The sequence below is a fragment of the Triticum aestivum genome, chromosome 6A (genome assembly GCF_018294505.1).
Source record: "Triticum aestivum cultivar Chinese Spring chromosome 6A, IWGSC CS RefSeq v2.1, whole genome shotgun sequence".
Classification (NCBI taxonomy): domain Eukaryota; kingdom Viridiplantae; phylum Streptophyta; class Magnoliopsida; order Poales; family Poaceae; genus Triticum; species Triticum aestivum.
In genome coordinates, this window is record NC_057809.1 from 24207159 (window position 1) to 24278771 (window position 71613).

The 71613-nt window shown below is 44.9% G+C and overlaps 4 protein-coding genes, 7 non-coding genes and 1 pseudogene across 11 annotated transcripts; 2 read left to right on the forward strand and 10 right to left on the reverse strand.

The window, feature by feature from the left end:
- The first annotated feature begins 17502 nt into the window (after window positions 1-17502).
- On the forward strand, window positions 17503-19447 carry LOC543157 (polyphenol oxidase I, chloroplastic). The gene has a single exon (XM_044551420.1). It carries the CDS (start codon window positions 17524-17526, stop codon window positions 19339-19341), a length of 1818 nt encoding a protein of 605 aa, XP_044407355.1. The 5' UTR covers window positions 17503-17523; the 3' UTR covers window positions 19342-19447.
- A 1401-nt stretch (window positions 19448-20848) lies between these two features.
- Window positions 20849-22355, forward strand: LOC123130084 (putative serpin-Z12). Its single transcript, XM_044550037.1, has one exon. The coding sequence runs from the start codon at window positions 20930-20932 to the stop codon at window positions 22256-22258; it is 1329 nt and encodes a 442-aa protein (XP_044405972.1). The 5' UTR covers window positions 20849-20929; the 3' UTR covers window positions 22259-22355.
- Window positions 22356-23508: 1153 nt separating this feature from the next.
- LOC123132882 (small nucleolar RNA U3) lies at window positions 23509-23727 on the reverse strand. The gene has a single exon (XR_006465106.1). It is a non-coding gene; the product is annotated as a small nucleolar RNA U3 (small nucleolar RNA).
- A 3493-nt stretch (window positions 23728-27220) lies between these two features.
- Window positions 27221-27441, reverse strand: LOC123132877 (small nucleolar RNA U3). Its single transcript, XR_006465102.1, has one exon. It is a non-coding gene; the product is annotated as a small nucleolar RNA U3 (small nucleolar RNA).
- A 7833-nt stretch (window positions 27442-35274) lies between these two features.
- TRNAG-GCC (transfer RNA glycine (anticodon GCC)) lies at window positions 35275-35345 on the reverse strand. Its single transcript has one exon. It is a non-coding gene; the product is annotated as a tRNA-Gly (tRNA).
- A 1341-nt stretch (window positions 35346-36686) lies between these two features.
- On the reverse strand, window positions 36687-36907 carry LOC123132883 (small nucleolar RNA U3). The gene has a single exon (XR_006465107.1). It is a non-coding gene; the product is annotated as a small nucleolar RNA U3 (small nucleolar RNA).
- A 1344-nt stretch (window positions 36908-38251) lies between these two features.
- On the reverse strand, window positions 38252-38322 carry TRNAG-GCC (transfer RNA glycine (anticodon GCC)). Its single transcript has one exon. It is a non-coding gene; the product is annotated as a tRNA-Gly (tRNA).
- An 820-nt stretch (window positions 38323-39142) lies between these two features.
- On the reverse strand, window positions 39143-39304 carry LOC123132886 (uncharacterized; annotated as a pseudogene).
- Window positions 39305-41556: 2252 nt separating this feature from the next.
- Window positions 41557-41778, reverse strand: LOC123132875 (small nucleolar RNA U3). Its single transcript, XR_006465101.1, has one exon. It is a non-coding gene; the product is annotated as a small nucleolar RNA U3 (small nucleolar RNA).
- Window positions 41779-42876: 1098 nt separating this feature from the next.
- On the reverse strand, window positions 42877-44561 carry LOC123130085 (putative serpin-Z12). Its single transcript, XM_044550038.1, has one exon. The coding sequence runs from the start codon at window positions 44401-44403 to the stop codon at window positions 43135-43137; it is 1269 nt and encodes a 422-aa protein (XP_044405973.1). The 5' UTR covers window positions 44404-44561; the 3' UTR covers window positions 42877-43134.
- Window positions 44562-48946: 4385 nt separating this feature from the next.
- On the reverse strand, window positions 48947-49166 carry LOC123132881 (small nucleolar RNA U3). The gene has a single exon (XR_006465105.1). It is a non-coding gene; the product is annotated as a small nucleolar RNA U3 (small nucleolar RNA).
- Window positions 49167-50180: 1014 nt separating this feature from the next.
- LOC123131747 (putative serpin-Z12) lies at window positions 50181-51860 on the reverse strand. Its single transcript, XM_044551421.1, has one exon. The coding sequence runs from the start codon at window positions 51723-51725 to the stop codon at window positions 50448-50450; it is 1278 nt and encodes a 425-aa protein (XP_044407356.1). The 5' UTR covers window positions 51726-51860; the 3' UTR covers window positions 50181-50447.
- Between the last annotated feature and the right edge of the window lie 19753 nt (window positions 51861-71613).

The following is a 71613-nucleotide window of genomic DNA, read 5'->3' on the forward strand; positions in this document are numbered from 1 at the left end:
ATAAAGTTTTGAAGAAGTTCAAAATGGATCAAGCAAAGAAAGGGTTCTTGCATGTGTTACAAGGTGTGAAGGTGAGTCAGACTCAATGCCCGACCACCGCAGAAGATAGAGAGAAAATGAAAGGTGTTCCCTATGTTTCAGCCATAGGCTCTATCATGTATGCAATGTTGTGTACAAGACCTGATGTGTGCCTTGCTATTAGTTTAGCAGGGAGGTAACAAAGTAATCCAGGAGTGGATCACTGGACAGTGGTCAAGAACATCCTGAAATACCTGAAAAGGACTAACGATATGTTTCTCGTTTATGGAGGTGACAAAGAGCTCATCGTAAATGGTTATGTCGATGCAAGCTTTGACACTGATCCGGATGACTCTAAGTCACAAACCGGATACGTGTTTTTATTGAACGGTGGAGCTGTCAGTTGGTGCAGTTCTAAGCAAAGCATCATGGCGGGATCTACGTGTGAAGCGGAGTACATAGCTGCTTCGGAAGCAGAAAATGAAGGAGTCTGGATGAAGGAGTTCATATCCGATCTAGGTGTCATACCTAGTGCATCGAGTCCAATGAAAATCTTTTGTGACAATACTGGTGCAATTGCCTTGGCAAAGGAATCCAGATTTCACAAAAGAACCAAGCACATCAAGAGACGCTTCAATTCCACCCGCGATCAAGTCAAGAAGGGAGACATAGAGATTTGCAAGATACATACGGATCTGAATGTTGCAGACCCGTTGACTAAGCCTCTCTCACGAGCAAAACATGATCAGCACCAAGACTCCATGGGTGTTAGAATCATTACTGTGTAATCTAGATTATTGACTCTAGTGCAAGTGGGAGACTGAAGGAAATATGCCCTAGAGGCAATAACAAAGTTGTTATTTATATTTCCTTATATCATGATAAATGTTTATTATTCATGCTAGAATTGTATTAACCAGAAACTTAGTACATGTGTGAATACATAGACAAACAGAGTGTCACTAGTTTGCCTCTACTTGACTAGCTCGTTGAATCAATGATGGTTATGTTTCCTAAACCATAGACATGAGTTGTCATTTGATTAACGGGATCACATCATTAGAGAATGATGTGATTGACTTGACCCATCCGTTAGCTTAGCACGATTATCGTTTAGTTTGTTGCTATTGCTTTCTTCATGACTTATACATGTTCCTATGACTATGAGATTATGCAACTTTCGAGTACCGGAGGAACACTTTGTGTGCTACCAAACATCACAACGTAACTTGGTGTTTATAAAGGTGCTCTACAGGTGTCTCTGATGGTACTTGTTGAGTTGGCATAGATCGAGATTAGGATTTGCCACTCCGATTGTCGGATAGGTATCTCTGGGCCCTCTCGGTAATGGACATCACAATAAGCCTTGCAAGCAATGTAGCTAATGAGTTAGTTACGGGATGTAGCATTATGGAACGAGTAAAGAGACTTGCCGGTAACGATATTGAACTAGGTATTGAGATACCAACGATCGAATCTCGGGCAAGTAACATACCGATGACAAAGGGAACAACGTATGTTGTTATGCGGTTTGGCCGATAAAGATCTTTGTAGAATATGTAGGAACCAATATGAGCATCCAGGTTCCGCTATTGGTTATTGACCGGAGACGAGTCTCGGTCATGTCTAAATAGTTCTCGAACCCGTAGGGTCCGCACGCTTAAAGTTCGGTGACGATCGGTAATATGAGTTTATGTGTTTTGATGTACCGAAGGTAGTTCGGAGTCTCGTATATGATCACAGACATGACGAGGAGTCTCTAAATGGTCGAGACATAAAGATTGATATATTGGAAGCCTATATTTGGACATCGGAATAGTTCCGGGTGAAATCGGGATTTTACGGGAGTGCCGGGGGGGGGGTTATCGGAACACCCCGGGGGTTAATGGGCCTTGTTGGGCCCTAGTGGAGAGAGAGGGGGGCCGGCCAGGGCAGGCCACGCGCCCCCTCCCCTTGAGTCCGGATAGGACAAGGAAGGGGGGCGGCGCCCCCCTTGCCTTTCCCCTCTCCCACTCCTTCCTTCCCCCTCCTAGTGGGACTAGGAAAGGGGAGTCCTACTCCCACTAGGAGGAGGGCTCCTCCTCTTGGCGTGCCCTGCTAGGGCCGGCCGGCCTCCCCCTTACTCCTTTATATACGGGGGCAGGGGGCACCCCAAGATACACAAGTTGATCAGTTGATCTTTTAGTCGTGTGTGGTGCCCCATTCCACCATAATCCACCTCGGTCATATCGTAGCAGTGCTTAGGCGAAGCCCTGCGTCGGTAGCATCATCATCACCGTCATCACACTGTCATGCTGACGGAACTCTCCCTCGAAGCTCTGCTGGATCGGAGTTCGTGGGACGTACCGAGCTGAACGTGTGCTAAACTCGGAGGTGTCGTACGTTCCATACTTGGATCGGTCGGATCGTGAAGACGTACGACTACATCAACCGCGTTCTCATAACGCTTCCTCTTACGGTCTACGAGGGTACGTGGACGACACTCTCCCTTCTCGTTGCTATGCATCACCATGATCTTGCGTGTGCGTAGGAATTTTTTTGAAATTACTACGTTCCCCAACAATACCTTCATTAACCATAAAGTGGCACTTCTCCCAGTTCAAGACAAGATTGGTTTCTTCACATCTCTGCAAAACTCGATCAAGGTTGCTTAAACAATCATCAAAACAAGTTCCATACACAGAAAAATCATCCATGAAATCCTCAACAATCTTTTCACAAACGTCAGAGAATATAGTAGGCATACATCTTTGAAAGGTAGCAGGTGCATTACATACGCCAAAACTACGTCTATAAGCAAAGGTACCGAAAGGGCAAGTAAAAGTGGTATTTTCCTGATCCTCTTTCTACACAGGTATTTGAGAGAAACCAGAATAACCATCTAGAAAGCAAAAATGTGTATGTTTGGATAATCTTTCTAGCATTTGATCAATAAAAGGTAAAGGGTAATTATCTTTTCTAGTAGCATATTTTAATTTGCGGAAATCAATTACCATTCTATAACTACAATAACAATTCTTTGTGGGATCAATTTATCTTTATCATTAGGTACAACAGTAATACCTCCCTTCTTAGGGACACAATGGACAGGACTTACCCACCGACTTTCAGCAAGATGATAAATTATACATGCCTCCAGAAGCTTTAGTATTTATTTTTTGACCACTTCTTTCATCTGGGGATTTAACCGTCATTGGTGATCAACAACCGGTTTAACGACTTTCTCCAATTTTATTTTGTGCTGGCATAGAGTGGGACTAATGCCCTTAAGATCATCAGGAGTATATCCAATAGCAGCACAGTGCTTCTTCAGAGTTTTCAATAATTTATCTTCTTCCTTCTCTGAAAGGTTAGCACTAATAATAACATGATATATCTTCTTTTCATCAAGATAAGCATATTTAAGAGTATCACGTAATGGTTTAAGCTCAAACACGGGATCACCCTTGGGTGGAGGAGGATCCCCTAGAATTTCAACAGGCAAGTCGTGTTTCAAAATAGGTCCTGTTTAAAGAATACTTCATCTATTTCCCTTCTTTCATTCATAAACATATAATTTTCATGGTCTAGCAAATATTGTTCTAAAGGATCATTAGGAGGCACGGCAATAGAAGCAAGACCAATAATTTCATCTTTACTAGGCAATTCTTTATCATGGGGTTGTCTACGAAATTTAGCAAAATTAAAATCATGAGACATATCCCCTAAACCAATAGTAACAACATCCTTTTTGCAATCTATCTTAGCATTAACAGTATTCAAGAAGGTTTTACCAAATATAATGGGACAAAAGTCATCTTGTGGGGAACCAAGAACAAGAAAATCACTAGGATATTTGAATTTCACACACAAGACTTCAACATCTCTAACAATCCCAACTGGTGAAATAGTATCTCTATTGGCAAGCTTAATTGTAACATCAATTTCTTCTATCTCAGCAAGTGCAATATCATGCATAATTTCATTATATAAAGAATGAGGTATTGCACTCGCACTAGCACTCATATCACATAAGCCATGATAACAGTGATCTCCTATTTTAACAGTAATAACAGGCATGCCTACAACAGGTCTATGTTTATTTTTAGTATCGGGTCTAGAAATTCTAGCAGCTTCATCACAGAAGTAAATAACATGCCCATCAATATTATCGACCAAGAGATCTTTAACCATAGCAATACTAGGTTCAACTTTAATTTGCTTAGGAGGTGTAGGTGTTCTAGTATTACTCTTACGAACCACAGTTGAAGCTTTAGCGTGATCCTTTATTCTAGCAGGGAAAGGTGGTTTCTCAATATAAGCGGTAGGAATAATAGGATCAACATAATAAGTGATAGTCTTTTCCTCAACTTTAATAGGTTCAACTACTTTTACTTCAATGGGAGGATAATATTTAAGCCACTTCTCCTTAGGGAGATCAACATGAGTAGCAAATGATTCACAGAAAGAAGCTACTATCTCAGAGTCAAGTCCATATTTAGTGCTAAATTCAAGAAAATCTTCGGTATCCATAAAAGATTTAACACAATCAAGCTTAGGTGTTATACCTGACTCCTTACCTGACTTAGTACATGTGTGAATACATAGACAAACAGAGTGTCCCTAGTATGCCTCTACTTGACTAGCTCGTTAACAAAGATGGTTAAGTTTCCTAGCCATAGACATGTGTTGTCATTTGATGAACGGGATCACATCATTAGAGAATGATGTGATGGACAAGACCCATCCGTTAGCTTAGCACTATGATCGTTTAGTTTATTGCTATTGCTTTCTTCATGACTTATACATGTTCCTATGACTATGAGATTATGCAACTCCCGAATACCGGAGGAACACTTAGTGTGCTATCAAACATCACAACGTAACTGGGTGATTATAAAGATGCTCTACAGGTGTCTCCGATGGTGTTTGTTGAGTTGGCATAGATCGAGATTAGGATTTGTCACTCCGATTGTCGGAGAGGTATCTCTGGACCCTCTCGATAATGCACATCACTATAAGCCTTGCAAGAAATGTGACTAATGAGTTAGTTGCGGGATGATGCACTATGGAACGAGTTAAGAGACTTGCCGGTAACGAGATTGAACTAGGTATGATGATACCCACGATCGAGTCTCGGGCAAGTAACATACCGATGACAAAGGGAACAATGTATGTTGTTGTGCGGTTTGACCGATAAAGATCTTTGTAGAATATGTAGGAACCAATATGAGCATCCATGTTCCGGTGTGGTTATTGACCGGAGAAGTGCCTCGGTCATGTCTACATAGTTCTCGAACCCGTAGGGTCCGCACGCTTAACGTCCGATGACGATTGGTATTATGAGTTTATGTGATTTGATGTCCCGAAGGTTGTTCGGAGTCCCGGATGAGATCACGGACATGACGAGGAGTCTCGAAATGGTCGCGACATAAAGATTGATATATTCGACCATATTGTTCGGACACCGGAAGTGTTCTGGAGAGTTTCGGATAAAACCGGAGTGTCGGAGGGTCACCGGAACCCCCCCCCCCCCCCGGAAGTTAATGGGCCACCATGGGCCTTAGAGGAAAGAGGGCCGGCCAGGAGGAGGCACGCGCCCTTCCAGTCCGAATTGGTCAAGGGGTGGGGGCGGCGCCCCCCTCCTTCCTTCTCTCCCCTTCCTCCTTCTTTCCCCTCCTTGTTGGACTAGGAAAGGGGGGAACCTACTCCTAGTAGGAGTAGGATCCCCCCCCCCCCTCCCCTTGGGCGCGCCCCTTGAGGCCGGCCGGCCCCCTCCTCCCCTCCTTTATATACGGGGGAGGGGGCACCCCATAGACACACAAGTTGATTTCTGAGCCGTGTGCGGTGCCTCTCTCCACAGTTTTCCATCTCGGTCATATTGTCGTAGTGCTTAGGCGAAGCCCTGCATCGGTAGGTTCATCATCACCGTCACCACGCGGTCGTGCTGACGAAACTCTCCCCTGGCCTCAGCTGGATCAAGAGTACGAGGGACGTCACCGAGCTGAACGTGTGCAGATCGCGGAGGTGTCGTGCGTTCGGTACTTAATCGGTTGGATCGCGAAGACATTAGACTACATCAACCACGTTACTTAACGTTTTCGCTTTCGGTCTGCGAGGATACGTGGACACACTCTCCCCGCTTATTGTTATGCATCATCTAGATGGATCTTGCGTATGCATAGAATTTTTTTTTAAAATTACTGCAATCCTTAATATGTGCCGACACTACCGGCCGGCGTACGTGTTCGGGAGATCTGTCCGACGTCGACGCTACCGGCGTAGGTGTTGTCGCATGCCCTTTGTTGGCTGGCATCTGTGTACTACACGTGACATTTCGATCTTGGTCTCCGTTTTTATGAGAAGTTTTAGCTATAGCTTTGCATACGGCTCCACGGCATGGCGAGCTCTAGCTTCATCGTCTTGCCCTTCGTGTCTACTACAAGAAAACAGTTTTAGTTAACCTTTTCATGCAGTAAAATATTAATATATAGTCAATATAAATTATCTCAAAAAAGAAAACGTAAATTCAGAAAAAAGTTCATCAAATTTTAAGAAAAGTTCAAAAATGAAAAAGGTTCATCGATTTAAAAAAAGATCATTGAATTCAAAAAAAGTTCACCGAATTCGAAGAAAAGTTCATTGGAATCGAAAAAAGTTCATCGAATTCAAAAAAATCATCAGATTCGAAAAAAGTTCATCGGTTTTGAAAAAAGTTCATTGAATTCAAAAAAAGTTCATCGGCTTTCAAAAAAGTTCATCAAATTTAAAAAAAGTTCAATCGATTTGGCCAAAAGAATAGAAAACCGAACAAAATAGTTCCAAATAAAAAGAAAATGGAAAAGGAGAAAAGAGGGAAGGACATAGAAGAAAAACGTGAAGAAGGGCAATTGCGCACATGATATGGCTGCTGTATGGTGGTTAGTGCAGTCTCCCCTCGAGCAGGAGGTCGCTGGTTTGATCCATCCTAGCGCACCTCCTTTATTCGTTTTAGAAAACAGATAAGAGGTAGCAAGATGGGCCGAGCCCAATTCGATGCGCCTGCAGGCGCCGGTTGGCGAACCGGCGCGTATGCGCCAAATAGGATTTGCCGGGCATGGAGGGAGCATGGAAAGGCTGGAAGGAGACGCGGCTCGTGGCCCATGCAGTAGTTGGGCAAGAGAATGATCAGAGGCCGGCCCACCTGAGGATTGTATGTCTTGGCGCTTTTATTTCGTTGTCATTATTCGCTGACAGCTAGTTTTTCCTTTTACAGGGACGGATGGTAGGTTTCCGGAATGGCCTAACCAAACACGGCGGCCACCACCGAGAGATAAAACATTGTGACGAATTAATAAAGCTTCGCGACGTTGTCTCAAAAAAAGCTAGTTTTTCCTTTTTACCTAAAAAATTTCTTTGGCTTTTACCAAATTAACAACTTAACTTATTTTTTACGTAGTAGATTATGCATGCAAATGCTTGGAAGCACAAATTTTTCTAGTAGGGAGTAATTCAGATTTTTTTTAAGAGTAGTGTAAATTGTTGGAATGTAATCTAGGATGCTTTCTAGTGGCAAGTTTGTTTGAAACTTGTTTTCGGATATAAATCTGTTGGTGAAATTGTTGAAACTTGCGCAGGTTCAGGTATAAAGTCTGGGTTCAGATCTTAGATTTGTTCAGTCCAAAGTTTGTGTCCATTTTTATTTAACCATCTCAGTCCTTGTTGAAAGTTGCTATCTGACAGCTGCAAGTTGATTTTCGTCGGAAAATAGTACTACAGTTGGTAAAATGGTGACATGGCGCTGCGCGAGGACATCATGAAAAAAAAACATGGGTACAGTGTGTGTGTGTGTGTGTGTGTGGGGTGTTTGAGATCGAATGGAATCTCTGTATTGGTGGCCGCGTCCGGTGGCACGGTGACCGCCCTGTCCAGCGGCGCGACGGCCGAAGCGGCGAATGGCCTGCATCCGGTGACGGAAGCGCCGGAGTCCACCCACTCCATGGTAGCGACGACCATCCTCGCGGATCAGACGAAGGAAGAAGGAGACAAGGCCTGTCATCTCACCGTCGGCAAGTTGCTTCTCCTTTCCCCTCGTTTCTCTATTGCTTTTGCTCTCTGGTAGTTCTAGCATGCTGATAACGTGTTTGAGATCCAATAGAATCTTCGTATTGATCGGGAGTTGCAGATTACAATTTACTAGTAGAACGCCCGTGCGTTGCTACGGGCAAAAGCCGAATACCCATGCATTGCCACAGAATAATAAAAATATGAACAAATTGATTAAATTACTCTTCTAATTTAAAAATACGGGTTAAGCATGGTTACATTCGGTTTTCATCATGCGACGAAGAATATAGATTCTCTTCCACTTTTCTCGGCAATCTACCTATCTCCTTAACCATCCTAATCGCTCGCCACCCAAGAACTCATAACTGCATATAGATTGCCTATTTTTTAATAGTATTAGTACTCCCTCTAAAGAAATATAAGTGATCTAAACACTTTTATATTTCTTAACAGAGGGAGTATCACTCAACTTCACGCATCCACATGTCACTATTACAAGGTACATAAAGATTCACAGGCACTATTACAAGGTACACAAAGATTACCAAATTCATAAGCCTCTTATTTCAGCAATAATAGCGCAATCGACGCAACCTTCAACAATAAGCTCATTGTGTATGGGAAAGGTTCCATTTATCTTGAATCAAAAGTTTTCAATAATAAGTTGGATATGTATCTAATGTTTCCGAAGCTCATTGTATATAGGAAAGGTTCCATTTATCTTGAATCAATATTTTTCAATAATAAGTTGGATATTTATCTAATGTTTCCGGAGTTGAGGGATATGTAAACAATTAGTTATTACCAACACAATGGTCATGATCATAATCGTGGTCGCGGCAGCAGACGTCGAGCTCTTCACGACGCCACCGCTCTCCTTCCACGTCCCCACCAAGTTCAAAGAAGGTGCGACGGCGGCGAACCTGTCACCAGCCTTTAGGCCTTTAGGTCTGTCACCTTTCACACCGGCGACGGTGGCAAACCTCGCCTGGGGCTTCGACTTCTTTAGCTACGCGATGGCGGATGCCTTGCTCTCCCTCGGAAACATCATGATGGCCACGGTCAATCCTGCCCTACCCACCGGCATGGTCGCCGTCGCACACATCACCTTCCCATCCAGCCTGCGCCCGCCGACCGTCTTTCGCACGACCCGCTCCACAACTACCCGGCTCCTTCTTGCATGAAAACGCCATATATTTCATATTGACCAAGAAGTAAAAGAAGTAAGATCACTAATTAAATCCTACCAAGTAAACTTGGCACCGGAGTACACTTGGCACCGGAGTAAACCCCACATTAAACAATGTGGTAGATACTGTTTACCTGAACGCTGACAGAGGTATACCAAGTAACAAAGCTAGTTAGAACCAAAGCTCAATGCCTCCAAGCCAAAGTTTAAGTCCTAATATGAAATGTATCCAAATCAAGCTAGCTACGGTCAAACTTTGGAACCTAAAAAAAATGGAGGGGATAGCAAAATCATGAAAGGCAAGAGAAAGAAAGTCATATAGGAAAAAATTATCTCACTGCTCCAAACATATACAGTACTACTAAGAAATCTCCTTATTAGTTGTTCTATAGAATTAACCCACTGATGAGATAAGATACTAAATATAGTTATTTATTACAATAATCTCTGGAAGATTAGTATTACAACAAATTTTGCCGAGAAACATACACATCGAGAGTTGAAGTGGTTTTGTTTCAGAGAACTAACTGAACAAAGAAACTACAATTGATAAAGTAGCACATAGTTCGTGATGTAATTTGTAGCAGTCAGGTCCATTGATGTGATTGCATCAAGAAAGTGGTGCAATTGATTCTTACCACACGAATACAAATTACCTGAAGCCTGCCAATCAAATCGAGTATGATACATATTAAGAGAACTAATGTGTGAGCCAAGGAAGCAGCATCAAGGACACGCAAGGAAGTCACTTGTCAGTACATTCCCCTAGTTTCACCAATTATACTACAGGCTCATACACTCTGTTTTTGCGTCCTATATTATGTTTGATACATCAATTGATCATGAATTACACCAGATAGAATATCAATTCTTTTGGAAAGGTAGACATCCATATAAAAGAAATGATGTATAAATACTTCTGAAAGCCATTACTTAACTTTGCATAAGCAATCGAAAAAATGATCTATGGTTTCAATGTGCTCTAGATTGTAGGTTTATCTAAGGTGCAACATGAGAAATTTAATTGCTTTGAAGAATCTAAAGATAGCAAATGAAGAAAATGTTGAACTATGCACCATTGAAAGAAAAATTAGGAAGTCATTCAACATCTATTCACAGAAGACAAAAAAAGGTGAGTCGATTTGCAAAGCACATATATGCATGGATATGTCACAAGTTATATGTTTGTATTAAGGTTACAGAATGGTGACCAATTCTCAGGATAAAACTACCTGTAACATGCCTCTCATTCTTATTCTTGTTGCGGAAGAAGTTACATTTATTACGTACTAAAAGGCACCAGATAGCATATTAGGTCATCAGATAATCTTCTGGACCAAGTTCCTACTTCCTACTGCTTCACTGATTTCTTGTAGTTGCTAGAAAAATAAGATTTCTGTGTCAAACAGAAGCATCCTTCCGCCGGCCACTGCCATGCCACCGATGATGTGTGAATATTACGTGAGCAGGTACAACCTTTTTTTAACGATGAGGCGATGAGTAGCTACAACCTTCCTGGTCATCTCATTCTTCCAAAGAAAATAGGAACATAAATTCATGCATTTCAATCCAGCCCCTTCTTCACATAAACTTCCAGTTTAAATGAAAATACTGTTTTTTCGATGAAGGGCGCTTTATTACTTAAAAGGTTTAAGCATTACACCCAGCTTCTGCATAAATGAAAATACTAATAGCAGCAAAAAAACTCAATAAGCAAACTCCGACAATATGGACCAAGATTGACTTGGTAGTAGAACAAATCACACGCGTCCAATCTTTGCTCAATGAGAACAGAGGAAGAAGTCTGTAACTATCGTACACCACACTGATCATTGCATGACATCAATATTTCTCTTTACAGAACTAAATTTGGACAACCATGTAAGATCTCAATATTGTTCTTGATTAAAAGGACAAAAGATAAAGAAATGGAAAATCTCACCATCAGTACTCAATAATGTTTGCACGCAATATTGGCGGCGGCGTAGTACCCGGCCTTCAAACCTAAGGTACCAAATGGGCGTAATCTCTATCAGGATAACAGAGGTACCTCTTATAAAGAAAATTATGTACAATACTAACTCTCAATAAAATCGATTACCAATTTGTATCGCTCCATCAACAACCTGACATTACCATGTTCACCGTGATGCTTCGGCGCACCATCGTGCACTTGTCCTTGCTGTCCTAACAGGTCTGGGAGATTCAAAAGGAGTTACCACAATAGATCACTTCAGCGTTAGTCACACAAGCTTAGAGTTCAGAAACTTCTTTCGTAGATAAGTTCAGAGGGCCGTTGAACTTGGCATGAATAAACTACAAAAAGAAGACAATGTAAATTAATTAGTTCACCTTTGGAGGAGTGATTCTGCTTCATGGTGAACAACGCATTCACCTCCGTCACTTTGAGCTGAAGAGCAGAGAACTTATCTGTCATCTTGTTTATGTTAGTACGTACATGTCCTCCTGCATGAGGCTCAAGAGGGTCCTGGCGATGGCCACCTTCCTGTTGATCTCCGTGTACCGGCGCTGCAACTCTAGCAGTAGTGACAGCCGGACAGACCCACATTCGGCGACACTCTCCACACCGTCCTCCACCAGCCTTTCAGATTTCAATTTCAGTATCAATGAGTACATGGCTGAATTCTAAACACCAATACACACCACGTGACTGAACCGGACAATATATTCCTTACTCTCGGAGACTACACATACATAATGCTAAGATGTAGGCTACATAGATAGAAATCTAAAGCATCAAAATTGTGTACTACCTCAGTAGCTTGGGAGCCCTGGGAATCACCCCAAATGAAAAAAAGCTGCTTAGTGCATCTACGCTAGTCAAGCAGAGCACATGTCAACAAGGAGAGGAGAACTCTGCAGAAGGAGAAGCTGTATACCGATGTACCCGACGACACGGCGACCGCCGTGGAGTGGAGCACCTTCCACTGCTGCATTTGCTCGTCTGCGCACATCTTCACCAGTGCCTCGTGCCCGGCATTGTTGCTGTAGAACACACGCTGCAGTGTGTCAAGGAACCTGAACGTCAGCAGAAAATTGTGATTTTCCTCTACAACTTGATTCAATCACACAACTTCTTATACGGTAGATGATATCAATTGTTGTCCAGATGTTAGTTTCTGGATCGAAATTGACAAGAATACAAAAGAACTCATTGAAGAAAAGAACAAAACTAAAAGGACATGTATCAAGCGAATTAAAATCAATTAGTTTTAGGGGTTATGCACAAACCCCCAGTCTAGCCCGGTTGCCCGCTTCAGGCGGTTGTTCTAGTTCCTGTATACTGTCGCCCAAAAAAGATACAGTTCCATTTATTAGATGACATTCCATATTGAGATGATGTACTGAATGATTCTTCGACATGCTTCTTCAATTTAAGAAAGCAACATGCTTCTTCAATTTAAGAAAAACAATACAAAGAGTCATACCATTTCGAAATGCAACAGTATTGTATAATACCTCAAGCAAGCAGTTCACCATGCCCTGCGTCTATCCTTTTTGAGCACTCACTCGCATAGTTGTTTCACTTGAAAATACCGCCTATTCCTTTCCATTTTTCTCAATATCACCAAGAAATAAAACAATATGGATAGGTTGTGCACCATTAAATTCCTGGTCATTGTACAGGTAGTAGGCCAGATTAAGATGTTAGTTCTAGGTTGCAGACTTAGAGTAGATAGATTCAGTTGCATAATTTGAGAAGGTACTCAAACTTGCAACCCGTGATCTGCGATAGACACGACGACAACAATAGTAATAGTAAGCACGTCGATCACGAGCAGCTACTTGATAGGACGGACAGTACAATAACAAATAAGAGGACATTCCAAAATATAAATACTGGAAAGATGACTTTTCCGTACACCATTCCATAGTTAGAAGAAAATAAAATAACCTCTTCCTTTGTCCTCTTCCTTTAACCTCTTCCTATGCATGTTTTCTTTCTAGTTAGTGTCTTTCCAACTGATGTAGTTTATTCAGTAGCCATTAATTGGTACTTCTCCATTCATTTACATATTGAAACAGAACACTTGCAAGAAGGACGGCAATTCCATATGCTCCAGCGGGCGGCACTAATTATTTCCATCAAGAAGGAGAGTTGCAAATGCCGCTTTGATACAACTAATGGCTACAAGCATAGATAACTGAAATTAGAAATCAGCATTGCCTTGTTACATGCTAAACAGGATACAACCTGTGATCTTGGGGAAAATGGATATGATTTTGTAGTACCATTTGCAATATCAATTTGAGACCATATGCTTTCGGTAGAAATAATTGTTATGATCAATACATAAAGTAATAACTGGACGACTTCTTAAGTGTGAGCTAAAGCTCATTTATGATAGGACGCTACTCATTTTGAACTTTGAAGAGCAAACACTTCCCTTACCATCACAAACCTTAGAGCAAGTCGTGGATTCCCTTTGGCCAAAGACTGTAATGTAGGGAGCAATAACCTAACGTCTTGTAACCCTAGGCCAATGTTGTGAGCAATCACCTATATCCACAACCATTTATGTGATGTTTAGTTAGCCCGGCTAATTCACAGAAGATTTGGCACTGGTTTGATTTAAGTTTTGAATTTAGAACAGTGGCAAATAAATAAAAAATAGAGAAGAAAAGAAAAAGAAAGAAAACCAAAAACATACCTGAAGCCAAGCCAGCCCACGGCCAGGTCTTCTTGAACGTCTGCCTGTAGGCAGAGGCGTGTCGCGCGGGCTCACCCTGCTGCCACCTCCCGCTTAGCGCTGTCCCCCACGTCCTCGTCCCCATCCGCTCGTCTGGGAGATGCCCTGCAACCCCTCTCACTTTCCCGTTGCTCTGGAGCTCTCTCTCTCTCCTCTAGCGCTCGATCTCAAGCTCGCCCGAGTGCACAGCCGTAGCCGCCGTTGATCGTCCGTGTGAGCACCGCCGAAGAATTGCCGCGCCTTCGTGTCCACAAGCATCACCAGGCCTCGCAGTGTCTCTCCGCAGAAGCATTTGAGCAGAAGAGCGCCGAGATGATGCCATCGACCACAACTTCGCCCCTCTGCCCGACGATCGCCTCTGACTGATTCGGCCGCTGCAGAGCCTCCCCTAGCCCGATGAGCGCCTCTACATATTCCCCGTCAGGTCCTCTTCGATTCCAATATAGCATATGCTCAATTACGTCCTGTAGTCGCGTCGCCCGCAAGTCCGATCGCCATGGTCCCTATCACAAAATCTGAATAAAAACTGAATACACTACGATGGAGGTGCACAGGAGCACATGCGGTGGGAGGTACATGGCAAAGAGGTGGTGATTAAGAAGAAGAGGAGACTTACCATTGAGGAAGGAGTGGATGATGGAGCGCAAACGTCGGACGGAGCGCTGCCACCACGAAACAGTCTAGGAGTGGATTATGAAGGACAAGAGCTCGTCCATCCTCTGACCCGCGCGCACCAACCGCATCTCTCGCCATTGGATCGGACTGGGAGGAGGGGTGGAGAGGGCCGGATCCAGCAGCAAGGATCGGATCGGCAACATGGCGGCTGCAGCCACCTCTCTTGAACGCCATAGAGTGAATCCCCGCTGTGGAGGCAGAGCTATGCGGGGCTGGTAGTGAGGAGTAGCGAGGAGGAGAGAGATCAACGGACTTGAGGCAGTGTGTGACGGCGGCGACCTGGAGGAGGCGGTGCGTGACGGCGGCGGCGACCCCGTTCCCCGGCGGCGGCGGCGACCTCGTTCCCCGGTGGCGGCGGCGGCTCCTCTCGGGGCTGGGGCGTCTTCTCTCGTCGGCGGCGGTGGCTCCTCTTGGAGCTGGGGCGTCTCCTCTCGGCGGAAAAAACCTACGAAGATTAACCGACGAAAAAAAACTGAACGAAAATGGTGGAACGAAAAAAACCTGAAAGCGAGACTACCAATTGCTTCATTAGAAATAAAGATACCACGCGGGGAGACGCGACGCTAGGGAAGGATGTGTCGGTTCCGGAGAGAGACGCGAGAGGCGTTTGTCGCGGATGCAACCGCATGCCGTTTGGGAAAGTGGAGATTTTCTCCTAATTACATGTGCTAATTAATCACGACATGGAGGAGTATTTGTTCCAACTCAAAACAAAATGGAATAGTACTTCTTCCGTTTCTAAATATAAGTCTTTGGAGAGATTCCACTATAGACCACATACGGAGCAAAATGAGTGAATCTAACTCTAAAATGCATCTATATACATCTGTATGTGGTCCATAGTGAAATCTCTACAAAGACTTATATTTAGGAACGGAGGGAGTACATGACAAAACGCATCCATGCATGCATGGCCACCAATATGTTTTGACCGCGCTGCCGTTATTATTGGAACACTGAAGAGCACGTCGTCGTTCATACCGACACTGTTGCACGACTGCGTCGCAGCTCACCGTCGATATTTGTAGGAGTGTACGCACGAAAGTGAGTGCTGATGGCCAATGGCCACACACGTATATGGACCGTGGAACGCCGCTTCTGCTTGGACCTTTGAGGCGCGCCTACCGGTCGTCGAACGTGGACGTCTTTTCCTTTCAAGAATCTTAATTTTGCAGTGATATTTTTAATCCATCAGGGTTTAAGTCTTAGACTTGATATTGGTGGTTGTATTATTTTTACATTTATTTCAGGTTTTTGATGATATTCGTTGAGCGAGAGGAGATGTATTCGTCGACTATGAAGCGCATGTGATGACTTCATAAAATCTTAAGGTGTTATCCCAGCTCAGCCTCTCGGATGTTTATATGGATAAGGTGTGTATGGGTGTGTTCAAAGGAATGAGGTTTACTCATGCATGTGAGCAATTTCGATTGTAAGTGTGAAAAAGAAAGAAATAGCATGGCTTAGTTTGCACTTTGCAGCAAAATAAACATCATCACGTGCATGCCTCGGTTGGTTCATGCCGACGCTACCTGCCAGCTTACGTGTTCGGGAGATCTGTCCGACGTCGACGCTACCGGGCGTAGGTGTTGTCTCATGTCCTTGTTGGCTGGCATCTGTGTACTACACGTGACATTTCGATCTTGGTCTCCCTTTTTATCAGAAGTTCTAGCTATAGCTTTGCATACGGCTCCACGGCATGGCGAGCTGTAGCTTCATCGTCTTGCCCTTCACGGCCGCCGCCGTTTTGGTTGTAGACTGTTGAAACTTCACCACGTCCGGGTATAAAGCTTGGGTTCCGAGCTTAGATTTTCTACGGACGCAAACACTCATATATACACGCATACATTTATTTTTATGAACACATATAGACCCTATTTGTATGAGTATTTTCGAGAGACTGAGCCAGCATATTATCTCGAGTTTGTATCCGTATTGTTGACCATCTCTATACTTGTTGAAAGTTGACAGCTGTAAGTTGATTTCCATCGGAAATGCTAGATGGTGATAAAATTCACCGGTACAGCTGTGTGCATGCATGTGGGGCGCAGCATTTTGTAAGACTGTTCCAACTCAAAACAAAATGGAATAGACGACCAAACGTATCCATGCATACATGGATTGGCCACCAATATGTTTTGACCGCACCTTTGTTTCATTGGAAGGCTGAACCACGCCTTTGTTTCATTGGAAAGCTGAGGTGCACCTTTGTTTCATGGGTCTGTTTAAGACACATTTAAATGTGACATAACCTAACGTGTACTATGTTTATGGTCTATTTTTTTTTGTTCCTTGTTGCTGTTTTATTTGTGAAAACTTAAATGTGACATACTTAGAAAACATCTACTTTCTCTGTCCTATAATATAAAAACGTTTTTGACACTCGTGAGACGGAGAGAGTAGATGTGACATATTTAGAAAACATCTAGATATGAATTAAACAACACGTTGTTTCACTGGAAACGACTGCGACGCAGCTCACGGTCGATATTTGTAGGAGTGCACGTAGGAAGGTGCGTGCCGATGGCCAATGGCCACACACGTACGTACGTACTCCTACGTATGGACCGTGGAACGCGGTTTCAGCTTGGACCTTAATTTGGTGCGACTGGTAGACGTACGTACTACTGGTCGTCGAACGTGGACGTCTCTTCCTTGCAAAAGAATCTTAGTTTTGCAGGAAATAGCATGTCCTAGTTTGCAGCAAAATGATGTGCACACACGTGCATTGCAACCATTCGCGGATCTTCGAAAGACACGAGAGATCTGTTCGACGTCGACGGTACCGGCGTACGCCTTGTCTCATGCCGTTGTTGGTTGCACACTGGTAGGCATATGTCTACTTTGCACACGTGACATTTCGATCTTCATCTCCCCCCTTTTTATGACAAGTTGCTCCACACCATGGTTGTATTATCATTCGTGTCCGCGCGCGGCATGGCCAGCTCTAGCTTCATCGTCTTGCCCTCCACGCCCGCCGCCTCTGCATGCCTTCCTCTAAGCAAGCCCGTGGCCGGGGGCGGCAGACAGGGCCGCCGTCGCCTGTCATGCAAGTGCAAAGCCGGCGATGACGACCTGGCGGTGCGTCGTCGCCTCCACCGCCGGGACGTGCTCCTCGGCCTCACCGGGGTCGGAGCCGCCGGCGCCATCAACCTCGGAGGGCTCGCGCTGGCTGCGGAACCAGACTCCGTGCCAGCCACGTGCGTCACCGTGCCCGTCACGGACAAGGTCATCAGGTGCGTCTCGGCCGACGGCTTCAACTGCCCCGGCGTGTACCGCCCTGAGGACGTCGTCGACTTCAGCGCGCTGCCGCCGCCGAACGGCCCCTTGCGCGTGCGCCGGCCGGCCCACCTCGTCGCCGCGGACGCAGAGTACGTGAGGAAGTACGAGGCGGGCGTCCGCATGATGAGAGATCTGGACGCCTCCGGCGACCCGCGCAGCTTCAAGAGCCAGGCCGCCATCCACGAGGCCTACTGCAACTTCCACTACAAGGTCACCGCGGCGGCCTCGAGAACGCCGGAGATCGACTTCGACGTGCACTTCTCGTCCATCTTCGCGCCATGGCACCGGATGTACATCTACTTCTTCGAGCGGATCATCGGCGAGCTCATCGGCGACACCGCCTTCGCGCTGCCGTACTGGAACTGGGACGCGCCGGACGGGATGATGCTGCCGCCGATATTCAACGACGCGTCCTCGCCGCTCTACGACGCCAACCGCGACCAGGCGCACGTCACCGCCGTCATGGACCTCAACAAAGGCCCAGGCGCGGAGAACGATCTTCCTCTCTGCACCGACGACGCCTGCGTAAAGGAGAACAACCTCTCCGTCATCTACCGCCAGATGGCCGTCGACACGGCCCTGCAGTTCCACGGGAACAAGTTCTGCGCCGGCGGCACGCCCGGCTCCCCCGGCTCGCTCGAGAACGCCGCGCACACCGCCGTGCACATCTGGGTGGGCGGGGACATGGGGGTGCTCGGCACGGCGGGGCGCGACCCCGTCTTCTACTCGCACCACGCCAACGTCGACCGCATGTGGCACCTATGGACCACCACGCTCGGCAACCAGGACTTCCTCGGCGCCGGCGCCGGCACCGAGGACGACTGGCGCGACACCAGCTTCGTCTTCTACGACGAGAAGCGCCGGCCCGTGCGCATCAGCGTCCGCGACGTCCTCGACGCCGGCCGGCTCGGGTACACGTACGAGGAGAAGGAGACGCTGGAGTGGCGGGACAAGCGGCCCAAGCCGGCGACCGGGATAGACAGACCGGCCCGCCCAAGCGTCCCCGCCGCCCTCTCCTTCCCCGTGGCTCTCAAGAAGGGCCGGAAGGAGTACGTGACGGTGGAGAGGCCGGAGGAGGCCCGGGCCAGCGGCGGCAGCAGCAAGACGGCGCCGGAGGTGCTGGTGGTGGACGTCACCATCGACCCCTGCGAGTACGCCAAGTTCGACGTGCTCGTCAACGTGCCCAAAGGCCAGGAGGCCCGGGTGGGGCCGCAGGACAGCGAGTTTGCCGGGAGCTTCGAGAACCTGCCACACGGCGGCGGCGACGGCGGCGGCCGGGGCATGGGGAGGCTGACGCTGACGTACCGGTTCGCGCTGCGGGAGCTGGTTGAGGACCTCGGGTGCGACCAAGACCGGCGGCTGGACGTCACGCTCATCCCTCGGGCCGGTGAGATGGTCGTCGTAGAGGGCGTGCGTGTGGAGCTTTGTAAAGACTCGTAGAATGCCCGTACGTTGCTACGAACTATGAATACATGTTTTGTTAGGTGCATATATAAATATAATGTATACTAAATTTTGCATCTATAGAAATGATTGCCCTTAACAATAAAAGAGTAACCGAAGCCCACTTCACTTACGATATAGGTTGATAAGAAATCTAATAGAAAGTTGTGTATATAAAGAGCCATAATTCAACTAATTATTAGTTACAAACTTAAATCTACTTGATGGGTCACTAGTAGAAAAATGATTTTTAGTACCGGTTAGTAAGGACCTTTAGTACCGATTCTGAAACCGGCACTAAAGGATGGGGACTAAAGGTCCCTTCCCCTTATGAAGGATACAACAAGTTTCAGTAGAGGATATTTCAGAAGAATGACTGAAGAGCTTAGCCGCTGCAATCATATGTGTTCTGTTAAAGATCCTGTCACCATAATCATAGGTTGTAGAAGTGGAGCTACAAAAACCAATTTCGAGATGCAGTAGCAAAATGAGTAAGGGACTGGCGGTGTAACATGGCACTGTAACATGCCATTCCCAGGCTTTGTAGAAGAGTGAGCACCTCAATGATGCAAGTGTTGTACGCATGCAGCCGCAGTTCATCAGCTTCCTATCCGGTGCATGTACCAAGAAGGCAAGAACCATTAATCAATCCTTCGAAAAAAAGAACCATTAATGAAAAATGGCGGAGGAACCGAACCACCAGCATAATCTAAAGGGAGATGAAGCCAGCTCCCATGGGTCACAAGCTGGTGGAGAGTAGAGACCAGGGCAGCGAAAGTAGGAGGTCCTACCTCCAAACCATGACATCATCGATGGCCTCCTCTCACCGACGCCACCGTAGCGCGCACGGTGACCGCGTGGTAAGGCCCTAGCGGCCAGGTCCTGTCGAGCCGATCATCGAGCCAGCGCGCCCGGGGGTGGAGCCGGTACAGTTTGGACGCCTTTGTCATCGCCTCGTCTGGTTGCTTTAGGCGGCTCCAACACCACGGTGGTTTGACCATCACAACGTGTTTGGTTCAGGGGAATTAGATATGTGGAATGGAAGTTGAGGGATAAGAAGATTAAAAATCCACTGTTTGATTAGAGGGAATGGGAGTTTAAGTGGAAAGGGGACTGGGAGTTGGGAAAACCAATTTCCACTGATTTTTTCTCAAAAAGTATATTGTTAATTCGTGAGGAGAGTTTTATCCTACGCCAATTCCTATCATATGCCAAACAAGAAAATGGGATTAAAAATCTATTTCTCATGCCTAATCCTTTTATAAACACCCTTGTGCAAACTTTCATTCCCTTGCCGAAGTATTTACCAAACGGGCTGTCACGGGAAACCGAAGCTCGGCGAGGTGGCAGGATCGGCAGCTGTTGTGGGGACGACGGCGTCAAATGTTGCATGCATTTCCGCGGGCCATTTAATTAAAAATAGAGCCCAACTCCCAGTCCATGCTATCCAGTAGCCCAATAGCCCATTACTCCATTGTCGCTCTAACCCTAACCCACACGGACACGCCAGCTCGCAGGGAGGTACTGGCCGCCGGCCGCCGCCTCCTGTCCGCCTCCCCCGTCGTCTTCAACATCTGATCGATCGATGGACACGAGTAGGATCCTGTCTGAACCTGGCCGCGATGGCGCGAACCCACGGCGAAGTGCAGCCATTCCCATGTCGCGCTTCGGGAAGGCCGTCCTCCTCTGCTTGACCCTCTTCGCCGCATGGCACCTCTGCTCTGCCCTGTTCACCGCGGCGCCTCCTGGTCCTGGAGCCGACCATGCGGAAGGCAGCCACGCGTCGTGCCTGCCTCTCGCCAGGGAGGTCGGCGTCCGGGCGGCGGCCGGCACGGGAAGCAACTTCGTCTTCTCGCCGCTGTCCATCCACGCGGCGCTCGCCATGGTGACCGCCGGCGCGCGGGGCGACACGCGTAGGGAGCTCCTGCGGTTCCTCGGCTCAGCTTCGCTCCACGAGCTGCACCACGCGCCGGCGAACGAGCTCGTCGGCAGGCTCAACGGCCTAACGCAGACGTCCTTCGCCTGCGGCGTGTGGGTCGACCGGAGGCACGCGCTCAGGCCAGAGTTCACGGCCACCGGCGCGTCGCGGTACGGCGCCACGGCGGAATCCGTGGACTTCGTGTCGGGCGCCGAGCAGGCGAGGCAGCGCGTGAACGGCTTCGTGGCGGACGCGACGAAGCAGCTCATCCGCGACATCCTCCCTCCCGGCTCCGTCGACTCGTCCACGGCGGTCGTCCTCGCCAACGCGCTCTACTTCAAAGGAGCGTGGTCTCACCCGTTCGACGTCTTCACCGCGCCGTTCCACGTCCCAGGCGGCACCACCGTGGGCGTGCCGTCCATGACGACAGGCCGGTCACAGTACATCGCACTCTACCCGGGCTTCAGGGCACTCAAGCTTCACTACAAGAACGACGTGCAGTGGCAAGCTGATGCATTCTACATGCTGATCCTTCTCCCGGACAGCGGCATTCTCAGTCTCGCCGATCTCTACAACAAGGCGGTGTCGACACCGGAGTTCATCAGCAAGCACACGCCGGTGGAGGAGGTTCCAGTTGGGCGGTTCATGGTGCCCAAGTTTAAGTTCACGTTCGAGTTCGAGGCGTCGTCTGACATGCAAAAGCTTGGTGTCACCAGGGCTTTCTCAGGCGGTGACTTCTCAGGCATGGTGAGCGGCGAGGATGGCCTCTCCATCTCCCGGGTGTACCATAAGGCCACCATCGAGGTGGACGAGCAAGGCACCGTGGCCGCTGCTGCCACGGTCGTCGTACTCATGGAAGGTGCTGCGCTTGAGGAAAGGGAACCACCGCATTTGGTGGATTTTGTGGCGGATCGGCCCTTCTTATTTGCCGTGGTTGAGGAGAGGACCGACGCCGTATTGTTCCTTGGTCATGTGGTCAATCCTCTCGCAGGCTAACTGAATACATAATGATTCTATACTATGTGTAATCCTTTGGTTGTGCAATGGATGATTGAACATGTGGAACCAGCTAACTAATATTTACTCGAGATAAGTGGTGTGGTTTAAGTTCAAATTTGAACCGAGCGGAAGGAGTAGTAGTTAAATGTTTTGTTTGGTTCAGCCTTCTGAACCGGATTCATGTCCAGGAACTCAGAAACCCAACCAAAGAAGCAAATCATGTGCAGTTCAGAAAACTCCTAATTATGCCAAGTACTCCTAATTTTGCTCTGGCATTAATCTGGGACATGATTTTCTTCAAAAGATTTGTTTACAGATGCAGGAAAGTGTTGAAAGATAGCTGAACTTAGTCTTCCATAGAGCATTTGGGTTACCAGCTTCATGTAACACAGATGTTGTCTGCCGCGTAAAATAGTTTCTGTGTGGAGAAGTATTTATTCAGGTCCTGTATATGAAGATGAGTCCTACATCATACATAGTTTCAGACGTGTGGTTAAGAAGAGAGATTGTGTGGTTAAACAAATTCAAAAGAGCGAACAATTGTAAGAAGAATTTTGTAGCCAATTGGGTGATTGTAGAGATCATGAATTGAAGCCTCGACATCCTTTTGCAGCCAAGCGAACATCAAATATGAGTGCTGGACTCTACATTCGCTGAAACAAGCATGGGGGTGAGAGCACCTCTGCATCCCCAAGAGGGTTTTGCTGATTACTGATCGACTGTTGTACTTTGTACTGTTGGATCCTCATGTACTACTTATTCTACAAAGACAGTGCTGGAGAGATTTGTTCCACTTGCTACTGCCTACTGCCAATTCAGTTATCTCTGCACATATTGATGGCGAACTCACCTGGACAGGTATATCAGGTTCTCTGCCTGGCATTTGTTCCACCTGTCACCTCTGTTTCAGTTGTCAGTTTGCAATGCCCTGGCATTAGTTTGGGACTTGATCTTTTGGATAATATAATTCAAACTCTTAAGTAAGCCGTTAATCTTCTTTTGTGAACATCATCAGACACTGGAGCATCTTCAAAGGATTACTGCAGCCCAGCCTTCATAGATTCCTGAAAGTTAGCTAATTCAGATGATTTAATCCATGGATTTCACCCTGAACCTGAAGCTGCATTGGGTACTTGAAGGCTAACTCAATCTATTCTGGAGGTACATGTGGAACAACAACTGAATGTAATTGCCAGACAACCATATCCTAGCTGTACAGCGAAAAAGGAAAAAAAAAAGGTTTTTGTAGTCTAGACAACCACTGGGCCACCCTGTAGAGGCAGATGCCAATTCAGGAACGATCCTCTACAGCCAACGGATGCACCCATCAGGTGAAATCCTAGCCGTTAATCACGCTCTGGTCCAGTGGTCAGATTGCATCAACCAGACTGAAGTGCTTGCCTCCTTATTGGTAAAGGATGCAGCGGTACGAGCCTATAGAACAGATCCTGTTCAAGTAAGGTCGTGTCACATAAAGCAGCGCCTCGCCTTATAAACTACTCCAGCGTCGTCTAAACTAGCGAGGTGGGACTAATTAGAGAGCAGCCATGCAGCAGCACCTACTCAGCCAGAGGATGGAACGGCTGGAAGGGTACCCGGGTCCACTGCCCGGGTCATGGCCCATGATCAAAGCCTAGCCCATGTGTGGAATTATTTATGATCTCAATTTTTTTTGTGAGTTTGAATTATTTATGATCTCGTTGTCTTTTTTTTCTATTTTCGTTGCATCAAATATTATAGCCTCGGGCTATATAAGACGCGCCCCAGCGCACTCGGCGACTCGTGCTCTCTCGCCGTCGTCGTTCCTCACTCTCCTCTCTCGCCGTCGTCGTTCCTCACTCTCCTCTCTCTCGCCGTCTCCAGAACCCATGGCCGAGCGCTTCCCAGGCGACGCCGCGGCGGCGAACGGCTTCGGCCGCCGCCATCTCCACGAGAACGAGGCTCGCCTCCTTTTCGAGGCCGAGTACCCGGTCCCGCCGGACATGCGGGTGCCCGGGGCTTGGAGGATCAGCACCGGCGGCGTGCCGGTGCCACCACCACCCACCGGGGCGGCGCGGCGTGCGGAGATCGCACGCATCCGCGCGTCCCTGCCGCGGGCGGCGAGGGAGGGGCCACGGTACGTTCCCGACAGCCCGCTCTGGGAACCCTACTTTCGCCGCCGTCACGCCGAGCAGCTCGAGGCCACCAACGCGTCGTGCCCTCCGGCAGGCTCAACTCCAATGGCCGGCGCCGGTGGTGGGGCGTGCCCGAGCGCACGTTGGAGGCCGTCCTCGAGTACATCGAGGGCGGCAACACGCCGTGCCTCGAGTACCCCGCTCCCCCGTCCTTCTCACGCCGCCGGGGAAGCTCCTGGACCCCGACACGCATGGAGACCGGGGGGTCCTCCTCCTCGTCCGGCGGCTTGCCCTGCCTCCGCCCCGTCAAGCCGAAGCCCCAGGACACGCCGGTCAGCGCGCGCACCCGCAGCTCCGGCGTCCGCATCGACGCCAACGCCTCCCCACCGACCGGCCGCTTCGTCCTCGTCGAGCCCAAGCCGGAGCCCGACCTCCCGCCGGAGTACGAGGAGATAGCCCGGCGCGGCGTCTCCGACGAGGACGCCCTGCGGTGGGCGCGGGACGACTACCTCCGCGACGAGATGGTCCGGCAGCGCCGGGCCCTGGAGAAGATCGCCGCCCGCAAGCGTGGGCGCGAGGACGAGCACGGCGCCGTGGTCCTCGACAGCGACGACGACGACGCCCCCCCCCCCCTCCCCGGACCGTCCAACCCGCCGCGCCAACCGGGGGAGGGATGCAGAAGGGACGGCGGAGGCACGGGCGGGGGCGGCGACGACGACGACGGCGGCGGTGACTACACGCGGTTCTACAGCCTCCTCGGCTTGTAAACCGCGTGGGCGGGCGGCGAGGGAGACGGCGGGGTAGCCCGCGCAAGTTTTTTTTTCTTTTTTTATAAAATATGTTTAAGTTTGAAAGAACTCGCCGATGTTTGCGTTAAATTTCAGTCGTGTTTGCGCCGTATTTGAATTTTTTAAAAACACGTGGGCGCCGCGACTGGGGGGCATCACGCCTCCAGTGCGCGGTTTTGCGCCGGCGCGCCCCTAGGGGGCGATTTTTTGCCCCTCCTGAGGGGCCAACGGCTGGAGATGCCCTCAGCTGTTGAGTCTGGAGATATTGAAGCAGTTTAATACTATCTACTGCTGCATGGCCTATACTTTCCATTTATATTTACGTAAAATAGTACTAAATTCTTACCTTTTTTTCAGTGACACCTACTCTTTTATCTTTTCCAAATTAAATTGCAGTCGGCCACTAGAAGTAGCAGACTACACCCTGCCAGATTGGAGACATCACACAGACAGAACATACACTTGTTTGGTATAGTACTTTGGTGGCATATACAGTATCTTTCTGTTTGAACACTACTTGCTGGTTGCTGCAACCTCCATTCGGCAACGCTCAGGCAAGCCGAAGCACCGAGGCATGCAAAAACTGACAGCCTGAACATGGTGGCACCAGGGCTTTCGGAGGTGGCGACTTGCCGATTTCTCAGGCATGGTGAGCGGCGGGCATGGGCATGGGCGGTTCTCCATCTCCCGGGTGTACTGTGTACATAAGGCCACCATCGAGGCGGACGGACTAGGCACCGTGGCCTCTGCTTCCACGGTCATACTACTGAAATACTGGATGGTAGTCCGTTTGAGGAAAGCGAACCACAGCATTTGGTGGATTTTGTGGCGGATCGGCCCTTCTTATTCGCCGTGGCTGAGGAGAGGACAGGAGCCTTCTGAATCCCAACCAAAGAATGGCAGGAGATGCAAAGCATGTGTAGTCCATAAAACGTGGACCAGCCATTAATCTTAAGCAAGCAATCAACAAGCCTTTTTTGGGGAGAGCAACAGGTACAGATGCATGAAAGTATTGGAAATATAAGATGAACTTAATCTTCCACAAGCAAAGGAAATTCTTATTCTGAATTCCACAGCTGGTTGCCATTCATGTAATACACTACACTGCTCGGACTATATACACATTTTCCTTACCGAGCTTACTAGCGGTAGGCAAACCACCTACTGTTTTCTCAAAGGCAATTGCAGAGAGTTCCTTCTGAAAATCAAAGGGGCAGAGTTCTTGTCAAATTTATTTATCTGGCTAGTAGTACTAATTAAGAGACAGACTGGATACAAGCGCCATTTGCTAAGGAAGAACTTCCTCCCATCTTGCCCATGTGCCATGTGTAGTCTTCAGACAGTTGTCAGTTTGGTAACTACTCCTAATTTTGCCGTGGCATTAATCTTGGATATGATTGTTTTGATAGGTTTCAAACACTTAAGCAAGCAATCACTAAGCCTTCTTTTTCTTGGAGAGCAACACCCACTCTTGTCTCCTGGAGCATGGTTTACCAGGAGTTACCACATCTTCAGAGGATAAGTCCTGCAGAAATCAGTCTCTACATATTTATTCAGGTCCAATGAAGATGAGTCCTGCAGAAATCAGTGTCTACATATTTATTCAGCCACAAGTTTCGTGACATCTGGGTCAATTTCCTCTCCTAGGTCAGTACTAAAATTATCTCACTGCTACCCTCACTGTCAGATGATCCATCTACTGGTCTTGTAGTCAATTACCTTGGGCAGTACAACACTAACTGGATCATAGATTATTTTGTACAAATGGATGCAGTGTGACATGTCGTGTCAGATCAAGGCGTTGAATCGGCCTGAAGGAGAACCAAACCACTATTAATAATTTCCTCTCCCAATATTATACTGTGAACTCAATCATACATAGTTTGAGATGTATGATGAAGGAGGGAGATTTGTTGGTTAAACAAGTTCGAAAAGAAAAATGTACCTGCAATCCAGATTCATTGTAGTAGATTTGGTTGCCACAAGATAAAAAGAGAGTTGGTTTTCTGAGGAGAATTGGTTTTCAGAGAGTTGCAAAAGTAAAAAAAGATTGTTGTAGTATGTCAGACAACCTCTGAGCCACCCTGCACCAGTGTGAACTGGAACAGGAACGATCCTCTACAGCCGTTGGATGGCACCCATCAGGGGATCCAAGCCGTTAATCACGCTCTGGCCCAGAGGTGAGAATGCATCAACCAGACTGAAGTGCTTGCCTCCTTATTGGTAAAGGATGCAGCGGTACGAGCCTATAGAACAGATCCTGTTCAAGTAAGGTCGTGCTACATTCAGCACCGTCTCGCCTTATAAACCACTCTAGCGTTCTCTAAACTAGCGAGGTGGGACTAATTAGAGAGCAGCCATGCAGTAGCGCCTACTCGGCCAGAGCATAGAACGGCTGGAAGGGCAAGCGGGTCATGGCCCATGATGTACTAGGTGGGCACGAGAATGATCAAAGCCCAGCCCATGTGAGGAATTATTTATGTTCTCTTTTCTTTTGCAAATTTGAATAATTTATGATCTCGTTGTCCATTTTCCATTTTCGTTGCATCAGCTGTTGAGTCTGGAGATATTGAAGCGGTTTAATATCTACAACTGCATGGCCTATACTTTCCATTTATATTTACGTAAAATAGTAAATTCTTAGCTTTTTTCAGTGACACCTACTCCTTTTTCTTTTCCAAATTAAATTGCAGTCGGCCATTAGAAGTAGCAGACTACACACTGCCAAACGTGGACCAGCCATTAATCTTAAGCAAGCAATCAACAACCCTTTTTTGGGAGAGAAACGACAGTCACTCTTACTTCCTGAAGCATCAGCTATAGATGCATGAAATTGTTGGAAAGATAAGCTGAACTTAGTCTTCGACAAGCAAAGGAAAGTCTTGTTCTGAATTCCACAGCTGGATTGCCATTCATAACGGGACTCTCTACACAACATTTTCCTTCCTCAACAGTCAACCTACTGTTTTCTCATAGTCAAAGGTGCAGAGTTCCCATCATTTTTTTTATCTGGCTACTACTAAGAGAGAGAGACTGAATACAAGCGCCATGTGTGGTCTTCAGACAGTAGAAGCAAGGGATCACCTCTGTTTCAGCTGCCAGTTTGGTAAGTACTCCTAATTATGCCCTGGCATTAATCTTGCACTGTATATGATTGTTTTGATATGTTTCAAACACTTAAGCAAGCAATCACTAAGCCTTCTTTTTCTTGGAGAGCAACACGCACTCGTGTCTCCTGGAGCATGGTTTACCAGGAGTTACCATACTTTACGGATGCAGGAAAGTGTTGAAAGATGAGCTGAACTCAGACTTACATAGAGCATTTGGGTTGCTAGCTTCATGTAACACAGATCCATGTAGAAGAATTTCTGCGTGGAGAAATATCTATTCAGGTCCAATGAAGATGAGTCCTGCAGAAATCAGTCTCTACATATTTAGTTAGCCGCGAGTTTCATTCCATCTGGGTCAATTTCCTCTGCCAGGTCAGTAGTAAAATTATCTCACTGCTACCCTCACTGTCAGATGATCCATCTAGTGGTCTTGTAGTCAATTACCTTGGTCAGTAGAACACTTGTTGGTTAAAAAAGTTTGAAAGAAAATAAATGTACTTGCATTCCAGATCCATTATAGAACTGAATAATGCATAGTTTTCAAGAGAATTGGTTGCCAGAAGATAAAAACAGAGTTGCAAAAGCAAAAAGGTATTGCTGTAGTCTGTCAGACAACCTCTGAGCCAACCTGCACTAGTGTGAGCCAGGCAGGCAGGAATGATCCTCTACAGCCGTTGGTTGGCTCCGATCTGAAGCAGGAATGATCCTCTACCAATGGAACTAATCAATCACTTGCTTTCCCGAACTGGACAGCAGGATTTTATCAGCACTAGACTTGAATCGCGTCGATGACTCTAATCTTTAGAGACAGAAGCAGAGGTTGGATATGGATCATGATCAAGTCTACCTCGTAAGTGAAGTGCTTGCCTCCTTATTGGTAATAAAGGATGCAGCGGTACGAGCCTATAGAAAAGATCCTGTTCAAGTAAGGTCGTGTTACCAGCAGCAGCGCCTCGCCTTATAAACCACTCCAGCGTCCCTTAAACTGGCGAGGTGGGACTAATTGAGTATTGGAGGCACATGCAGCAGCGCCTCCTTAGGCAGAGCTTGGAAGGAAGGAGGTTAGAGGCCCATGTACAAGGGCACGAGAATGAGCAAAGCTCAGCCCATCAGAGAAATGTTGAGATGTGGAGATTTTGAACTAGTGTAAATATATGGCAAATGCTGCATAGCCTCTACTTTCCATACCTAGTATTGAACAATGCTTGTTGTAACTTATTTCAACACAGCTAGTCTTTTGTTTTCTTTAGCTTTTATATATATGCGAAATTAAATTACAGTCAGTCATTACCAAAGTAGCAGACACATTGCAAGGTTTGAAAGAAGAGGGGGGGAAATGTGACCGATAGCAACAAAACTAGAGAGGAAAATGGGTGTGGTGTGAAGCTCCGGAACACCTACACTTTGCTGAAGTGTCTTTTTGTTTTGTTGAGTCAGCTGTTGAAATAGTATTCCAGTGGGAACGCTGCTTGCTGCAATTTCACTTCCAATAGTATCAGAAATCCCTTATTTTTTGCGGGTGCGAAATCCAACAAGTCAAGGTATAGCACGGCCTCTGACCGCCATCCTTCCTTCCTCGGTGGGGAGCACGGCGGTGTCATCCTTGGCGCCACCCTCGGCCTCGCCAGAGGGAGGCGCGCACACATGCAACGACAGCGCGGCGCGACGCGTCTTATGCCTGATGGCCGACACAGCCGAATTGCCATATATATATATGGATGAATGCATATCAGGGACCAATAGACTGAAACCCACTCTGCAACATGGTTTCTAGAGTCAGTCGCTACAAACACGTGAAAGGAAGTACCTTCAGGCAGCGCTTACGACGAACATAGACGACCTGATTGACAACAGAAGTACAGTATGTTGCTCGTCAAGGCCTTGCCTAGCTACTGAATACGAATCAAGTGTGTATCTGTCCATCGGTATTCTTCTTCTGCAGAGTGTGTGCGTGCTTCTAGTTATGCCTTCAAAACAGAGTACATATGACGGCGAAAAACGGAACAGATCATCAGGCTCAGTACCCTAGAACAACACATTGGTGAATCACAATTGTTGCATGTTTTGGCTAGAACAAGATTTGGTTTTTCTTTAATGAGCATCATTTTTTGTTGCCCGGACTGTTGCGAACGAACAAGATTATAAGAAACAAGATTTAGTCAGAAAAAGAATTTGTTGCGAACGAACAAACTATAAGATACGATAAAACAAAAAACCAAAACCAGGGTGCCAAGGATGACACCGCCATCCTTCCTTCCTCGGTGGGGAGCACGGCGGTGTCATCCTTGGCGCCACCCTCGGCCTCGCCAGAGGGAGGCGCGCACACATGCAACGACAGCGCAGCGCGACGCGTCTTATGCCTGATGGCCGACACAGCCGAATTGCCATATATATATATGGATGAATGCATATCAGGGACCAATAGACTGAAACCCACTCTGCAACATGGTTTCTAGAGTCAGTCGCTACAAACACGTGAAAGGAAGTACCTTCAGGCAGCGCTTACGACGAACATAGACGACCTGATTGACAACAGAAGTACAGTATGTTGCTCGTCAAGGCCTTGCCTAGCTACTGAATACGAATCAAGTGTGTATCTGTCCATCGGTATTCTTCTTCTGCAGAGTGTGTGCGTGCTTCTAGTTATGCCTTCAAAACAGAGTACATATGACGGCGAAAAACGGAACAGATCATCAGGCTCAGTACCCTAGAACAACACATTGGTGAATCACAATTGTTGCATGTTTTGGCTAGAACAAGATTTGGTTTTTCTTTAATGAGCATCATTTTTTGTTGCCCGGACTGTTGCGAACGAACAAGATTATAAGAAACAAGATTTAGTCAGAAAAAGAATTTGTTGCGAACAAACAAACTATAAGATACGATAAAACAAAAAACCAAAACCAGGGTGCCAAGGATGACACCGCCATCCTTCCTTCCTCGGTGGGGAGCACGGCGGTGTCATCCTTGGCGCCACCCTCGGCCTCGCCAGAGGGAGGCGCGCACACATGCAACGACAGCGCGGCGCGACGCGTCTTATGCCTGATGGCCGACACAGCCGAATTGCCATATATATATATGGATGAATGCATATCAGGGACCAATAGACTGAAACCCACTCTGCAACATGGTTTCTAGAGTCAGTCGCTACAAACACGTGAAAGGAAGTACCTTCAGGCAGCGCTTACGACGAACATAGACGACCTGATTGACAACAGAAGTACAGTATGTTGCTCGTCAAGGCCTTGCCAAAGCTACTGAATACGAATCAAGTGTGTATCTGTCCATCGGTATTCTTCTTCTGCAGAGTGTGTGCGTGCTTCTAGTTATGCCTTCAAAACAGAGTACATATGACGGCGAAAAACGGAACAGATCATCAGGCTCAGTACCCTAGAACAACACATTGGTGAATCACAATTGTTGCATGTTTTGGCTAGAACAAGATTTGGTTTTTCTTTAATGAGCATCATTTTTTGTTGCCCGGACTGTTGCGAACGAACAAGATTATAAGAAACAAGATTTAGTCAGAAAAAGAATTTGTTGCGAACGAACAAACTATAAGATACGATAAAACAAAAAACCAAAACCAGGGTGCCAAGGATGACACCGCCATCCTTCCTTCCTCGGTGGGGAGCACGGCGGTGTCATCCTTGGCGCCACCCTCGGCCTCGCCAGAGGGAGGCGCGCACACATGCAACGACAGCGCGGCGCGACGCGTCTTATGCCTGATGGCCGACACAGCCGAATTGCCATATATATATATGGATGAATGCATATCAGGGACCAATAGACTGAAACCCACTCTGCAACATGGTTTCTAGAGTCAGTCGCTACAAACACGTGAAAGGAAGTACCTTCAGGCAGCGCTTACGACGAACATAGACGACCTGATTGACAACAGAAGTACAGTATGTTGCTCGTCAAGGCCTTGCCTAGCTACTGAATACGAATCAAGTGTGTATCTGTCCATCGGTATTCTTCTTCTGCAGAGTGTGTGCGTGCTTCTAGTTATGCCTTCAAAACAGAGTACATATGACGGCGAAAAACAGAACAGATCATCAGGCTCAGTACCCTAGAACAACACATTGGTGAATCACAATTGTTGCATGTTTTGGCTAGAACAAGATTTGGTTTTTCTTTAATGAGCATCATTTTTTGTTGCCCGGACTGTTGCGAACGAACAAGATTATAAGAAACAAGATTTAGTCAGAAAAAGAATTTGTTGCGAACGAACAAACTATAAGATACGATAAAACAAAAAACCAAAACCAGGGTGCCAAGGATGACACCGCCATCCTTCCTTCCTCGGTGGGGAGCACGGCGGTGTCATCCTTGGCGCCACCCTCGGCCTCGCCAGAGGGAGGCGCGCACACATGCAACGACAGCGCGGCGCGACGCGTCTTATGCCTGATGGCCGACACAGCCGAATTGCCATATATATATATGGATGAATGCATATCAGGGACCAATAGACTGAAACCCACTCTGCAACATGGTTTCTAGAGTCAGTCACTACAAACACGTGAAAGGAAGTACCTTCAGGCAGCGCTTACGACGAACATAGACGACCTGATTGACAACAGAAGTACAGTATGTTGCTCGTCAAGGGCTTGCCTAGCTACTGAATACGAATCAAGTGTGTATCTGTCCATCGGTATTCTTCTTCTGCAGAGTGTGTGCGTGCTTCTAGTTATGCCTTCAAAACAGAGTACATATGACGGCGAAAAACGGAACAGATCATCAGGCTCAGTACCCTAGAACAACACATTGGTGAATCACAATTGTTGCATGTTTTGGCTAGAACAAGATTTGGTTTTTCTTTAATGAGCATCATTTTTTGTTGCCCGGACTGTTGCGAACGAACAAGATTATAAGAAACAAGATTTAGTCAGAAAAAGAATTTGTTGCGAACGAACAAACTATAAGATACGATAAAACAAAAAACCAAAACCAGGGTGCCAAGGATGACACCGCCATCCTTCCTTCCTCGGTGGGGAGCACGGCGGTGTCATCCTTGGCGCCACCCTCGGCCTCGCCAGAGGGAGGCGCGCACACATGCAACGACAGCGCGGCGCGACGCGTCTTATGCCTGATGGCCGACACAGCCGAATTGCCATATATATATATGGATGAATGCATATCAGGGACCAATAGACTGAAACCCACTCTGCAACATGGTTTCTAGAGTCAGTCGCTACAAACACGTGAAAGGAAGTACCTTCAGGCAGCGCTTACGACGAACATAGACGACCTGATTGACAACAGAAGTACAGTATGTTGCTCGTCAAGGCCTTGCCTAGCTACTGAATACGAATCAAGTGTGTATCTGTCCATCGGTATTCTTCTTCTGCAGAGTGTGTGCGTGCTTCTAGTTATGCCTTCAAAACAGAGTACATATGACGGCGAAAAACAGAACAGATCATCAGGCTCAGTACCCTAGAACAACACATTGGTGAATCACAATTGTTGCATGTTTTGGCTAGAACAAGATTTGGTTTTTCTTTAATGAGCATCATTTTTTGTTGCCCGGACTGTTGCGAACAACAAGATTATAAGAAACAAGATTTAGTCAGAAAAAGAATTTGTTGCGAACGAACAAACTATAAGATACGATAAAACAAAAAACCAAAACCAGGGTGCCAAGGATGACATCGCCATCCTTCCTTCCTCGGTGGGGAGCACGGCGGTGTCATCCTTGGCGCCACCCTCGGCCTCGCCAGAGGGAGGCGCGCACACATGCAACGACAGCGCGGCGCGATGCGTCTTATGCCTGATGGCCGACACAGCCGAATTGCCATATATATATATGGATGAATGCATATCAGGGACCAATAGACTGAAACCCACTCTGCAACATGGTTTCTAGAGTCAGTCGCTACAAACACGTGAAAGGAAGTACCTTCAGGCAGCGCTTACGACGAACATAGACGACCTGATTGACAACAGAAGTACAGTATGTTGCTCGTCAAGGCCTTGCCTAGCTACTGAATACGAATCAAGTGTGTATCTGTCCATCGGTATTCTTCTTCTGCAGAGTGTGTGCGTGCTTCTAGTTATGCCTTCAAAACAGAGTACATATGACGGCGAAAAACAGAACAGATCATCAGGCTCAGTACCCTAGAACAACACATTGGTGAATCACAATTGTTGCATGTTTTGGCTAGAACAAGATTTGGTTTTTCTTTAATGAGCATCATTTTTTGTTGCCCGGACTGTTGCGAACAACAAGATTATAAGAAACAAGATTTAGTCAGAAAAAGAATTTGTTGCGAACGAACAAACTATAAGATACGATAAAACAAAAAACCAAAACCAGGGTGCCAAGGATGACATCGCCATCCTTCCTTCCTCGGTGGGGAGCACGGCGGTGTCATCCTTGGCGCCACCCTCGGCCTCGCCAGAGGGAGGCGCGCACACATGCAACGACAGCGCGGCGCGACGCGTCTTATGCCTGATGGCCGACACAGCCGAATTGCCATATATATATATATGGATGAATGCATATCAGGGACCAATAGACTGAAACCCACTCTGCAACATGGTTTCTAGAGTCAGTCGCTACAAACACGTGAAAGGAAGTACCTTCAGGCAGCGCTTACGACGAACATAGACGACCTGATTGACAACAGAAGTACAGTATGTTGCTCGTCAAGGCCTTGCCTAGCTACTGAATACGAATCAAGTGTGTATCTGTCCATCGGTATTTTCTTCTGCAGAGTGTGTGCGTGCTTCTAGTTATGCCTTCAAAACAGAGTACATATGACGGCGAAAAACGGAACAGATCATCAGGCTCAGTACCCTAGAACAACACATTGGTGAATCACAATTGTTGCATGTTTTGGCTAGAACAAGATTTGGTTTTTCTTTAATGAGCATCATTTTTTGTTGCCCGGACTGTTGCGAACGAACAAGATTATGAGAAACAAGATTTAGTCAGAAAAAGAATTTGTTGCGAACGAACAAACTATAAGATACGATAAAACAAAAAACCAAAACCAGGGTGCACCAGCCGGGAATCGAACCCGGGTCTGTACCGTGGCAGGGTACTATTCTACCACTAGACCACTGGTGCCTTTTATGTGTTTTCTCTCGAGAGAGCTATACTAATTGTGACTTTATTCGACTGGCTCTTTGGTCGTAAGCTCAGCACAGACAGCGATACAGTGCCGTGCAGCTCTTGCATCTTTGCTGACTGTAGTTTGCTCCATACTTACTTCCATTCTTTGTCCCTCTTCCCAATGAAAAAGACAACTGTCAGACGGCCATACACACGAGCATGATACACCTGTAGGGCAGCATGTTGTTGTAGCCGAAGTGTTCACAAACTGAACGTGACTTTCCTCCGTTGATTCAGGCAACCTAGCAAAAAAAAAATAATGCTAAGCCCGGCCCAGATAGTAAATTCCGTATTTCTGTGAAGTGGTTTAATTCAGCCGCTATTGCTACTCAGTTATATATATGTCACGTGGGATTAGACATGAAGACTTACCAAGTGTCTGAATAGATACGAACTGAAGCTAAATCGATTTGCAATGCTTGATGGTTCCTGATGGAGTCCGTTCCAACATGCCCTGAATAATCTCCTACTCGTTTCAGAATCATGTCCTAGATTAATGCCATAGCAGTGCCAGAAGTACTTACCAACTTCATGTAACGTGGATGTATGTAAAATAATTTGTGTCTGAAGAAATAGGTATTCAGGCTATATAAGACAACGAGTTCTGCAGAAATCAGTGTCTGTTCCCATTTTCCTTCCTGAACATACTTGTTCAGTCACTAGTTCCGTGCCATCTTGGTCAATTTTCTCTCCCAGTTCAGTAGTGATGCATCGCATTGCTACTCTCACTCTCAGCGGTGCCAAATTTCAGACGATAATCTACTGCACTTGTAGTAAGAGAATCGCTAGCTGAATCTTGGTTACTTTGCACACCGGATGCAGTGTGATACGTAGTGTCAGACGAAGGCTCCAAATAGGTCTCGACGACAAGTCGACAAACCATGCCAACTATGTGATCCATGGACCGGTAGGTGTTGTATAAAAGCTTGAGCTGTGAAGCAAATGTCTTTCAGCGATCGAGCTCCTGGTGCAGGTGTAGATGAATGTATAGATCATGCATGTGGTCAGTTGGCTTCTGTTACTTTCGGATATTTTTGCAGTGACAAGTACCAGTGCAGCTGAAAATAAAGTGTGTGCATCTTATCTGATACTATAGTGTTAGCTGAACCCTGTACGTAGTTCCAGATGTGTGCTTAAGGAGGGAGGTTTGTTGGTTAAACAAGTTCAAATGAAACAAAAATGTACCTGGGCAGGAACAAAAAGTTTCCATTGTAGAACTGAACCATGCAAAGTTTCCATGAGAATCGGTTGCTACAACATAAAAGAAGAGTTGGAAAGAAAAAAAAGATTTTATGTAGTCTGTCAGACAACCTCTGAGCCACCCTGCACTAGTGATAACTGGGCAGGAACGATCCTCTACAGCCATCAGATAGCACCCATCAGATGAACCCAGGCCGTAAATCACGGCCTGTCATAGAGGTCAGAATGCATCAACCAGACTGAAGTGCTTGCCTCCTTATTGGTAAAGGATGCAGCGGTACGAGCCTATAGAACAGAACCTGTTCAAGTAAGGTCGTGTTACATCAAGCAGTGCCTCGCCTTATAAACTGGTTTAGCGTCGCCTAAACTAGCGAGGTGGGACTAATTAGAGAGCAGCCATGCAGTGCTGCATTCCTGGGGCAGAGAGAGCATGGAAGAAGGGTCCTCGGCCCATGTAGCTGGGCATGAGAATGCGCAAAGCCCGGCCCATGAGAGAAACGTTCAGCTGTGGAGATCTTGAACTACTTTTAATTACGTACATGATTTTGAACACTGCTTATGGTAACTTTTCTTCATGACACCAGTTTTTTTTTGTTTTCTTAGCTTTTATTATGCCAAATGAATTACAGTTTTTTCATGACACACTGCTAGGTTAGAAAGAAGAGAATAGAAATGCAAGAACAAAACTGGAGAGAAAAATGGGCCTGTTGTAACTCCGGAACATGACAGCCAGAACATACACTTGTTTGTTCAAGTACTACTTATGTTGCATTTACATCATTTGCTGACTCGGCTGTTCAAAAGTAGTACAGCGGGGAAGCTACTTGCTGCAGCTTCCATTCGGCGACGCTCATGTCGTCCCCTGCGTGGAGCACGGCGATCCTAGGCACAAGGCACTCGGGACCGGCAAGCTGAAGTGCCGTGCATGCAAAAACTGCCAGCCTGAACATGGTTTCAAACTGAAGCCCACTTTTACAGTATGATTTCAACGGGATGAAATGAAGCCAAGATGAGCAGAGGCAGTACCAAAACCATTTTCCTTCCTTAAACATGCTTGCAGTGGGCAAACCACATACTGTTTTGAGTTCCCATAAGAATTTTTTGTAGCAACACCGGCAATCAAGGTGGGTGTTCGTAGAGATCATGAATGGAAGCCTCGACATCTTTTTGCAGCCAAGAAAATATTAAATGGTTCGCGGATCACACACAGCGGGTATGAGTGTTGACAGCGAAGGTCGACAACCTGATTGACAACAGATAATGTCGCTCGTCAACGCACTGATGAATACGACGTAACCGTGAGCTCCAAAAGGCAGCTGATAAAACAGGCGTCGATTGGTCCACAAGGGGGCTCGGGCTCGGGTCTATTCTTCTTCTGCAGAGTGTGTGAGCTTCTTTTCGAGCAAAAATCAGAATGCATATGACTGAAAAATAGCACAGACATGACAATCACGCTTAGTACCCCTTGAACAAACACATTGGGGAATCATCATAATTTTTGTATGTTTTGGCTAGAAAATGATTTAGTTTCTTTATTGATCAGCATCTTTTTTGTTGCCTGGACTGTTCTTCTAGTCCAGTTATAAAACAAGATTTAGTCACAACTTTTTGTTGCTAGTTAAAAAAACTATGATACCATATTTATAAAAAAAAAAGAAGAATGCACCAGCCGGGAATCGAACCCGGGTCTGTACCGTGGCAGGGTACTATTCTACCACTAGACCACTGGTGCTGTTGACGCGTTTTTTCTCGGAGGCTGCTCCACTAATTTGACTTACTCTTTGATTGTAAGCTCGACACAGCGATACAGTGCCGTGCAGGTGTTGCATCCTTGCTGACTGTCGTTTGCTCCATACTTCCATTCTTTGTCCCTCTTCCGTCAGACGGCCATACACATTTTCTTCTCGTGGCACCAAAAATAAGGACCATGTGTAACACTACTCTGCTGGCCCTCTCCAAACACATTTTTCTTCTTCAACATACTACTTCAGTAGGCAAACCACCTACACCTACTGTTTTCTCCAAGTCAATGGTGCAGAGGGCCTACTCAAAATCAAAGATTCAGTGTTCCCGCCAAATTTATTTATCTGGCTACTACTCCCTCCGTTCCTAAATACTTGTCTTTCTAGGCATTTCAATAAATGACTACATACGGATCAAAATAAGTGAATCTACACTCTAAAATATGTCTACATACATTCGTATGTAGTAGTCATTTAAAATGTCTAGAAAGACAAATATTTAGGAACGGAGGGAGTACTAATTAACGGACAGACTGAATACCTCTGTTTCAGCAGAGGAAACAACTCCTTTCTCCCACCTTTTACTCATGTGTCGTGTGTGGTCTTCAGACAGTAGAAGCAAGGGGTCACCTCTGTTTCAGCTGACAGTTTGCTAAGTGCTCCTAGCAAGTTGAAAGGAAACAAAAATGTACCTGCATTCCAGATCCATTTGTAGAACTGAATCATGCATAGTTTCCAAATGAATCGGTTGCCACAAGGTAAAAAGAGCTTACGAAAAAAGTTGCAAAAAACAAAAAAAATAAATTGTGTAGTCTGTCAAGACAACCACTGAGCCACCCTGCACCAGTGTGAACAATCACGCTCTGGCCCAGAGGTGAGAATGCATCAACCAGACTGAAGTGCTTACCTCCTTATTGGTAACGGATGCAGCGGTACGAGCCTATAGAACAGATCCTGTTCAAGTAAGGTCGTGCTTCAAACAGCTCCAGCGCTGTCTAATCTAGCGAGGTGGGACTAATTAAGTAAAGCAGGCATGCAGCGCTGCCCATCCTCAGTCCTCAGCTAGCGTGGAAGGAGCCCAGCCCATCTGAGGAATGTATTTCTTGTCCTTTTCTTTCATTGCCTTCTCATCTGGTTATGTCAGTTGTGCTGATTTAATGTGTGCAATTATTATTCTGAACAATGCTGAATTCTTAACTTGTTCTCTTTTATGGCAGCTGTTTTTGTCTTCTTTATCTTTTCCTAAATTAAATTACAGTTGGCCATTAAAGATGTAGCAGGCATACTGCTTAGAGAGGAGATTTTATATTTCTTATTTTTTTTGCAACAGATAAGAATGAAACCGGAGAGAAAAATGGGCGTGGTTGAATTACTTTTCTAGACAATCATACTAGAACATATGGATTTTGTAACTACGAGTAGTATTGTTATTCTCCCTGAGTTGAGTAACAGAATAGATTTTGCCGTGATTGGTTTTCCAATACATGATTGATCATGGACATATGCATGAAGATATATGGATGAATGCATACATATGTTTTGGGTTCCTTGTCCATCTAGATGAGCAGGCCTGAACCTCTTCTTATACAAACTGAAGCCAAGATGAGCAGGATCACCTGATATATCTTGATTTCTCGGCATCTATCTATCTGAAAAAAGGTATTGATCTCACACTCAGTCAGTCGCTACAAACACATCAGCGCAGCGCAGGCAACAGGGCGCTCTCCTGAAGGAAGCTATAGCACCTTCAGCTTGCATGGTTTGCCGAGCAATGACAAACGTCAACAACCTGATCGACAACCTAAGGAACGCAAAGCAAGTATGTGCATCTGTACAGGCGTCGATCGGTCCGTCGACAATGGGCTCGGCTCTATTCTTCTTTTGCAGAGTGTGTGTGCTCCTAGTTATACCTGAAAAAACAATACATATGACAGTGGAAAATGGTGCAGACAATCAGGCTCAGCCCTAGAACAACACATTGGGAAATCACAATAGTTGCATGTTTTGCCTAGAACAAGATTTAGTTTATTTAATCATCATCATCCTTTTGGTTGCCCGAACTGTTCTCCTTTTGTGTGGGATCTTCTTTTATCGATGTTACCGCATTTTATAGCTGTTAATTAATGGAGATACTGTTGTATCAACAAGCCTTCTTTTGGTGCATGATGTGTTGATGTTTGAGAAAATATTCCTAGACTCTTTCTCCCAACCAGCGGAGACATTCTATATATGGAGAAAAGTAAGCAATTAGAATTACCATGCTTTCAAAATATTTCTGGGCTCTGCATAATGCTTATGCTGCTGTCCATACGCACCGCACAGCAGGGGGAGCAAGGGGTTCCACCGGATCACGCACAGCAGGTACGAGTGCGGGATGCCGGCCTGGACTCGTGCGTTCGCTGTAACAAGCTTGGAAGCATACACACCGTCATGTCCATACTCCATAGTGGCCTTATTCGTTCCCAGCAGTGGCCTGAGTTGTTCTTCTTTGTTCTATAGAATCCTCATTTATCTACAAAGATAGTACTCCCTCTGTTGCAGAGGGAGTACTGGACAGTGGAGATCTCTCGGATATTATTTCCAATTGCCTTTGTCGGAGCAGCGAGGTGGCCTACTCCCAGTTCAATGATCTCCAGCTCTTGGCTAATTCAGTAATTCTGTAATGATGATGTGGACATATCAACTGAATTTTATTCACCTGGATACTTTCCTACCTCGCAGGCATATAATATTCTGTACTCTTGCAGTCATGAAACCCCTCCTGTTAAATGAAAAAAAAAAGCAAATCTTGCTGTCAAAGGAAGCATCATCTTCTGTGGCCACCACTAAGAGAGTGAGTGAATACAAGAGCAATCTTACTCATGTGCCTTGTGTGGTCTTCACTCTTCAGACAGTTGAAACAAGGGTTCACCTTTATTTCAATTGGCAGTTTGCAATGTCATCCTAGTAAAGTGAAACAAGGGTTCACCTCTGTGTCTGATATCATCCATTCATGGATTTCACTCTGAACTTAAAGCTGCCTAGGGTAGCTAACACTAACTGAATCTACCTTGCAGATGATGTACAGAGCACACTGCGAAAAGGAATTCGAGAAAAGGCAAAAACAATTGGTAGCTAACACTATACAGATCAGATTGCCAAAAGGAGTTCGGAACTGAATCTATTTTGCAGATGATGTCATATTGCCAAAAGGAGCTGGGAGAAAATGCAAAAAGAAATGTTTTTGTCTGTCAGACAACCTCTAGGCCACCCTGTAGAGACAGAAGCCAATCCAGGAACGATCCTCTACAGCCATCGGATAACACCCATCAGGTGAATCCAGGCCGTTAATCACGCTCTGGCCCAGAGGTCAGAATGCATCAACCAGACTGAAGTGCTTGCCTCCTTATTGGTAAAGGATGCAGCGGTACGAGCCTATAGAACAGATCCTGTTCAAGTAAGGTCGTGCTGCCATCAGCAGCGTCACTCCTTATAAACCACTCCAACGTTTTCTAAACTAGCGAGGTGGGACTAATTGAGTAGAGCAGGCACATGCAGCAGCGCCTCCTCAGGCAGAGCTTGGAAGAAGGGTTAGTGGCCCATGTACATGTAGCAATTGTGCCCGAGAAAGAATAGAGCCCAGCCCAGCCCACCCGAGTGATGCTGTTGTTTCGTTTTTTTCTTCTCCTTGTTGAGTTAGCTGTGGAGATTTTGAACCAGTTTAAATATCTAGCAAATGCTGCATGCCCAATAATTTAAATACATAATTTTGTTTGTTGGACTACTTCGGTTGCATTTACAGTATCTTTTTAGTTTTGTTGAGTCAGCTGTTCAAAAGTTTTTCAGCGGAAACACTACTTGCTATAACCTTCCCAACAAGCCAAGGTATAGCATGGCAATGTATCTTAATTTCTGGAAGAAGGAAAAAGACATTGATCTAGCACTCTCACCGCCAGCATCAGTCAGTCGCTACAAAGGTCATGTCGTGAAGGAAGTTGGCACCTTCAGCTCGCCTGGTTCGTCGGGCAGTGACGAACGCCAACAACCGGAAAGACAACAGAATGGATGTGAAGCAAGTGTGTGCATCTGTGCAGGTGGCTCCCAAATACCGCTGACACAACAGGCGTCGATCGGTCGATCGAAAACAGGGCTCGGCTCTATTCTTCTTCTGCAGAGTGTGGTTCTAATTATACCTGAAAACAGAATACATATGAGAAAGAAAAATGGTACAGACAGACAATCAGGCCAAGTTCTATAGAACAACCCATTGGGGAATCACAATTGTTGCATGTTTCAGGCTTTAAGCTAGAACAAGATTTAGTTTATTTAATCATCATCATCCTTTTGGTTGCCCTGACTGTTCTCCTTTGTGTATGATCCTCAATTCCTCATAGATCTACAATGATAGTGCTGGAGAAAATCTCTGAACACAGAAATTTGTTCCGGTTGCTGATCACAGAGCAAGAAAATCTCTGAACATATATCAATGCTGAATTCACCTGGATACACCGCCTCGCTGCCATGTCAAATTCTGTCTGGCAGTCATGTAACTAACCCTTCCTGAATTTAAATGGGACAAGAAATTTTGCAGTCATTTTTTTTCCTGGCTGCTATACCAAGACAGACTGAATACAAGAGCTTTCTTTTTCAGTTGCCAGTTTGCAAGCTCATACTAATGCCCTGGCATTGATCTAGGACATGATTTGCTGGATAATGTATCAAGCTCTTAAGCAAAGCAAGAAATAATCTTGCTCTTTTTAATGGAGATCAGCACTCACTCCTGCTCGTACTGCATTTAACAACCAAATGGTTCCATATTTTGCTCAGTTGGCGAGAGGATTAACCACATGACCAAGGAACAGCGTCGTGCCCGTCCTCTCCTCAACCACGGCAAACAAGAAGGGCCGATCCGCCACAAAGTCGACAAAATGCGGCGGCTCACTTGGAAGCGCGCTACCAGCCATGTCAGTGGCCGTGGCAGCAGCGGCCACGGTGCCTTGCTCGTCCACCTCGATGGTGGCCTTGTGGTGCACCCCGCCGATGGAGAGCCGCCCATCCCCGCCGCTCACCATGCCGGAGAAGTCGCCGCCTGCGAAAGCCCTTGTGACACCAAGCTTCCGCATGTCCGACGACGCCTCGAACTCGGTCGTGAACTTGAACTTGGGGACCATGAACCGCCGTACTTCAACCTCCTCTTCTGGCGTGTGCTTCCTGATGAACTCCGGCGACGACACCACCTTGTCGTAGATATCGGAAAGGCTGAGACCGCCGCTGTCGGGCAGAAGGATAAGCATGTGGAATGCAGCGGAGCGGTCGCCGTCGTTCCTGTAGGGCAGCTTGAGGGCCCTGAAGCCCGGGTAGAGCGCGACGTACTGTGACCGGCCTGTCGTCATGGACGGCACGCGCACGGTGGCGCCGCCTGGGGTGTGGAACGGCGCGGTGAAGACGTCGAACGGCTCAGGCCACGCCCCTTTGAAGTAGAGCGCGTTGGCGAGGACGACGGTCGTGGACGAGTCGACGGAGCCGGGAGGGAGGACGTCACGGATGCGCTGCTTCGTCGCGTCCGCCACGAAGCCGTTCACGCGCCGCCTCGCCTGCTCGGCCCCCGACACGAAGTCCACGGATTCCGCCGTCGCGGCGTACCGCGACGCGCCGGTGGCCGTGAACTCCGGCCTGAGCGCCCGCCTCCGGTCGACCCACACGCCGCAGGCGAAGGACGTCTGCTTCAGCCCGTTGAGTCTGCCGACAAGCTTGATCGCCGGCGCGCGGTGCAGCTCGTCGAGCGACGCTGAGCCGAGGAGCCCCAGGAGCTCCCTACGCGTCTCGCCCCGCGCGCCGGCGGCCACCATCGCGAGCGCCGCGTGGATGGACAGCGGCGAGACGACGAAGTTGCGGCCTGTGCCAGCCGCCGCCCGGACCCCGGCCTCCCTGGCGAGACTCAGGCCCGACGCATTCCCGGCCGCGTCGCTGACCACAGCTTTCTCCTCCTCAGAGTGGCCACCAGGAGGCGCGCCGGCAAAGAGGGTGGAGCAGAGGTGCCATGCGGCGAACAGGGCCAAGCAGAGGAGGACGGTCTTCCCGAAGCGCGACATCGGAATGGCCGTGGGTTTGTGGTAAGACGCAGACAGGATCACCGGCGATCTGACGACGGAGACGATGGGGGAAGACGGCCGGCGGCTGGCAGGTGGAGTCCCTCCGTGGGAGCTGACGCGTGGGTTAGGTAGGTTAGGTGCACAATGGGCTGATGGGCTTCGAGTCCAGTCCCGGAAGGGGTATAATAATTTTCATTTTCTAAAAAAATATATTTTTCAAATAAGAAACCACTACAGTCGCAGGAGTATATTAATTGCAGACATATATTAGGTAGGATATAATGTGTGTATTTTCTTGAAGGGTATTATTTGTGTATTAATTATGTGATCAACGGTGCTGATATTTGAAGCAATCTAGGTCCTTGCATTGACTTAGTTCCATGGCCGAGATTAATTGAATTTGCCCATTTAGATCTTTTTATTATATTGTTATATTAGTTATTGCTTTATTCTACCTCAAGAAAACTATTCTAGATGATTAGGGTTCAAGTACTTCGCCTGCTTTTTGTCATCATTGAGTTATCTATATGATCATCGGTGAATTCGTTCACCCCTCCATGCACCTTGCATTGCATGTGTGCTCTGGCTAGAGTAAACATGAGGCATCTGTTTAGCATAGATGCTTTCAAGTAGTGCCATACCTAGGATTTCCCCACGACCCCGGGTAGCCTTGTTTGTACGATGAACACTATAGTTACAGTGCGGTACTGTTTGCTACAGTCAACGAAATGTTGACTCTCTACGCCCCAGGCCACGCCCTGGGCAGCCCGGGGTCTGCCTACACCCCTGCTTTCAAGGGCACGATGATATTTGGGCAGCCCGGGGTTTGCGTGTGAGCCAGAGATACACTAGGTGGACGACAACTTGTTCATGATCCATGTGTTCTTCCTTGGCGAACGAAACAGGGTTATGCATCAAGGTCAGTGTGTTTTCGCAGCTTGGTTCTCCTTATTGAAGACTATATATGATGGCAGAGTTAGGCTGGAACCGGTGAAGCTTTATCAAATCCAGGCATGGGCACATATACAGAGCATCCTAGAGCTATGTCTCACTTAGGTCATTGCAAACCAGTTATCATGAATGACAATGCAGGTCTAGAGCATTGAGATGAATCCGATTTGGGTGTTTTTTTGGGGGGGGGGGGGGGGGCTGAATGTGAATGTTTTTGAAATTCAAGAACATTTTTATAGTTTGTAAAAAAATATTTGAAACAATAGCATTTTTTGGTAATTCAAAATATTTCAAATTTTAAAACAGGTTCTAAAATGTATAATAAAGTTTAAAAAGGGACAAAAATGAAATTAACGGAAAAAGAAAAACCAAAATAATAGAACAGAAAAAAATACGCTCAGCCCTTGCCCAACATGGCTACGGCATCGCTTCCATCGAGCCGCCCAAACATTTGCCGACTTGAAAAAAGTTTTGAAAAAGAATGATTATGAATTTTAAAAAATTACAGGCATTATAATACTTTCTAAACTTGAAAAGAGTTCCTATATATGGTAAAAACTTCATGAATTTGAAAACAAAGTTTGCGAATTTAAGAAAATGTTCACAAATTTAAATGGGAAAAATTTCGGCTAGGGCGTTCGGGTTGGGCGGAAGGTTTCGTCTCAGAGTACCTTTTTTGACATCGTTCAAATGGACCAAAAAAATTCTAGGGCCTTGTATCACCATTCCAAGGCACCATGCCAAGTTTTTGTGATTTTGATAATTCTTCATTTTCAAATAATGTTTGTGCTTTCAAAATTTATTTGGAATTTAAAAAATAATCCCATATTTAATGTTTTTCTTCACAAATAATAAAATGTTTGCAGAAATTCAAAATAATTTGGTTTCAAAATTTTGTTCATACTTTCTGAATTTGCTTGATATTTCAAATTTTGTAGTGTTTTTTTTAAATATGTGTTCAAAATTTTGTTTGCTCTGTTGATGTTTGTGTTATGACATTCTGAGCAATTTTGAAAGACATGAACAAATTTTTGACATATTTGTACCATTTTGTTTAAAATGTGAATATTTGTACTTTATGTACAGAATTTTAAAATGCGAACATTTTTAAAATTTTGAACAAAATATTATAAGCGTGAGAATTTTGTGAAAAAGAAATGGAAACAAATAAAGGTAAAAAAAGAAAAAGAACTAGTGATAAAAGGACCGATTCAACAATGGGCTGGCTGAGCCGAAAGCAAAAAAAAGGAGTAAATATACACAAGCATTAGGATGTCCTACTTGGTTACTATGGTCCTCCTTAGACCAAGAGGTCTTGAGTTGAATTCACATTAATTGCACGCTTTTTATCTTTTAAAAAGAAAGTGAAAAACAGGCGAGGGCGCCGCGTATCGGCGCGGGTGAAAAGATCACACTACCCTTTATTATATGGGCGTATAGAGACATCTCAACAGTCAATGTGTTTAGGGGGTATACTGAAGCAAAAGTGAGTGTGAAGTTGGTCTAACTGAAACTGAAGGGTCGAATACTGAACAACTGCAGAGTAATAACACTTTTATTGCAGGATTTGGTGTCCATCCTATGCTTTCTTTTATCAACGGAGTACATATATCTATTTTACCACTCAGGTGTAAGATTTTGGGATGTCAAGGATGACAAATAACACTTTCGTTTCCTCCAAGTCCGCAGCTTTTCATCGAGAATCAATTTTCTTGATTCATCGGTTCCATTCGACAAATGTGGATATTGCCTCTTACATTTTCCTTGTTCAGCTGGTGTGCATCTTTTGTAAATAACCTATCGTGACTGTATTTTCGGTTGGCCTACAGTCGGAGTGGATGGCATCTTTTGCGCTGATAGAAGATTGAATGGTCCAACTAAAAATAAAAAGATTGAATGCTGGCATCAGGTGCGACGTCTACAGTTTTGGACGATCCTATGGGAATTAATTAGCAATGCTGCGTGCGCCTTGGAGCGGGCTGAATCCAATGCAAGTCGTCGGAGTAGTTGGGTTTCAAAGCAAACGGCTAGACATTCCCAAAGAGGTCGACCCACTGGTGGCTAGCATACTACCTTTATGTTGGGGCAAGTAAGATGACAAATCATTCTTCAAATAATATCGGAAAATAGTTTTTCAGTTGTGTATTTGGAGCGGGGTGGGGGGTGATTCTGAGAACCAGAATTCACGACACAGATATGGTACTGTTTTTTGTTGGTTTATTAAAACAGAAAATGGAAGGAAAAAAAGGGAACCAGTAGTTTTTTATGTCTGCAGGAAGTTGCAGGCTAGGTAAATGTTTACCACATGCAGTCTTGTATATCATGTATACAGATGTTGTTTGGCATCTCTATGAATGCATATTAATACTTGATTATCTCCTCTTTTATCAACATTGCCTGATTTTATAGCTTTTCATGGAGATACTGCCATATTACCATGCCTTCTTTTGGTGTATGATGTGTTGATGTGTGACCAAATATTCCTTAGACTCTATTTTTTTAATCAGAGGTGACATTCCATATATGGAGAAAAGTAAATAATTAGAATTGCCATGCTCTCAAAATATACCTGGACTCTGCATAATGCTGAATGCTGCTGTGTGAGAGAGCTGATCGCTGATTGCTTGATTGTTTGAGTCACTAGAAGTGGCCTATTCCTTCCCAGCAGTGGCCAGAGCTGTTCTCCTTTGTGCTATGGGATCCTCATTTATCTACAAAGATACAGTAGTACAGAAGAGTGAAGACCTCAGATATTTTATCCAATTGCCTCTGTCTGAGCAGTTAGCAGGCCTGCTCCCAGTTCAATGACAATGATCTCCACCTTAGCTAATTTTGTGCTGATCTTTTTATACTCCCTCCGTTCACTTTTATAAGACGTTTCAGACAGCCCACATTGCCCTGTTTTGGGTGATGTCTGAATTGTCTACAAGGTCTTATAAAAGTGAAAAGAGGGAGTATATTAATTCAGTACTAATGACAGAGCAAGATCTCTGGACATATAAACTGAATTTCGTTCATCTGGATATTCTTCTACTTCGCACGGAGGTCATGAAACCCTCCTAAATGAAAAGGGAAATCTTGCTGTCAAAGGAAACATCATTTTTTTTTTACCGGCTACTGCTAAGTGACTGGCTGAACACAGTCGAAACAAGGCTTCACCTCTGATTCAGTTAGCAGTTTGCAAATTCCTCCTAATTGTGCCCTGGCACTAATCCAGGACATGCTCTTTTGAATAATGTTTCAAACTCTTAAGCAAGCAATCGATAATCTCTTTTTATGGAGATTGTTTGGGTTAACAGGACACGAGTGACCACATCATCAAAGAATTACTTCAAAATTGTTGGAAATTGTCGAAAGATGAGCTGAACTTAGCTTTCCATAGAGCCATCTTTCTGAATTGTCAAAGATCATTTGGGTTAAAAGATAGTCTCTTTCTGAATTCCCAGCCTCAAGTAAAACCTATATGGAATTCTCTGTACATACTTTATTTGTCAAATATCATCCATTTCCTTGATTCCATTGACTGAATCTAGTTTGCAGAAGATATACAGATCATATTGCCAAAAATAGAACGTCAAAAAATGTTTTTTGTAGTCTGTACAACCTCTGAGCCACCCTGCACCAGTGTGAACTGGAACAGGAGCGATCCTCTACAGCCGTCGGATGGCACCCATCAGGTGAATTCCAGGCCGTTAATCACGCTCTGGCCAAGAGGTGAGAATGCATCAACCAGACTGAAGTGCTTGCCTCCTTATTGGTAAAGGATGCAGCGGTACAAGCCTATAGAACAGATCCTGTTCAAGTAAGGTCGTGCTACAACAAGCCGCTCCTCGCCTTATAAACTGGTTTAGCGTCGCCTAAACTAGCGAGGTGGGACTAATTAGAGAGCAGCCAGTGCAGTGCTGCGCTTCCTGGGGCAGAGCATGAAAGAAGGGTGTGTGGCCCATGTAGCGGGGCACTAGAATGAGCAAGGCCCAGCCCCATCAGAGAAACGTTCAGCTGTGCAGATTTTGAACTAGTTTAAATATCTGGCAAATGCTGCATAGCCTGTACTTTTAATACAACCTCCAATCGGAATTGTATAGAAGTTGCGTCAATTTATTCGGATCGGAGGGAGTACATATAATTTCGAACAATGTTTATTCCAACTTTCCTTTTCATGACACCTAGTTCTTTTTTTGTTTTCTTTAGCTTCTATGCCAAATGAAAGTACAGTTGGCCATTACCAAAGTAGAAGACACACTGCTAGGTTAGAAAGAAGAGATAGAGAATGCAACAGACAAGAAGAAAACCGGAGAGAAAAATGAGTGTAGTGTAACTCCAGAGCGTCCGAGACAGAACATAAACGTGTCGTTGAAGTACTTTTGTTGCATTTACAATATCTATTTGTTTTGTCGACTCACCTGCTCAAAAGTACTCCAGTTCACTGGCTAGAACTGTTCCGTGTTCGTGTTGGATCGTCATTGATCTACAATGGTAGTGCTGGGTGAAGATCTCAGAGATTTGTTCCAATTGCGGATCACAGAGCAAGAAGATCTCTGTACATATTATACTAATGGTGAATTCACCTGGATACTCCGCCTAGCTGCCTTGTCAAAGCCTGTCTGAGAATCCTGAATTTAAATGGACAGGAATCATGTAGCTGTCAATACATTTTGAGTGGAACAATACATTTTGCTGTTAATTTATTTTTTCTGGCAACCGCCAAGAAACAGACTGAATACAAGAGCCTCTTTTTTCCAGTTGCCGGTTTGCAAAGTCATACTTATGGCCCGGCTTTGATCCGGGACATGATTTTTTTTTTTGAACGGAGAAAGGCGCCAACAGGCGCTAAATTCATTTCATTCAGCTCACATACGCAGTACAGAGTGAATTACAATGCTCCACTGTAGTTGATCTGCATTCACTTTTCTACTGGCAACCGCTTGTTGCTCTTAGGAAAAGCAAGAATAATCTTTCTTTTTTTCAATGGAGATCAGGACTCGCTCCTGCATCCTCAAATTTGTTGGACAGGAGTGACCAAATCTTCGAAAGTGACCAATGTTCAAATATTTACTCCTATTCAAGAACAGCCAAATGATTCCACATTTTACTCAGTTAGCGAGAGGATTAACCACATGACCAAGGAACAGCGTTGTGCCCGTCCTCTCCTCGACCACGGCAAATAAGAAGGGCCGATCCGCCACAAAATCCACCAGATGCGGTGGTTCGCTGCGAAGCGCGCTACCATACATGACTATGGCCGTGGCAGCAGCGGCCACAGTGCCTAGCTCGTCCACCTCGATGGTGGCCTTATGGAGCACCCGGCCGATGGAGAGCCGCCCATCCCCACCGCTCACCATGCCTGAGAAGTCGCCCCCTTTGAAAGCCGTGGTGACACCAAGCTTCTGCATGTCTGACGACGCCTCATACTTAGAGGTGAACTTGAACTTGGGCACCATGAACTGTCCCACTGGAACTTCCTCTTCCGGCGTGTGCTTCCTTATGAACTCTGGCATCGACACCGCCTTGTCATAGAGATCCGTGAGGCTGAGAATGCCGCTGTCCGGGAGAAGGATAAGCATGTAGAATGCAGCAGCTTGCCGATCGCCGTCGGTCCTGTAGGGCAGCTTGAGGGCCCTGAAGCCCGGGTAGAGAGCAATGTACTGTGACCGGCCTGTCGTCAGGGATGGCACGCGCACGGTGGTGCCGCCTGGGATGTGGAACGGCGCGGTGAAGACGTCGAACGGTCGACGCCACGCTCCTTTGAAGTAGAGCGCGTTGGCGAGGACGACCTCCGTGGACGAGTGGACGGAGCCGGGAGGGAGTATGTCATGGATGCGCTGGTTCGTCGCGTCCGCCACAAAGGCGTTCACGCGCCGCCTTGCCAGCTCGGCCCCCGACACAAAGTCCACAGATTCTGCCGTGGCGGCGTACCGCGACGCGCCGGTGGCCGTGAACTCTGGCCTGAGCGCCCGCCTCTGGTCGACCCACACGCCGCAGGCGAAGGACGTCTGCGTCAGGCCGTTGAGCCTGCCCACAAGCTTGATCGCCGGCGAGCGGTGCAGCTCGTCGAGCGACGCTGACCCGAGGAAACCCAGGAGCTCCCTGCGCGTGTCGCCTCGAGCGCCGGCGGTCACCATCGCGAGCGCCGCGTGGATGGACAGCGGCGAGATGACGAAGTTGCGCTCCGCTCCGGCCGCCTCCCGGACGCCGGCCTCCCTGGCGAGAGGCAGGCCGGACGCTTTCCCGGCCGCGTCGCTCGCTACCGGTGCCTCCTCCGCAGGGTCGCCACCAGGAGCAGGAGGCGCGTCGGCGAACAGGGTCGAGCAGAGGTGCCATGCGGTGAACAGGGCCAAGCAGAGGAGGACGGCCTTCCCGAAGCGCGACATAGTCGGAATCGCCGTGGGTTCGTGGTAAGATTCGGTTAGGATCGCAGTGGTTGAGCGCCGGAGATGGTGCCGGCGGCGGAGCTGAGCCCCTACCCTGGAACTGGAAGCTCTCGCGTGTGCGTTAGGGTTAGGTGAACAATGTACTGGGCTTCGAGCCCAGCCAGCCTGCAAAGCTGCCTAAACAGACCGGGAGAGCTGGGCTGGCACGGCACGACACGGGCTAAAAGGTTTTGGGAACCTTCTAGAAGGTTCCTGAGCCGGTTTATATTTTCTTCTTGCTACCTTTCTTTTTTCTTTTTTCCTGATTATATTATCTACTCTTTCCTTTTTTCTGTTTATTTTTCTTTCCGTTTTTCCTTTTTTTATTCGCATTCATTTTCTTTTTCCAAGTTTTATTTTGGTTTTCTTTCTTTCCCTTTTTCCTGTTTATTTTGTTCGAAAATTTCAAATATTGTTTAAAATTATCAAAAAATGTTCTTGTTTTTGAAATTTGTTCATAGTTTTAAAAAAATGTTCAAGTTTTAAAAAAATTCTCATTTTCAAAATTTTGTTTGCACTTTTAAAAAATGTTTGTTTTTCAAGAAATTCTGGGATTTCAAAAAACGTTCTCGTTTCCAATATATGTTCCAGCTTTGCAAATTTGTTCACAAATTCAAGAAATGCTCATGTTGTAAAATTTTGTTCTCAAATTCAAAAAATGTTTGGCACATTGGAAAAATGTTCACATTTATTAACTTTTGTTCACCGATTCAAAAAAAGGGGAATTTCCAAAAAAATCCCGCTTTCCAAATTTGTTCACATCGTCAAAATGTTCATGTTTTTCAAAATTTGACCCCTAATTCGAAAAATGTTCAGGGAAATTCAAAAAGTGTTCATGTCTTGAAAATTATGTTCATAAATTTTGAGAAATGTTCGCACTTTCAATTTTTTGTTCCTGCTTTCGGAAAATGTTTTGCACTTTCAAGGAAGTCTTCTTCATTTCAAAAACAAAATCTAATTTTCATGTTGTTCCTTGTTTTTTTGAAAAAAAGTTTGAGATTACCAAAAATGTTTCAAGTTTCAGTTTTTTTGCTATGAAATATGAAAATGTTGTATTTCAAAACATATTATCTTTTTTCTAAAAGAAAATCACATTCAAAATTTTAAAAATAGTTTTAATTTTTTTGGCTTATATCATATAAGGCGGGCTGCCATTTTTATGTACGAAATCCTAGGAATTATGGTGGCTATTAGCGTCCCTCACCTGCTGTAGGTGATTTGTTCGATACCTGCCGCTGTTGTATGTTTCTCTATGTATGACCCTGTAATATTAACATGAGAAGTTGACTGTTGTGTTGGCTAGCACATCGCGCCATGAAACACGAAGTCACGGGATTGAATCCTAGCTCAAGCATGCTCTAATTTTTTGCGTTATTTCATCTCAGGATCATGCCACCGGAAATGGGCCTTTTTTGCGTTATTTCATCTCGCGATCGTGCCACCGGAAGGAAATGGGACCTTTTGCGTTATTTCATCTCGCGATCGTGCCACCGGAAATGGGCCGGCCCATGTTACCGGCGCCCTGTGCGAAACGTCGGCACTTTGCTGCAGCGAGCGGCATATAGGAGGTCCCAAACGGCTATGCCAGGCACGCGACATGCCAGGGCCGTACCTGGGCCTGAAGGCTGGGCACGCGGGTCGGCATGACGCGGGCCTCCAGCCCATTTAGTTTTTTGAGAAGTTTTTATTTATATATCTATGGCCTAAAGAACAACCCAATAGGCCAAATATAGCTAAAAACAGCCTAGCGGGCCATTAGCCTAGCAGATATGGCATGCCTGGCATGCTGCCGTGCCGGCCCATATAGCAGCTGGGTTGTGCTTGGACTGGAGGGTGCAGCACGCGAGTCGGGACGGCACGGCCCCTTTAGTAAACATGCCCCCACGAGTCATGTCTTTGTGCTCAGTAGTTCATAGATTCTTAAAGAGGTTTAGCCCCTGACCGAATCACAAAACGAGGTCTACTTAATCCCTAATATGGAGGGTTTCCTCATCAATATTTGGCATGCAAGGTAGGCGACTAAGGCTCCAAGTTTTCTTCGGCTTCATCAAAATATTTATCAACCATGCCGGGAGAGCATTCTCCACAAGTCTCAGAGCACTCCCATGTCGGGAGAGCATTCTCCACAAATCTCGGAGTACTCCCATGATACATCTTCAACGTATCTATAATTTTTATTGTTCTATGCTATTACTAGATCATTGATGGCGCACGTTGTCGCACCCGTCCATTTTATCAATAGAGTGGTAGGGATTTCAATAATATAAATGTCACAAAAAAACATGATACTCCCTCCAATCCAAATTAATTGACACTGATTTAAACCAGCATCGATCAACACTATCCAAATCATGAACCCCTCAAACTAAAAGAAGGTACCCAACTGATTATTGTACAGGTTCATTCATTATTTATGATATTGAGTAAGCATGATTTTGATCTCCTCACAAGTTAATTAGTGGATACTTCTAAACATAGCTTTACTATGTTAGAAAAGGCAGTATATATTTCATCAAACAATCATTGATAATATAAGAACGCGATTTAATTCATCAAACAATCATTGATAATAATATAAATTGCAATATAAGACAGACATTTAATTAGGAAATGTATACCAAATTCTTTGTCATCTTGTTTTTAAGGTCTTACAAGGTGAGCACAGGAAATACACAAAATATTTCAATTAAGTGTGGTGTTAGTATTGTTTACTAAATTATAAAGTTGCCCAAATCCATCCATGTATTGAATTACACAACGATGTTTGCTGATCCCAAAAAACGAAAAAAGAAAGGCCTTCCAGTCAAAATGATGCCTGCATTCAGGTTTGTGCACTTTGAATCAAAGTCAAGCTGCATAGGATGTTAAACAACATGTAAAGATGACAAGATCAAAAGCTATAATTTAAATGGAAGATAGCGCTAAAGCAGGAGCTACAATTTATTTCCAAATTTATAACCTTCTACAAAAATGTGCCAGTGGCTATACATTTCTTCTAGGTCCATCTAATCACTCTAAGCAGAAATTCATACTACAAATTATCATATGGGAGATGCAAGGTATAATTAAGTGCCACTGTATGGTGCAGACTTTTCTATTATGTGTCATTTTCACCGTAGAATTTTTTCTGTAATCTACTGCCATATTTAAAGGTAAACTATCCATGCAAATACCATGATTCTTTTCTGAATGTACAGTCAATTTTGTTGCCAGGAGATGTAAGGGAAATTTCTTCAAATCCAAGAATTCCATTCTGTTTTGTGTAAAGAAGATCAAAGACCAGTAAGAATAGGGAAAATGTTGAGGGAAATGCACTATCGTATTAACAGAGATCATATTGTGTACCAAGTATCAACATCGTTCCTGCATCAATGATTCGCCTATGCACATATATTTATATATCTAATAACAGGATAATAATGGTCTAGGTAATCAGTCCTAGGCTCAGGTGGAGGTTGTATATAAGAGGTAATTGGGTGCCAATGGTTTGGATGTGAGTCGACGTAGGTGGGGGTCAGTTTTTGTGAAGATTGTTTTTCATAAGAAATGGTAGCATGTGGAGTTCTATGACCTTAGTATATACGATCAAGACTTTTAACAAGACAGATAATGTCCCTTCCAGTCCCGGCTATCAAAGCCGGCACGATTCTATGGGCAATTAAATGTCCCAAGAAAGTGGCGGGTCCATTTGCTCAAGTAGATCTGGCTTGTTAAATCATTTGTTTGTTAGCATTACATATTACGATATATGTACGTGTGTGCCCAAAAAGCGTGCATGAGTCTACAATTAGGAAGATGTCTTTGCCATATATTGCTTTTGGTTCCTACAGAATGGTAAACAGTGTGTTTTATATCTCCAGGGTCCCAATAATATGCCAAAAACAAGAGTGGGAGTGACTCCATAGTAATTACATTAGAATGAAAAAAAGGACATTTTCATTGTACAATACAAACAGAAAATTCCTGTACACACGTGCATTGTGGACTTAATGGATCAGCGAACAAACACTCCGTCTTATTGATCTTGAAAAGCACCAGCTAAAACTCCTGAACCATGCTAATGCACAAGCATGACAACTCAGATTTTTCATCTCTCATCATATACACAAATATGTACCAACAGAACATTATTTTACTTTTAACAAGATGGGTGTTTATCCACTGACCCTGTTAATCAGCATGTCATGTATGACAACACTGTTGATTTCTTGAACACATCAGACAAATCTGGATGGGTTCCCTTGCTTTCATCCAGGCAGCGGTGAATCCAATTGGCGGTCTATGGAGCGGGAACGACGACAGTGGTTCCCTGACGCTAGAGGCTCCACCGCCGCTGTCCTGGTTCTCCTGTGCTGACTGCTAGCGGAATTCTGGCCAACCCTCCATCCAACAACTCATACATATTTGTATTTTTTTATATGTTTCAGCCAAGAATTAATCCCAAACTTCTATATCGTCTTATGGCATCTTGGATTGAAGGATTCACCATAATGCATAGATCAATATGGGGAAAAACTGGAAGAAAAGATGCAGGAATCTAAATAGCTGACTGAGCATTTGACAACCGATAAATGAGATGGCAAGGATGCAAGGCTCCGGGCATGTCTATGATACGTCTCCGTCGTATCTATAATTTTTGATTGTTCCATGCCAATATTCTACAACTTTCATATACTTTTGGCAACTTTTTATACTATTTTTGGGACTAACATATTGATCCAGTGCCCAGTGCTAGTTCCTGTTTGTTGCATGTTTTTTGTTTCGCAGAATATCCATATCAAACGGAGTCCTAACGGGATAAAAAATGACGGAGATTTTTTTGGAATATATTTGATTTTTGGGAAGAAAAATCCACGCGAGATGATGCCCGAGGGGGCCATGAGGCAGGGGGGCGCACCCCTAACCCTCGTGGACACCCCGTAAGGCGGTTGATGCCCTTCTTTCGCCACAAGAAAGCTAATATCCGGATAGAGATCGTGTTAAAATTTCAGCCCCGTCGGAGTTACGGATCTCCGGGAATATAAGAAACGGTGAAAGGGAAGAATCTGAGAACGCAGAAACAGAGAGAGACAAAGAGACAGATCCAATCTCAGATGGGCTCTCGTCCCTCCCACATCATGGAGGCCAAGGACCAGAGGGGAAACCCTTCTCCCATCTAGGGAGGAGGTCAAGGAAGAAGAAGACGAAGGGGCCCCCTCTCCACTTCTCTTCCAGTGGCGCCGGAATGCTGCCGTGGCCATCATCATCACCGCAATCTTCACCAACAACTTCACCGCCATCATCACCAACTCTTCCCCCCTCTATGCAGCGGTGTAACCTCTCTTTTACCCGCTGTAATCTCTACTTAAACATCGTGCTCAACGCTATATATTATTTCCCAATGATGTATGGCTATCGTATGATGTTTGAGTAGATCCGTTTTGTCCTATGGGCTATTTGATGATCAAGATTGGTTTGAGTTGCATGTTTTATTATTGGTGCTGTCCTATGGTGCTCTCCATGTCGCTCAAGCGTGAGGGATCCCCACTGTAGGGTGTTGCAATGCGTTCATGATTCGCTTATAGTGGGTTGCGTGAGTGACTGAAACACAAACCCGAGTAAGGGGGTTGTTGCGTATGGGATAAAGAGGACTTGATGCTTTAAAGCTATGGTTGGGTTTTACCTTAATGATCTTTAGTAGTTGTGGATGCTTGCTAGAGTTCCAATCATAAGTGCATATGATCCAAGTAGAGAAAGTATGTTAGCTTATGCCTCTCCCTCAAATAAAATTGCAATAATGATTACTGGTCTAGTTATCAATTGCCTAGGGATAAATAACTTTCTCGTAACAAAAAGCTCTTTACTAAACTAACTTAGTTGTGTCTTTATCTAAACAACCCCTACTTTTTATGTACGCAATCTTTATTATCTTGCAAACCTATCCAAAAACACCTACAAAGTACTTCTAGTTTCATGCTTGTTCTAGGTAAAGCGAACGTCAAGCGTGCGTAGAGTTGTATCGGTGGTCGATAGAACTTGAGGGAATATTTGTTCTGCCTTTAGCTCCTCGTTGGTTTCACACTCTTACTTATCGAAAACTGTTGCGATCCCCTATACTTGTGGGTTATCAAGACCTTTTTCTGGCGCCGCTGCCGGGGAGCAATAGCGTGGGGTGAATATTCTTGCATGTGCTTGTTTGCTTTATCACTAAGTAATTTTTATTTGCTGTTCTTAGTTGTTCTTTATCTTTAGTTATGGATATGGAACACGAAATACCAAAAAAATTAGGTGTACTTGCTACTCATGGAGATGGGGAACCTCCTAAAACCCTCGATGCTGGTTATGTGAAAGATATTATGTACTACTTTAATAATCCTGAGAAAACCCCATTCAATTATGTAATGGGAGTAACGTTGGATCAATGTGAATACTTTAGGGATTACCGCTTGACACAAAAAGGGAAACTATTATGGGATCAAATTCATATATTGAATTGGTATGCTAGGCAACTATGCTTGAGATATGATTATACTTGTTGCTCTAGGATGAAGGCTCCACACCTTCCCTTTTCATGTGAATTTAATGATAATAAAACCTTAGCTTCTTATGCTAATGGTATATATGATTACTATGATGTGGAACAAATAGAAGAATTTGTTGCTTTTATGGGTGCTTATGAAATTGAATCTATGTTTAAAGAGTTTGAAGATTTTGATGATTCAGTTTATAGACCTGAAAATTTAGCTATCATTAAATATTGCTATGAGAATTATGAATACAATTCCGATATTAATGCACTTATTGAGAAAGTCTCCGCTGTCCAAGAAGAGACTAATATTTTGCAGGAATCTATGGAAGAAGAAGTTGATGAAACTGTGAGCTCATTGGATGAAAAAGATGAGGAGGAGAGCGAAGAACAAAAGGAGGAAGAGCGGATTGATCACCCGTGCCCACCTTCGAATGAGAGTAACTCTTCAACTCATACATTGTTTAATTTCCCTTCGTGCTTATCGAAGGATGAATGCTATGATAATTGCTATGATCCCGTTGATTCTTTTGAAATATCCCTTTTTGATGATGCTTGCTATGCTTGTGGCCAAGATGCCAATATGAATTATGCTTATGGAGATGAACTTGCTATAGTTCCTTATGTTAAACATGAAATTGTTGCTATTGCACCCATGCATGATAGTCCTATTATCTTTTTGAATTCTCCCAACTACACTATATCGGAGAAGTTTACCCTTATTAAGGATTATATTGATGGGTTGCCTTATACCGTTGCACATGATGATTTTGATGAATATAATATGCATGTGCTTGCTGCTCCTACTTGCAATTATTATGAGAGAGGAACTATATCTCCACCTCTCTATGTTTCCCACATGATAAAATTGTAAGAAACTGTTTATACTATGCATTGGCCTTTACTATGTGTGCATGAATTGTTCTTTTATGACATGCCGATGCATAGGAAGAGAGTTAGACTTCGTTGTTACATGATACATGTTACTTTGTGATGACTACTAAATTACAAATCATTGCTAATTAAAATTGGGTTTGATATCCCTTGGGATCCGGGTGGATTCACTACTTGAGCACTATATGCCTAGCTTAATGGCTTTAAAGAAAGCGCTGCCAGGGAGACAACCCGGAATTTTTAGAGAGTCATTTATTTCTTTTGAGTGCTTTTATATAGTTTAAAAACAAAATAAAATAAAGAGGGGAACCCAAAACTTTTTCAAAAAGGAAAGTGAAAGTGAGAAAGACAAGCATTGTTGAAGTGGGAGAGCTCCTTGAACTTTGTTCATGCTCACGACAACTTTGTGAATCTTGATTACAGAAACTTTTCAACAAAAATAATTATCCCCTTGTACAATTCCATTGTATTATAAAAATAATGTGCCAAGGTTTGCCTTTAGGATGTTTACTTTGCTTGTTGGTTTGTATGGTGCAGGACAGAAACTTTGGCTGTAGTGCGCGATTTTACATTGTTTGCTGGAACGTCAAATGGTTCTGATTATTTTTGCACTGTCTTTCTATACAAATGTTATATTTTTTCTAATTTTGGCAGAATTTTTCAAGTATCAGAAGTATGGTGAATGTTCAGATTATTACAGACTGTTCTGTTTTAGACAGATTCTGTTTTTGATGCATAGTTTGCTCGTTTTGATGAAACTATCAATTTATATCAGTGGATTAAGTCATGAAAAAGTTATACTATAGTAGAAACAATGCAAAAACAAAGTATGAATTGATTTGCAACAGTACTTAGAGTAGTGATTTGCTTTATTATACTAACGGATCTTACCGAGTTTTCTGTTGAAGTTTTGTGTGGATGAAGTATTCGATGATCGAGAAGGTTTCGATGTGAGAAGAAGGAAGAGAGGCAAGAGCTCAAGCTTGGGGATGCCCGAGGCACCCCAAGTAAATATTCAAGGAGACTCAAGCATCTAAGCTTGGGGATGCCTCGGAAGGCATCCCCTCTTTCTTCAACAAGTATCGGTATGTTTTCGGATTCGTTTCGTTCATGCGATATGTGCAATCTTGGAGCATCTTTTGCATTTAGTTTTCATTTTTCTTTTATGCACCATGCTGGTATGAGATAGTCCTTGGTTGATTTATATAATCCTCTATGCACTTCACTTATATCTTTTGAGTATGGCTTTATAGAATGCTTCATGTGATTCACTTATATCATTTGAAGTTTGGATTGCCTGTTTCTCTTTATATAGAAAACCGCCATTTGCAGAATGCTCTTTTGCTTCACTTATATTTGTTAGAGCATGGGCATATCTTTTGTAGAAAGAATTAAACTCTCTTGCTTCACTTATATCTATTTAGAGGGATGACAGGAACTGGTCATTCACATGGTTAGTCATAAAATCCTACATAAAACTTGTAGATCACTGAATATGATATGTTTGATTCCTTGCGATAGTTTTGCGATATAAATATGGTGATATTAGAGTCATGCTAGTGGGTAGTTGTGGATTAGTAGAAATACTTGTGTTGAGGTTTGTGATTCCCGTAGCATGCACATATAGTGAACCGTTATGTAACGAAGTCGGAGCATGATTTATTTATTGATTGTCTTCCTTATGAGTGGTGGTCGGGGACGAGCGATGGTCTTTTCCTACCAATCTATCCCCCTAGGAGCATGCGCGTAGTACTTTGTTTCGATAGCTAATATACTTTTGCAATAAGTATGTGAGTTCTTTATGACTAATGTTGAGTCCATGGATTATACGCACTCTCACCCTTCCACCATTGCTAGCCTCTCTAGTACCGCACAACTTTCGTCGGTACCATAAACCCACCATATACCTGTTGGGGAACGCAGTAATTTCAAAATTTTTCCTACGCACACGCAAGATCATGGTGATGCACAGCAACGAGAGGGGAGAGTGTTGTCTACGTACCAACGCAGACCGACTGCGGAAGCGATCACACAACACAGTGGAAGTAGTCGTACGTCTTCTTCCGATCCGACCGATCCAAGCACCGTTACTCCGGCACCTCCGAGTTCTTAGCACACGTTCAGCTCGATGACGATCCCCGGGCTCCGATCCAGCAAAGCTTCGGGGAGGAGTTCCGTCAGCACGACGGCGTGGTGACGATCTTGATGTACTACCGACGCAGGGCTTCGCCTAAGCACTACAACGGTATGATCGAGGTGGAATTTGGTGGCAGGGGGCACCGCACACGGCTAAGGAACGATCTCAAGGATCAAGTTGTGTGTCTATGGGGTGCCCCCTGCCCCCGTATATAAAGGACCAGGGGCAAGGGGTCGGCCGGCTAGGAGGGAGGCGCAGGGAGGAGTCCCACTCCTACCGGGAGTAGGACTCCTTCCCCCAAATCCTATTCCTAATAGGACTCTTCGGGAGAAAGAGAAGAGAGGGGGGCCGGCCCCTTCTCCTAGTCCTAATAGGACTAGGGAAGGGGGGTTCGGCCGGCTAGCCTGTGGGCTGCCCCTTCTCTCTTTTCCACTAAGGCCCAATAGGCCCATTTGCCTCCCGGGGGGTTCCGGTAACCCTCCCGGTAATCCGGTAAAATCCCGATTTCACCCGGAACACTTCCGGTGTCCAAACATAGGCTTCCAATATATCAATCTTTACGTCTCGACCATTTCGAGACTCCTCGTCATGTCCGTGATCTCATCCGGGACTCCGAACAACCTTCGGTACATCAAATGCATAAACTCATAATAACTGTCATCGTAACGTTAAGCGTGCGGACCCTACGGTTCGAGAACAATGTAGACATGACCGAGACACGTCTCCGGTCAATAACCAATAGCGGGACCTGGATGCCCATATTGGCTCCTACATATTCTACGAAGATCTTTATCGGTCAGACCGCATAACAACATACGTTGTTCCCTTTGTCATCGGTATGTTACTTGCCCGAGATTCGATCGTCGGTATCCAATACCTAGTTCAATCTCATTACTGGCAAGTCTCTTTACTCGTTCCGTAATACATCATCTCGCAACTAACTTCTTAATTGCAGTGCTTGCAAGGCTTATGTGATGTGCATTACCGAGAGGGCCCAGAGATACCTCTCCGGCAATCGGAGTGACAAACCCTAATCTCGAAATACGCCAACCCAACATCTACCATTGGAGACACCTGTAATACTCCTTTATAATCACCCAGTTACGTTGTGACGTTTGGTAGTACCCAAAGTGTTCCTCCGGTAAACGGGAGTTGCATAATCTCATAGTTATAGGAACATGTATAAGTCATGAAGAAAGCAATAGCAACATACTAAACGATCGGGTGCTAAGCTAATGGAATGGGTCATGTCAATCAGATCATTCAACTAATGATGTGACCTCGTTAATCAAATAACAACTCTTTGTTCATGGTTAGGAAACATAACCATCTTTGATTAACGAGCTAGTCAAGTAGAGGCATACTAGTGACACTCTGTTGGTCTATGTATTCACACATGTATTATGTTTCCGGTTAATACAATTCTAGCATGAATAATAAACATTTATCATGATATAAGGAAATAAATAATAACTTTATTATTGCCTCTAGGGCATATTTCCTTCAGTCTCCCACTTGCACTAGAGTCAATAATCTAGATTACACAGTAATGATTCTAACACCCATGGAGCCTTGGTGCTGATCATGTTTTGCTCGTGGAAGAGGCTTAGTCAACGGGTCTGCAACATTCAGATCCGTATGTATCTTGCAAATCTCTATGTCTCCCACCTGGACTAAATCCCGGATGGAGTTGAAGCGTCTCTTGATGTGTTTGGTTCTTTTGTGAAATCTGGATTCCTTTGCCAAGGCAATTGCACCAGTATTGTCACAGAAGATTTCCATTGGACCCGATGCACTAGGTATGACACCTAGATCGGATATGAACTCCTTCATCCAGACTCCTTCGTTTGCTGCTTCCGAAGCAGCTATGTACTCCGCTTCACATGTAGATCCCGCTACGACGCTTTGTTTAAGACTGCACCAACTGACAGCTCCACAATTTAAAGTAAATACGTATCCGGTTTGCGATTTAGAATCGTCCGGATCAGTGTCAAAGCTTGCATCAACGTAACCTCTTACGGTGAGCTCTTTGTCACCTCCATATACGAGAAACATATCCTTAGTCCTTTTCAGGTATTTCAGGATGTTCTTGACCGCTGTCCAGTGATCCATTCCTGGATTACTTTGGTACCTCCCTGCTAAACTTATAGCAAGGCACACATCAGGTCTGGTACACAGCATTGCATACATGATAGAGCCTATGGCTGAAGCATAGGGAACATCTTTCATTTTCTCTCTATCTTCTGCAGTGGTCGGGCATTGAGTCTTACTCAACTTCACACCTTGTAGCACAGGCAAGAACCCTTTCTTTGCTTGATCCATCTTGAACTTCTTCAAAATTTTGTCAAGGTATGTGCATTGTGAAAGTCCAATTAAGCGTTTTGATCTATCTCTATAGATCTTTATGCCTAATATGTAAGTAGCTTCCCCGAGGTCTTTCATCGAAAAACTTTTATTCAAGTATCCCTTTATGCTATCCAGAAATTCTATATCATTTCCAATCAGCAATATGTCATCCACATATAATATTAGAAATGCTACAGAGCTCCCACTCACTTTCTTGTAAATACAGACTTCTCCAAAAGTCTGTATAAAGCCAAATGCTTTGATCACACTATCAAAGCGTTTATTCCAACTCCGAGATGCTTGCACCAGTCCATAAATGGATCGCTGGAGTTTGCATACTTTGTTAGCTTCTTTTGGATCGACAAAACCTTCTGGTTGTATCATATACAACTCTTCTTCCAGAAATCCATTCAGGAATGCAGTTTTGACATCCATCTGCCAAATTTCATAATCATAAAATGCGGCAATTGCTAACATTATTCTGACGGACTTAAGCATCGCTACGGGTGAGAAAGTCTCATCGTAGTCAACCCCTTGAACTTGTCGAAAACCTTTCGCGACAAGTCGAGCTTTATAGACAGTAACATTACCGTCAGCGTCAGTCTTTTTCTTGAAGATCCATTTATTCTCAATTGCTTGCCGATCATCGGGCAAGTCAACCAAAGTCCATACTTTGTTTTCATACATGGATCCCATCTCAGATTTCATGGCCTCAAGCCACTTTGCGGAATCTGGGCTCACCATCGCTTCTTCATAGTTCGTAGGTTCATCATGATCTAGTAGCATGACTTCCAGAACTGGATTACCGTACCACTCTGGTGCGGATCTCACTCTGGTTGATCTACGTGGTTCAGTAGTATCTTGTCCTGAAGCTTCATGATCATCATCATTAGCTTCCTCACTAATTGGTATAGGTGTCGCAGAAACAGTTTTCTGTGATGTACTATTTTCCAATAAGGGAGCAGGTACAGTTACCTCGTCAAGTTCTACTTTCCTCCCACTCACTTCTTTCGAGAGAAACTCCTTCTCTAGAAATTTTCCGAATTTAGCAACAAAAGTCTTGCCTTCGGATCTGTGATAGAAGGTGTATCCAATAGTTTCCTTTGGATATCCTATGAAGACACATTTCTCCGATTTGGGTTCGAGCTTATCAGGTTGAAGCTTTTTCACATAAGCATCGCAGCCCCAAACTTTAAGAAACGACAACTTTGGTTTCTTGCCAAACCATAGTTCATAAGGTGTCGTCTCAACGGATTTTGATGGTGCCCTATTTAACGTGAATGCGGCCGTCTCTAAAGCATAACCCCAAAATGATAGCGGTAAATCAGTAAGAGACATCATAGATCGCACCATATCTAGTAAAGTACGATTACGACGTTCGGACACACCATTATGCTGTGGTGTTCCATGTGGCATGATTTTGTGAAACTATTCCACATTGTTTTAATTGAAGACCAAACTCGTAACTCAAATATTTTACCTCTGCGATCATATCGTAGAAACTTTTATTTTCTTGTCACGATGATTTTCCACTTCACTCTGAAATTCTTTGAACTTTTCAAATGTTTCAGACTTATGTTTCATCAAGTAGATATACTCATATCTGCTCAAATCATCTGTGAAGATCAGAAAATAATGATACCTGTCGCGAGCCTCAATATTCATCGGACCACATATATCAGTATGTATGATTTCCAATAAATCTTTTCTCGCTCCATTGTTCCGGAGAACGGCGTTTTAGTCATCTTGCCCAAAAGGCATGGTTCGCAAGCATCAAGTGATTCATAATCAAGTGATTCCGAAAGCCCATCAGCATGGAGTTTCTTCATGCGCTTTATACCAATATGACCTAAACAGCAGTGCCACAAATAAGTTGCACTATCATTATTAACTTTGCATCTTTTGGTTTCAATATTATGAATATGTGTATTATTAAGATCGAGATCCAATGAACTATTTTCATTGGGTGTGTAACCATATAAGGTTTTATTCATGTAAACAGAACAACAATTTATTCTTTTACTTAAATGAATAACCGTATTACAATAAACATGATCAAATCATATTCATGCTCAACGCAAAAACCAAATAACACTTATTTAAGTTCAACACTAATCCCGAAAGTATAGGGGAGTGTGCGATGATGATCATATCAATCTTGGAACTACTTCCAACACACATCGTCACTTCACCCTTAACTAGTCTCTGTTTATTCTGCAACTCCTGTTTCGAGTTACTAATCTTAGCAACTGAACTAGCATCAAATACTGAGGGGTTGCTATAAACACTAGTATAGTACACATCAATAACATGTATATCAAATATACTTATGTTCACTTTGCCATCCTACTTATCCGCCAATCACTTGGGGTAGTTCCGCTTCCAGTGACCAGTCCCTTTGCATTAGAATCACTTAGTCTCAGGCTTAGGATCAGACTTGGGCTTCTTCACTTGAGCAGCAACTTGCTTGCCGTTCTTCTTGAAGTTCCCCTTCTTCCCTTTGCCCTTTTCTTGAAACTAGTGGTCTTGTCAACCATCAACACTTGATGTTTTTCTTGATTTCTACCTTCGTTGATTTCAGCATCACGAAGAGCTTGGGAGTTGTTTCCGTTATCCCTTGCATATTATAGTTCATCACGAAGTTCTACTAACTTAGTGATGATGACTAGAGAATTCTGTCAATCACTATCTTATCTGGAAGATTAACTCCCACTTGATTCAAGCGATTGTAGTACCCAGACAATCTAAGCACATGCTCACTAGTTGAGCGATTCTCCTCCATCTTTTAGCTATAGAACTTGCTGGAGACTTCATGTCTCTCAACTAGGGTATTTGCTTGAAATATTAACTTCAACTCCTGGAACATCTCATATGGTCCATGACGTTCAAAACGTCTTTGAAGTCCCGATTCTAAGCTGTTAAGCATGGTGCACTAAACTATCAAGTAGTCATCATATTGAGCTAGCCAAACGTTCATAACGTCTGTATCTGCTTCTGCAATAGGTCTGTCACCTAGCGGTGCATCAAGGACATAATTCTTCTGTGCAGCAATGAGGATAAACCTCAGATCACGGATCCAATCCGCATCATTGCTACTAACATCTTTCAACACAATTTTCTCTAGGAACATATCAAAATAAACATAGGGAAGCAACAACTCGAGCTATTGATCTACAACATGATTTGCAAAATACTACCAGGACTAAGTTCATGATAAATTTAAGTTCAATTTTATTTAAGAACTCCCACTTAGATAGACATCCCTCTAATCCTCTAAGTGATCCCGTGATCCAAATCAACTAAACCATAACCGATCATCACGTGAGATGGAGTAGTTTTCAATGGTGAACATCGTTATGTTGATCATATCTACTATATGATTCACGCTCGACCTTTCGGTCTCCGTGTTCCGAGGCCATATCTGTATATGCTTGGCTCGTCAAGTATAACCTGAGTATTCTGCGTGTGCAACTGTTTTGCACCCGTTGTATTTGGACGTAGAGCTTATCACACCCGATCATCACGTGGTGTCTGGGCACGACGAACTTTGGCAACGGTGCATACTCAGGGAGAACACTTCTTGATAATTTAGTGAGAGATCATCTTATAATGCTACCGTCAATCAAAGCAAGATAAGATGCATAAAAGGATAAACATCACATGCAATCAATATAAGTGATATGATATGGCCATCATCATCTTGTGCTTGTGATCTCCATCTCCGAAGCACCGTCATGATCACCATCGTCACCGGCGCGACACCTTGATCTCCATCGTAGCATCGTTGTCGTCTCGCCAATCTTATGCTTCCACGACTATCACTACCGTTTAGTAATAAAGTACAGCATTACATCGCGATTGCATTGCATACAATAAAGCGACAACCATATGGCTCCTGCCAGTTGCCGATAACTCGGTTACAAAACATGATCATCTCATACACTAAAATCAGCATCATGCCTTGACCATATCACATCACAACATGCCCTGCAAAAAAAAGTTAGACGTCCTCTACTTTGTTGTTGCAAGTTTTACGTGGCTGCTACGGGCTTAAGTAAGAACTCATCTCACCTATGCATCAAAACCACAACGATAGTTCGTCAAATAGACTCCGTTTTAACCTTCTCAAGGACCGGGCGTAGTCACACTTGGTTCAACTAAAGTTGGAGAGACAGTCTTCCGCAAGCCATCTATGTGCAAAGCACGTCGAGGGAACCGGTCTCGCATAAGAGTATGCGTAATGTTGGTCCGGATCGTCTCACCCAACAATACCGCCGAACCAAAGTATGACATGCTGGTAGGCAGTATGACTTGTATCGCCCACAACTCACTTGTGTTCTACTCGTGCATATAACATCAAACCATAAAACCTAGGCTCTGATACCACTGTTGGGGAACGCAGTAATTTCAAAAAAATTCCTACGCACACGCAAGATCATGGTGATGCACATCAATGAGAGGGGAGAGTGTTGTCTACGTACCAACGCAGACCGACTGCGAAAGCGATCACACAACACAGTGGAAGTAGTCGTACGTCTTCTTCCGATCCGACCGATCCAAGCACCGTTACTCCGGCACCTCCGAGTTCTTAGCACACGTTCAGCTCGATGACGATCCCCGGGCTCCGATCCAGCAAAGCTTCGGGGAGGAGTTCCGTCAGCACGACGGCGTGGTGACGATCTTGATGTACTACCGACGCAGGGCTTCGCCTAAGCACTACAACGGTATGATCGAGGTGGAATTTGGTGGCAGGGGGCACCGCACACGGCTAAGGAACGATCTCAAGGATCAAGTTGTGTGTCTATGGGGTGCCCCCTGCCCCCGTATATAAAGGACCAGGGGCAAGGGGTCGGCCGGCTAGGAGGGAGGCGCAGGGAGGAGTCCCACTCCTACCGGGAGTAGGACTCCTTCCCCCAAATCCTATTCCTAATAGGACTCTTCGGGAGAAAGAGAAGAGAGGGGGGCCGGCCCCTTCTCCTAGTCCTAATAGGACTAGGGAAGGGGGGTTCGGCCGGCTAGCCTGTGGGCTGCCCCTTCTCTCTTTTTCCACTAAGGCCCAATAGGCCCATTTGCCTCCCGGGGGGTTCCGGTAACCCTCCCGGTAATCCGGTAAAATCCCGATTTCACCCGGAACACTTCCGGTGTCCAAACATAGGCTTCCAATATATCAATCTTTACGTATCGACCATTTCGAGACTCCTCGTCATGTCCGTGATCTCATCCGGGACTCCGAACAACCTTCGGTACATCAAATGCATAAACTCATAATAACTGTCATCGTAACGTTAAGCGTGCGGACCCTACGGTTCGAGAACAATGTAGACATGACCGAGACACGTCTCCGGTCAATAACCAATAGCGGGACCTGGATGCCCATATTGGCTCCTACATATTCTACGAAGATCTTTATCGGTCAGACCGCATAACAACATATGTTGTTCCCTTTGTCATCGGTATGTTACTTGCCCGAGATTCGATCGTCGGTATCCAATACCTAGTTCAATCTCGTTACTGGCAAGTCTCTTTACTCGTTCCATAATACATCATCTCGCAACTAACTTCTTAACTGCAGTGCTTGCAAGGCTTATGTGATGTGCATTACCGAGAGGGCCCAGAGATACCTCTCCGACAATCGGAGTGACAAACCCTAATCTCAAAATACGCCAACCCAACATCTACCATTGGAGACACCTGTAATACTCCTTTATAATCACCCAGTTACGTTGTGACGTTTGGTAGTACCCAAAGTGTTCCTCCGGTAAACGGGAGTTGCATAATCTCATAGTTATATGAACATGTATAAGTCATGAAGAAAGCAATAGCAACATACTAAACGATCGGGTGCTAAGCTAATGGAATGGGTCATGTCAATCAGATCATTCAACTAATGATGTGACCTCGTTAATCAAATAACAACTCTTTGTTCATGGTTAGGAAACATAACCATCTTTGATTAACGAGTTAGTCAAGTAGAGGCATACTAGTGACACTCTGTTGGTCTATGTATTCACACATGTATTATGTTTCCGGTTAATACAATTCTAGCATGAATAATAAACATTTATCATGATATAAGGAAATAAATAATAACTTTATTATTGCCTCTAGGGCATATTTCCTTCAATACCTTCCTCAAAACAACCACCATACCTACCTATCATGGCATTTCCATAGCCATTCCGAGATATATTGCCATGCAACTTCCATCATCATCATATACATGACTTGAGCATTCATTGTCATATTGCTTTGCATGATCATAAGATAGCTAGCATGATGTTTTCATGGCTTGTCCGTTTTTTGATGTCATTGCTATGCTAGATCATTGCACATCCCGGTACACCGCCGGAGGCATTCATAGAGAGTCATATCTTTGTTCTAGTATCGAGTTGTAAGTAAATAAAAGTGTGATGATCATCATTATTAGAGCATTGTTCCCGTGAGGAAAGGATGATGGAGACTATGATTCCCCCATAAATCGGGATGAGACTCCGGACTTTAAAAATAAATAAAAGAGGCCAAAGAAGCCCAAATAAAAAAAGAGGCCAAAGAAGCCCACCAAAAAAACAAAACAAAAAAACAAAAAAAATGAGAGAAAAAAAAGAGAAGGGGCAATGTTACTATCCTTTTACCACACTTGTGCTTCAAAGTAGCACCATGTTCTTCATATAGAGAGTCTCTTGAGTTATCACTTTCATATACTAGTGGGAATTTTCATTATAGAACTTGGCTTGTATATTCTGATGATGGGCTTCCTCAAACGCCCGAGGTCTTCATGAGCAAGCAAGTTGGATGCACACCCACTTAGTTTCAGTTTGAGCTTTCATACACTTAGCTCTTAGTGCATCCGTTGCATGGCAATCCCTACTGACTCACATTGATATCTATTGATGGGCATCTCCATAGCCCGTTGATACGCCTAGTTGATGTGAGACTATCTTCTCCTTTTTGTCTTCTCCACAACCACCATTCTATTCCACCTATAGTGCTATGTCCATGGCTCACGCTCATGTATTGCGTGAAAGTTGAAAAGGTTTGAGAACGTCAAAAGTATGAAACAATTTCTTGGCTTGTCACCGGGGTTGCGCATGATGTGAATATTTTGTGTGGTGAAGATGGAGCATAACCAGACTATATGATTTTGTAGGGATAACTTTCTTTGGCCATGTTATTTTGAAAAGACATGATTGCTTTATTAGTAGGCTTGAAGTATTATTGTTTTTATGTCAAATGATAGACTATTGCTTTGGATAACTCGTATCTTAATATTCATGCCATGATTAGATATGTGATCAAGATTATGCTAGGTAGCATTCCACATAAAAAATTATCTTTTTTATCATTTACCTACTCGAGGACGAGCAGGAATTAAGCTTGGGGATGCTGATACGTCTTCGTCGTATCTATAATTTTTGATTGTTCCATGCCAACATTCTACAACTTTCATATACTTTTGGCAACTCTTTGTTGGAAATATGCCCTAGAGGCAATAACAAAATGGTTATTATTATATTTCCTTGTTCATGATAATTGTCTATTGTTCATGCTTGTGACGCCCCCGATTTAATCGTACACTAATCATACACGCAAACGTGTACGATCAAGATCAGGGACTCACGGGAAGATATCACAACACAACTCTACAAATAAAATAAGTCATACAAGCATCATATTACAAGCCAGGGGCCTCGAAGGCTCGAATACAAGAGCTCGATCATAGACGAGTCAGCGGAAGCAACAGTATCTGAGTACAGACATAAGTTAAACAAGTTTGCCTTAAGAAGGCTAGCACAAACTGGGATACAGATCGAAAGAGGCACAGGCCTCCTGCCTGGGATCCTCCTAAACTACTCCTGGTCGTCGTCAGCGGGCAGCACGTAGTAGTAGGCACCTCCGGTGTAGTAGGAGTCGTCGTCGACGGTGGCGTCTGGCTCCTGGGCTCCAACATCTGGTTGCGACAACCAGGT

Bases quoted from the DNA above. Each gene is read 5' to 3' on its own strand.
- LOC543157 (XM_044551420.1), top strand. From the start codon at position 17,524: ATGGTTGTATTATCATTCGTGTCCGCGCGCGGCATGGCCAGCTCTAGC.
- LOC123130084 (XM_044550037.1), top strand. From the start codon at position 20,930: ATGGACACGAGTAGGATCCTGTCTGAACCTGGCCGCGATGGCGCGAAC.
- LOC123130085 (XM_044550038.1), bottom strand. From the start codon at position 44,403: ATGTCGCGCTTCGGGAAGACCGTCCTCCTCTGCTTGGCCCTGTTCGCC.
- LOC123131747 (XM_044551421.1), bottom strand. From the start codon at position 51,725: ATGTCGCGCTTCGGGAAGGCCGTCCTCCTCTGCTTGGCCCTGTTCACC.